The 72,089-nt window shown below is 33.9% G+C and overlaps 2 protein-coding genes across 2 annotated transcripts; both read right to left on the reverse strand.

The window, feature by feature from the left end:
• Nucleotides 1-17,938: 17,938 nt before the first annotated feature.
• Nucleotides 17,939-19,851, reverse strand: LOC127266027 (anthocyanidin 3-O-glucosyltransferase 2-like). Its single transcript, XM_051296102.1, has one exon. It carries the CDS (start codon nucleotides 19,703-19,705, stop codon nucleotides 18,257-18,259), a length of 1,449 nt encoding a protein of 482 aa, XP_051152059.1. The 5' UTR covers nucleotides 19,706-19,851; the 3' UTR covers nucleotides 17,939-18,256.
• Nucleotides 19,852-45,478: 25,627 nt separating this feature from the next.
• LOC127266044 (peroxidase 27-like) lies at nucleotides 45,479-47,356 on the reverse strand. The gene is made up of 4 exons (XM_051296127.1): nucleotides 47,051-47,356; nucleotides 46,781-46,969; nucleotides 46,483-46,648; nucleotides 45,479-46,099 (listed from the first exon to the last, which is right to left on the reverse strand). Exons 1-4 carry the CDS (start codon nucleotides 47,270-47,272, stop codon nucleotides 45,690-45,692), a joined length of 987 nt encoding a protein of 328 aa, XP_051152084.1. The 5' UTR covers nucleotides 47,273-47,356; the 3' UTR covers nucleotides 45,479-45,689.
• Between the last annotated feature and the right edge of the window lie 24,733 nt (nucleotides 47,357-72,089).

Raw genomic sequence — 72,089 nt, forward strand, 5'->3', positions numbered from 1 at the left:
GTGTCATGTCAGTCTGTCTTCGGGCAAGAGATTGTTAAGTGTGGTTTCTTTAGAATTTAATGCTAATGGGCTTATGAGTTTGAGCCCAATTGTTATTAACTCAATGGAAAAAATTTGAAAATTGAAAATTCAAGATGTGAATAATGTGTGGGTTCAATAGGATTTAACTGAGAGCCATGCTCCAGCCATCTTTAATAGAGAATCCTCTTATTACGAACTACAATCTCTCTTAAGTTGGCCAACATAGAATATAAGGTAGGCGAGGAGGCACCTCTTCTCCTGAAGTTACAAGACTATTTTGCCGAGGAATTTATGATTTTTAAGTGGGTTCTTTTTGTTAAAATACTTCACATATTTTTCTAAGTATGTACATATATATTATATACATTTATCATTTTTATATTTTTACACAAATTTATATGTATTATTCCGTCCGTCCTAATACAATAGTTTTATTACTAATTTTATTCGTTTTAAAATAATATTTTTATTTTTATAAATACTCATATTACCATAAAATTATCGATATTTTTTTCATTATTATTACAAAAATGCCATTAAATTTTATACTAATAGACTCACAAAGCAAAAAAATCTTTTTTTTTTGTAAGTGTATTAGTGTAAACCCATGACGTCATGGTCACAAATTCACTCTCACACTGTTCAACCATCCCTTACCGGACATAATATTTAAAGGTAAATATTATTTTTGTATGTATATTTTTGCTATTATAAATATATGTTCTAATTTAAAGGTAAATAATATTTGATATTTGTGTAATACTCCCTCCGTCCCACATACCAGGTCCACGTTGCCGTTTCTATCCGTTTCACATATCATGTCACTTTCCTTTTTTGGAAAATAATTACACACTTTAATCTCATTTTAAACTTTTTAATTTTATTTTTTTTAAAATTTTAATTAAACTAATTAGTTATCTTAATCTTAATTTATAATTATTTATATTATCTGATAATTATTTTCACTAATACATTCTTAATTATCTACTAATTACACCCTTCCTAAAATACCGTGTTTACAGTGTAGCAAACACGATATGTGGAACGAATGGAGTAATTCACAAAATATGGTTATTTATGATAATAAAATAAAAATAGACAAAAATAGAAAAATAGTACAATATATATGGAACAATAGAACAGTACTTTTATTTATAAAGATTATTTATTATTATGTATTAATCTAATTTAGTAATATTAATATAAATAAATATAAATTTTAAAGTATTTATAATGTATTATAAGATTTATATTTACTATAAATGAAAATAGATATTTTATATGTACATAAAAAAAAATATGGTAAAAATACTTATCATTCGACCAACAATGTAAATCCAATTTTCAAGTTCTTTGAATTTTTTTCATCATGTTCTACAATATTGTGTTAGATTGAGAACGCAGCAATAACTTATTCAACTTTTATACATTATAGTATTGAAAATAAATTTTTTATAAATAAAATATTATTTTCATTTTAATTAAAAGTATCATTTTTGTTCGTCTCATTTAAAAATATATATTTTTTCTGTAGTACACTTAATAACAAATTAATATAATTTTTATATAAATTACAAATATAATATTATACATATATATAAAGTCGAAATAATAAAATTATAGAAATTACATTACACACTTTCACTGACCGCTAAAATATTAGCAATATTATTTTTAATCCATTGAAAAAAGTAAATACTTACTTATCCGGGACATAGCAACTATATTTTTACAATTTCACCTATAAAAATTTATGAAGTAAATTCATTATACATATTATTTTATATAAAAAAAGAAAATTAATTTATAATATAATATTTAAAATAAATTTAAAATATTCACTGATTTCATTAGGTCGCATAACAATTGTTGCGTTTGAATTGTGATATGATATCTTATTTCGAAAAGTTTAATGGATTAATGATAGGAGGTTATTATATTATTTTATTACCACTTCTATTATGATACAATATCTAAAGTAATAATGGTTAGTTAATTAATAATAATAAATTATAATATTATTTTATTATTTTTTATATGATTAATAATAGTGGTCGTTTAATATATATGATTAAAATTTTTAGCATATGTACTTAAATATTTTAAAAATTATATTGCAATAAAAATATATATAATATGAATATTATTTTGTAAAGAATAAAATTTTCTATTATATACAAGTACATACAAAATAAGTTTATTTTTTATAATTAACATAAATTGATTTTATAAAAGATAGAGTTTTAAATATAGATAAAACTATTTATTTTTTTAAGAGAGATAAAAATAAAAGAGTTTTTAGTGAGTCCTACGTTTATTACTCCCTCCGCCTCACCAAATTAGTTCATTTTTCCTTTTTTTTTTTTTAAGTCATCTCACAAAATTAGTCAATTTCTCATTATAGTAATAATTAATAACTAATACTTGAAAAAAAAAAAAAAAACTTAACTATATTCTACTAAATTTCTAATATTTTTAGTTTTATTATTTGTTTAGTCGTAAATTTAAAAATTGGACTAGAATTTTGAATAATAATAATAAAATCAATATTAATATAATGTAAATAGTTATTCATGTAATACTTTAAATTTTAAATAATTTTTTTAAATAATATAAAAAATTAATATTTTATTTGAAATTTTATAGCTATAAAATTAATAGAAAATGAAATTTTAGTTTGAATTTTTTCTCTTTGTTTAAAAAAAAAAAGCAAAAAATAAAATTTATTTATCATGTAAAATTGTAAATTTTTTTTTTAAATTTTGGTGTTTCGACCTAAAATATTACTACTATATTCTAAAAATATTGTGTATGCAACTTAGTTAGAGATAATTTAGACAATATATCAAAAATATCGAATTATATTATATATCGTAACAAATTTATTAGTTTATTAGAAAAAAAAATATTAATATTGTATCAAACATTCAATATAAATACTAATTTTTTTTAATGTTTTATATAGGCCAAGCAAAATAAAATCCATGATTTTACAAACTTAGCACAAAATTCCTCATTTTCTTTTCTCAAAATTGCATCAATCTGGTTATGGTTTTAGAAATTGTACATTTAATCCCACCGTCATTAATTAAATGTGAGTGTAACACACGCGCCACAAATGCAAAAATTAATGAAAAATAACACAAATAAATTAGAAAAATTATAAATATAATCTTAGGGTGTGTTCATTTGGCACATTTCTTCGGAAACCCATTGTGTGGTTATTGTGTTGGTCAGTTTGGGCGCCAGACCACGGTAGAGGGACAATAATGTCAGCGTAGGTCTCGTAGGATCAAGAAAAAAGCGATTCGAACAGACTCCCCCTTTATCATCCCACCCACCCACAAACCCACCTCCTTCTCCCCCCAAAGTGAATTCGCTACCCTCATCCTTCCCAAAGTTACAGATCCAAGTTCTAGAGGGCAACAAGGGAAGCGTCCGTCTCTGTAGATCTCGGCGAGGGTTGACGTTAACCGGGAGGAAGCGAAGAATGCGTTTACCCAGCTTATTTCTTCAATCACGGTACGCCGGATTTTCACTTCCGCTTTCGATTTTACGGAGGTTCGACATATTTTAGTAGTCCGTAGCTGTCGTATATACGTGGGTTTATTTATTTCAAGATTTTGTGCCGGCGGATTTAGGGTTTAGGCTTAGCATTTTGTTTCACGGCAAGATCTTCTTTGTCCCCTCGAGTTTCAGATTTCAAATAGACGTAAATGTATGTACGCCGTTTACCCGAGGTAGGTTGTTTTGTTGGTGTTGTTGGCATTTCTTAAAAAGTATTATAAGCATCGCATAGCGCCGCCGGTCGCCGTTCGTCGGGTTCGACACCGGGCGAGGAGGACGACCACATTCGGACGCGCCACCCATTAGTCCTTTCGTTAGAGCTTCTAACTTAGCACGAAAATAGGAGATGTGCATCATGACCTTAGGTAATGTGTGTCGTCATTGCTGGTTCGAGGTTTCGTAGGAGAACTTTATTGTTACTCACCGCACCGTTGCTACGGGGGTGTGTACTCACCTAATTTAAACTAGATAAGAATTCGTAGAACATGAATGTGAGCATCGTAGGAAGACGTTATACCAAACTACATTGCCAAAGAATAATGCGCCAACGGTTTGGTCGTACTAGTAATAACGCCGGTTGGCGTACGATATTCGATCCCACCTAATGTGTGGAATCGTTAACGCTAAATGCACTCGTATTGTTGTGTTATTGTTGCTAAATTCGTGTGTCATCTACAGCCTCCTTAACGTAGTTAGAAATGTAGCGAAAATGAAACGAACATATGAGTACTCCTAAAATACCTAAGTCGTTAAGTAGCGTTATAGTAACGTTGTCACAAGCGGGCGGATAATCACACCGCCAAACCCGAACGGAGCCCCCTTGGAGTATGATATTGTGCGTATCCATCTTATGCTCTGTAACTCTGTCATGTCTTCGATTGAGTATTCCTTTGTTCATTTCCAGTGGTGCACGGTACGGGGTTCCCTTCGTACAACCACACCAAAGAACCCGTGAATAGCAATCTTCACAGGCCATTATGTCTGATCGCGTATAAGGGGTGATCTTCGACAATATCAATAAGGTATGCCTTCCTACAATTGGGATCCGCTGGGGTGCTAACTTATGAGGGGACTAGAAGAATTGTTTGATGTACCTAAATCCCTAGTAATCGTGATTGTTCAAGTCCTTCTTTCTATTGGTTTGCAATAAATGTGCTTGCAATATTTCTGTCTTCCCTGCTCTACATGTCAGTAAAGAGAGTGCGAAGCTGGAGGCACACTGACACGGCTCCGGATCACCCGAACCCGAACTTAGATGGACCGATTGCAACCCGAACCTGGTCGAAACTACTTGTTTGCTTAGAGGTTGTGATCCTTTGATCTTAATCAAAATGTGTGGTTTAGATTAGCTTGCCACTTAATGTGTGGTTTAGATTAGCTTGCCACTTAAGATGTGTGGCTTAGATTAATTTGTCATTTAGTATATATAGCCTTGTTTATTTTCTTGATGGACACAACTTAGATGAGAACATTTTTCTGAGAGAGGGTTAACCTAGCTTTGGAGAGATTCCTTAGAGTTGGAGTGATTTCATCCGCCGAGAGCGCAATTCGATTGTTGAGCTTCGGATGCAATTGCGTGAGAGACGGAAGATGCATCGGCAGCCTCGGACAGTCCGTGGATTCTCGAAAGTGCTTGCTCGAGAGGAGTGATTGCTTTTGGAATTCAACTTATCCTATTTCTATTTCAATTTTCGATTCAACATTTGTAGGTTCCCGAATACATATTAGATACTTGTCTTCAAGTTTGATTCATGGAGATGATCCTAATCCATGTCATAAATTGGTATCAGAGCGGTTGTTGATTTGATCATAAGATTTCGTAGCAATGTTGTTCACAACATGTTCGATAATATGTCTCTATGTCATGTTTGATCAAATTTGTGTTAGAACATTGGTTTAGTTCATGTTATTTGGAGATAATTCATAGTTTCTGGAAATAGCCATTTCGTTGTTGCAAAAATTTCCTCTCTAGTGGAAATGATAACTAGTTCCAATCAATTGTTAGTTGCCAAACATGAGTTGTGCTGTTGAATTTGTCTCTCAAGAAACACAAGTAGTAGTAATTATTGGCCGGCGCTAACAAGCTTTGTTCGTAGTTTTCTAAGTGTTCTTAGACCTTGATTGAGTAATATGGTTGGTTTTGAGCCTAAACACATCAAATGATCATGGAATTGAGTGTATTGAGGGCTTAGAAGTGTGTTTTTGTGAGTTTTGTCGGTAAATCGTATTTTGGCCGTAACTTTTGCATACGAACTCCGATTTACTATTGTGAGGAGGTTTCGGAATCGGCATCGAGTCCTCTATACAGTGAGCACTGCTCTGCTATGCTGTGATCTCAAAATCGTCAAAAAAAACTTGGAAGACAGTTTTTCGTCAGTCTGAAAATCTTGGGTCCGGCATTCTGTTTTCTGTTTTGAGCAGTCGAATTGTTCGATTTACTGCTCTCAATTGGCTGGGAATTATTGAGTGATTCTTTACTTTCCTATTAGGTAAATCCTTGAAGTTGATTTTAATTTTTGGAATCGTGAGATTTGGTTTTGAATAGCTCTCTGAAATAGCATTTGAATTTGGTTATAGTGCACTGTGTCCTGTTTTTTGAGGAGTGTGGAAAAAGTGCAATAAAAGAGCCAAGCTGGTAATATAAATTAGAAAAAGGTGCACTCTAAACATTAAGTAAAAGCCTAGAGCATTAACAAAAAAAAAACAAATTGAGCAGCACACTTTCTCTTCTTTTTATAGTGCTTTGTCGATCATTTGGATAATCATAGTTGAGAGTCACTAAACCAGTTTTGAGGAAGTAGTTCTATCCTTCTGTGGGGGTTCTTATGAGTTAGGAGAGATTTTCATGATCAAATGATGTGCTAAGGATTTCGATTCTAGCTTGTTGCTTAATTATGGAATAAGAACTTGTGACACACTTTCTTTACATTCTGCGATTATAGTTTGGCGTCGAATCCTCTAGTTAGGTTCCTAGTTGATGCGTCTTGTTTTTGTTCGACATTACTTCTCCTTGAGTATTGCATTTGAAGGAATTCCGACGTACTGTTTGAGGTATTTGCAAAACGCTTCTTCTGTTTTCATTGTGGTTGCTTCTGATTTTCCTTTCTGAGAGTTGTGAGAGAGAGTGAGAGCACTTACCTTTCGATATACATATATATAGTTTGTCTTTGTATGCAGGATGGCCACTTTCGAACAATTGAAGGTGCTGTTAGAATCGAGTATGCAACAATTGGAGGCCAAAATGGAAAAAACTTTATCCATGCAACAAAGGGCAACTTGGGATCATGTAGAGTACACCGTGAATAAGAAAATGGAGGACCTCAATTACAGGTTGACATCTTTGGAGACGGCACGGACTGAGGTTCCTTCTGGAGTAGCTGATATTCGGGGTAGATATGATGCAACTGAAGCTTCTCGTCATCGTGATGTGAGTCCTTCAATGAGGTCAGACGCACACAATAGTCGTAACTCAGAGCACTCATTCCATGAACGAGACCTAACTTATCATCGACGTGGTGAAGTGGATGACGATCTTTCTACAATTAGGATTACCCTTCCCATCTTTGGAGGATTAAGAGGGGCAGAGGAATTTTTGGATTGGACGACGAAGTGCGATATGGCATATGACTGCCATAATTACTCGGATGGCAAGAAATTCCATGGCGATTTGTGAATTAAGGGATTATGCATTGACTTGGTGGGAGAAGGAGAGACGTTATAGAGAACGGCATCAATGAAATCCGATTGATACTTGGCCCCGGTTGAAGGAAATCATGAGGAGGCGTTTTGTGCCACAAAGTTATGAACGAGATATGTATATCAAGTTGCAGTCCTTGGTGCAAGGTTCGAAATCGGTGGAGGAATATTTTAAGGAATTGTAGATTTTGATGATGCGATTGGATATTGATGAGAGCGAGTCATTGACAGAAGCTCGGTTCATTAAGGGTTTGAGGCGTAAGATAGCTGATACGGTTGAGCTACACTGTTTTCGTTCTCTTCAGGAAGCTGTGGATTTGGCTATCAAACGCGATGAGCAGCTCAAGAGACCAACCTCAACTGGATTCTCATCTCAAAGGAAGTTTCCAACCAGTTCTGTAGCTCCGGTTGTATCTTCTACCGGATCTAAATGAATTGTTTTCGCTAAGCCCTTCGATAAAAATATGGATAAAGGCAAATATAAAATAATTGATAAGAAGGATGAGGGTGCGAAGTTCAAAGGAAAGGATTTTGGACAGTAAAAAGAAAAGATTCTAACGTGCTATAAGTGTCATGGACAAGGGCACTATGTAGGTCAATGCCCCAATAAATGAACCGTTATGATTTTGGAGAATGGCGAATGGGGATATGTCGATGATGGTGAGGGCGATGAGGTAGGAGAGGTTGAAGCAGAGGCTGGAAGTGATGAAGACGTTAAAGAAGTGTGCGATGAGGATCCATTAAGTTTAGTAGTCATGCGTGCCTTGACATCTTTACCGCGCGAAGATAAGGATGCGGGACAGCGAGAAAATCTATTCCATTGTCATTGCAAGGTAGCGGGACATACTATATCCATGATAGTGGATTCGGGTAGTTGCACCAATGTTATTAGTTCCTATATGGTCGAGAAGCTGAGTTTGAATACCACCCCACACCCGAAACCATATAACCTACATTGGATGAGCGATGAAGGAGCTGTCCGTGTCGATAGACGAGCGATTGTTACCTTTTCGATTTGTAGTTTCAGCGACGATGTCCTTTGTGATGTGTGTCCCATGACTGCATGCCACCTTCTTTTGGGACGACCATAGCAATTTGATAGACGTGTTTTGTACGATGGATATAAGAATCAAATATCGTTCACTAAAGGTCACAAGAAGCTGAGCATTTCCGCCCTTCCACTCAAGACCGTCCGTCGTGATGCTGAACATTTACATAGGACTATGTGAGATGCAGAAAAATCAAAAGGGGCTGCTGTTACCGTTTCAGCGAAACCTTCCGAGGGAGACGATAGCAAGCTGATGCTTAGTCTCAAAGAGTTCAACAAAGAAGTTCGCCAAAATAGTAACCAAGATGAGGGAAGTTACTTTTATATTCTCTTACTCAAAGAAGTACTTGTTATTGACGATAATTCTTTTTCTCACTCGTCTCGTCCTTTTGTAGACTTGCTTAAAGAGTTTGAGGATGTTTTTCCGGATGATATACCACCTGGATTACCACCATTGTGAGGCATTGAACATCGTGTTGATTCTGCACCGGGTTCATCAATCCCCAATAGGCCAGCTTATAGGCGTAATCCAAAAGAAAGTGAGGAAATTCGAAGACAAGTCCAAGAGGTTCTTGATAAGGGATGGGTTCGAGAATCTTTATCTCCTTGTGCTGTACCTGTTTTACTTGTCCCTAAAAATGATAATTCATGGCGTATGTGTGTTGATTGCAGGGCCGTCAATGCAATTACTGTAGAAATACCGACATCCAATCCCTCGATTGGATGATATGCTTGACGAGTCGCAGGGAGCACAATTGTTTACAAAAATTGACTTAAAGAGTGGGTACCATCAAATTTGTATGCAACCCGGAGATGAGTGGAAAACAACTTTTAAAACTAAGTTTGGGTTGTACGAGTGGCTAGTCATGCCATTCGGATTGACAAACGCGCCCAGCACTTTCATGCGGTTGATGAACCATGTGTTGAGAGAATTTATTGGAAAGTTTGTGGTGGTATACTTTGATGACATACTTGTCTATAGTACTTGTTTGGAGGACCATCTAGGACATGTTAGGCAAGTTTTTCATGCATTAAGAAATGCTAAATTGTATGGTACGTTAAAGAAATGCATTTTCTGCACTAATGAAATTATTTTTCTTGGCTTTTTTGTAGGTGCAGATGGTCTTAAGATTGATAAATCTAAGGTTGCTGCAATCCGGGAATGGAAAAAATGTACAAGTGTGGCCGATGTCCGGAGGTTCATTGGAATGTGTGGATTCTTTAGGCGATTCGTACCACACTTTAGTGTGATAACAGCCCCATTGACCTCCCTTTTAAAGAAGAATGTTTCATTTAAGTGGGAGGCAAGTCACGAAGCATCCTTTGAGAAGCTTCGGGATAGTTTGACACATGCTCCGGTTTTGGCACTACCCGATTTTGAACGAGCTTTTGAAGTCCAATATGATGCTAGTGGAGTTGGTATAGGTGCAATACTATTACAAGAAGGACGACCGATTGCTTATTATAGTGAGAAATTCAATGGAGCAACCCTTAATTACTCGACATACGACAATGAATTATATGCGGTTGTGCAAGCCCTGAGAGTTTGGCAACATTACTTGCTGCCAAAGGAGTTCATGATTCACACGGATCATGAGACCCTCAAGCATTTGTGTGGGCAGCAGCAACTCAATCAACGTCATGCTCGGTGGGTAAGCTTTATTGAGCAATTTCCATATGTGAGTAAGTATAAACAAGGGAAAGAGAACGTAGTTGCTGATGCACTCTCTCGGAGGTATGTTTTACTTAATCATACTCGTACACATTTGGTTGGATTTGAACATATTCGTGAGTTGTATGAGCATGATGTAGATTTTGGTGATATATTTAGGAAGTGTGAGAAGCATGGTTTTGATGATTATTATAAGCATGATGGCTATTTGTTTCATGGTGATAAATTGTGCATTCCTAGATGTAGCATTAGAGATGTTTTGATTGAGGAGTCATGGTAGTCATATGCTTGGACATTTTGGTAGACATGCTACATTTGATGTTCTTAGCGTTCACTTTTACTGGCCTCGTATGCGTAAACATGTTGATTCTTTTGTTGATAAGTGTCTTGCATGTAGAGTTGCGAAGAGTACTTTGAAGCCCCATGGTATGTATACTCCTCTTTCCACTCCGGAAAGCCCTTGGTTAGATATTTCTATGGATTTTGTTCTTGGTTTACCTCGGACACCGCGTGCTAAAGACTCAATTTTTGTTGTGGTTGATAGATTTTCCAAGATGGCTCACTTTATACCTTGTGCGAAAACGACAAATGCTAGTCATGTGGCAAAGCTTTTCTTTCAAGAGGTTGTGAAATTGCATGGGGTCCCAAAAACTATTGTATCTGATAGGGATGTAAAGTTCGTATCTTATTTTTGGAAAAGTCTTTGGCATGAAATTGGGACGCGCTTACTTTTCTCTACCACGTGTCACCCCCAGACTGATGGCCAAACGGAGGTGGTCAATCGTACCTTAGGTAATCTTCTACGTGCCATGGTACATGATAGTGGTCGAACATGGGATGAATGCCTACCACATGGTGAATTTGCTTATAATAGGCATGTTAGTACTACTACTAAATTGTCCCCGTTTGAGGTTGTTTATGGATTTAATCCTTTAACTCCTACCGATATATTGCCACTACCTAGTAGCGAGCATTTGAATTTTAGTGGCAGGGATCGAGCTACATCAATCAAGGAATTACATGCCAAAGTACGGGAGAACATTAATAAGGCGGCCGCGACATACGCATGCTATGCCAATTGCGGAAGAAAACGTGTGATATTTCGACCCGGAGATTGGGTATGGGTACATTTGAGTAGAGAACGCTTTCCAGAGCTGCGGTGTGGGAAACTTTCTCTTCATGGAGCTGGTCCATTTCGTGTGTTGGAGCTCATAAACGATAACGCATACTGGATTGCACTTCCAGAAGACTTGGGCGTGAATGCGACTTTAAAGGTTGCCGATTTGAGCCTTTTTGATCACGCTGAAGATGCTACTTGCCTTGAGTACAAGGCAGGCGAAAATGCTACTACTAGCCTTGAGGACAAGGCAGCCGAAGGGGGAGAGGATGACACGGCTCCGGATCACCCGAACCCGAACTTAGACGGACCGATTGCAACTCGAACCCGGTCGAAGCTACTTGTTTGCTTAGAGGTTATGATCCTTTGATCTTAATCAAAATGTGTCGTTTAGATTAGCTTGCCACTTAATGTGTGGTTTAGATTAGCTTGCCACTTAAGATGTGTGGCTTAAATTACTTTTCATTTAGTATATATAGCCTTGTTTATTTTCTTGATGGACACAACTTAGATGAGAACATTTTTTTTAGAGAGGGTTAACCTAGCTTTGGAGAGATTCCTTAGAGTTGGAGTGATTCCATCCGCCGAGAGGGAAATTTGATTGTTGAGCTTCGGATGCAATTGCGTGAGAGACGGAAGATGCATCGGCAGCCTCGGACAGTCCGTGGATTCTCGAAAGTGCTTGCTCGAGAGGAGTGATTGCTTTTGGAATTCAACTTATCATATTTCTATTTCAATTTTCGATTCAGCATTTGTAAGTTCCCGAATACATATTAGATACTTGTCTTCGAGTTTGATTCATGGAGATGATCCTAATCCATGTCACACACCATGTCCCGGATGCCCATAGCTCCGTCGGGAGTTCAGTAATCGTCTATAGCCGCAAAAGAAAACGAAAGGTAGGCATCTGCACTGCGCCTTCAATCCTGAAAGTACATCATTCCTTACGTCATTCCTAGTAATCTATTTTGTACTTCGTTTCGTATTTTCTCGTGTTCTCCCTTCGTAGATGCCTCGTCGCCGTGTTGTTGAGGGAGCTGTGCCCCGTCCCCCGGCACATTGGGATTACGAACTAGAACAACATTTCACTTACATATGCTGGATGCATTTGTTGCTGAAGAAATGAAGGAGAAAATCTTTCCTCCATAGGTGTGGTCGGAAATAGTAAAGGAGTTCTTCGAGGAAACGGGCTGTGACTACGATTACGAGCAACTCTATGGAAAATTCAAGCGAATGAAAGTTTAGTATGGCCATCTACGTGACTTTGTTGTACTTCAAACAGGACTTGGTTGGGACGCTGCGACAGGGGTGGTACTCGCTAGCGAGACCCAAAAAGCTGCTTGGTTATCGGTAGCACTTTTCATCCCAATACATAATTAACGTAGGGGTTTACCGCATTCATTGCGTTATAGCCATTGTGGAATTGCAAGCGCATCCCGGGGACGGCCACTTACTGATGCGGCCGTTTGCGCACTTTGATTACTGTCATGAAATGTTCAAGGGCTACTACGCCAACGGGGAAGACGGCCAATCCAACTGTGCCCCTCCACGCGGCATGGATTCGGCCCAGAGAAGGACTCAGCAAACGGACCCCATGTCTGCGGGTCCATCTAATGTTGGAGTAGAAGACCTACGCGATGAGTATGATGGTCCGCTCAGGACATCGACGATGAACGAGGACTATACCAGTAGCCTGTCAATGCAGACTCGGTCCGGGGCCCCTCGTCGCCGGCGTGGGGGAGTCTCAGTGAATGAAGAGTTCACACGGCGAATTGAAGGACAAATTCAGAGGGGGTACGAGATGATTCAACAGAGCTTACTTGGTAGGGACAACGAGCGCCGCGAGACCCTCCTCTGAGCGTAGGCTATTCTCAACTCGTTCACCGATCTTCCCAATGTGGCGCTGGTCCGCGCGTTACGCGAGATATCTTTCCTAGACCGTCGAGTGCTCTTCCTCTCGTGGACAACCGCGCGGCAAAGAATGTGGGCCTTTAGTTTTCGCCGCAGTAGTCATGGAACCCGAATTACGTTTTAAGTTTATGCCACCGACTATGTCGTCTTACGTGGTCGTACCTTGTCTAGTATTGGTCTGAGTGAATGTTTCCAACTATGCCGCACTTGCATGCGGCTAGAAGTACACGTGTTTGTTATTGTGGAACTTTCCTACGTTTGATTTAACCCTCTTTACTCAGTTACTATGGCGACTAATGTTGGGACGAACTCCAATGCCGACACCAATCGTAATGGCGAATATCCTGCCTTTAGTGATGAAGAGTTTCGGGAGGAGGATGAAGAGGAAACCATCAGGCGTGATGAGTCGGCTGATGAGCGAATGGAAGTAGCATACGTAGAGGCATTGCATGGCATGTCCGGCATTGCCGCGATCGCATTTGTACAATGCTTGCAACCAAGACGTTGCTACGACTCCCTGTTGAGTGGTTCAGCATTTACACAAGAGCTTATAAATGGACATCCGATCAGGATTAAAAATCTTTTACGAGTGACGAAGGAGACTTTCCTACATATGTGCGATACGTTGACTGCGCGCGGATTAATTAAGCCACATGTACGGACGCGTGTCGGCGTTCATGAGGCTGCCGCGATCTTTCTACACACAGTTGCCCACTCTAATAGGCATCGTAACAGTGCGGAGAGATTTCAACACTCAACGCAAACCATATGGCGCCACGTAAAATGAGTAAGTGAGGCATTGTGTCTGCTCGGATTCGAGGTCGTCTCCCCTAGAGATCAAAGTATCACTCACCCTCGCATTGCAAACAACCGACATTTTATGCCTTACTTTAATGTATAACTTGTCCTCTGTGGTCGTCATTGTACCTTACCACTTCAAATCAACACTATTGTACTATCCTACAATCTCCTTTATAGGACTGCGTTGGGGCCCTTGATGGTACCTTGATCCATGCATGCGTCCATGCATGCGTCCCTGCTACGGAGGCACCGCGTTTCCGCAGTCGGCACGGACATACCGAGCAGTCTATCTTGGCCGTTGTAGACCACGATATGCGGTTCGTCTATGTATATGCGGGTTTTGAGGGGAGTGCACATGACTCCCGGGTTCTAAATCACGCAATAGCCGTTTCACAAGACTTTCCTCTACCCTCGCCAGGTTAGTCTACCTACATTCGTACTCAAAGTCATGTTACGGGCGTGTACCATGCCTACTCCGCTAACGCATGCGGGTTGTGATAGGCAAATACTATCTGGCGGATTCGGCATACACCAACTCCGCCTTGACACTGACACCTTTCCGCTCCCATCGCTACCACTCGCAAACATGTCACGACACTCCGGGGCGCCCGCGTGGCCCGAAAGAATTGTTTAACTTTCGACACTCTCAACTTCGCAATGTCGTCGAGCGAGCGTTCGGGGTTCTGAAGCGGAGGTTTGCAATCCTAAGAGGTCCGATGCCAAATTACAAGTTTTACCGGTAAGTAAACTTGGTCCAAGCGTGTGCTACTGTGCACAATTTGATGGTAGCGGCGGGCGAGAACGTAGAAAACCACGACGGAGAAGGCAGTGAACCTGCACTTGAGGAAACAGAGAACTCAACTACGGGCGACCCACTCCCGGATGATTACCTGGAACTATTTGACAACCCACAGATGAATCAGTTTCGCGAACACCTTGCTAATGGAATGTGGACAAGCAGAGATAGGTAAAACGTAACGAGGGAATCAAAACTAATCCGTAGACGTATGGTAGTTAGACTTTCTATGTTAGGGCCCTTTTGGCCGTACTTTCAATTTGTGCATTAGCTCTTCAATGTTGTAATGTGTTGGCGTAAGATATAATGGCGTATACCGGTTTGTCCGTACGACAATAGCATTCGACATTCTTCGTATTCTATGTGTCGCAGTTGTTCAAGATGTTGTCCCATGAAGTGTACCCCCGATGTGTTGTATGTGGAACACTCATGCCGAAGCGCATAAGCCGTACCGCTAAGAACCCTGGCTGTCCTTACTTTTCATGCCCATACTGCCCTCGTGGGCAAGGATCCTTTTGGTGGTGTTCGGAGTGGGAGGCCACCGTGGTACAAGATGCCGTAACACAACAACCATTCACTGGGGGAGCATCTAGTACAACACCTGTAAGGAATGGGCAGAACAAAGGAACGCAGACGGGGGACTAGGAATTGTGGTTCCCCACCGAAACAGACGCAGAGCTTCGACCACATAAAGGGCGAACCTACAAGTGGATAGTCATATCAATGATGTAGTGTTTTTCGTATGCTTCTGGCTTGTCATTTAAATCATGCAATCGTAGTCCCTTCATTAGCGTAATAGTTGCAAGCAAGCCTTGGCCCTAGTGTGTAACCTTTTGCTACTACGTGTAATCGATCGGTTCGATGTAATGGATGTTTAGGCAGAGCCAACATACCATTACAATTTTCCGATGTTCGTTTCTATGTAATCAGCATAGATGGTTACGTAGTGTGTTGAATGTGAATTGTAATGTTGACTTTGAAGGCTAAGTATTTCGTTTGATGTTTTATAACGAACGGAGACAACGACGATGCCATACCATGTCACCTTTAATTGCGGAGACCCGCCGTCGAGGAAAAATTCAGTTCATGCAATACTAGCGTGATCGTGCACAACCGTGCGGGGTGTGATTTATTTTTTTGTTCCGGTCTTCATTGGAAGCCGAAACAATGCGAAACATCACGCACGGCCGTGCATATTGTGCCGTAGATCTCTGTTCGTGTAGAGCATGTATGTTACTTGTATTTATTATGGGAAGCAGTGAAGCTAAGACACACTTGAATGGACGTGCATACGTACCTGCATCTCTTTGTTTACTTTTGTTACCACTATATGTTTTCTCATTCGGCTTTGATGCACTACCATGCGAAAGTACCTATTTTTTTTTTTTGCGGGCATTCGATTCGCGTGTAAATGCATTCCTTAATGCATGGCCATACGAAAGTCCTATTTTTTCCCTGTTTTTTGAGTGGCCATGCACTTTAAACTATTTACTAATCTTTTTCCTTCGTTGTGTTTGTATGTTTTAAGTTATCCTCGCTGCATGTTCATCGGCATGGCACCCGTGAAGAAGAGGGCCAGGCATACTAAGAAAATCACCGGCGTATCTCCATCCATGGTTCCTGCCTCCGACGACCAAGCTTTGAGGCCATTTGAGAACCCGGCGGATGCGGAGAAGTTCAACCGACTGAAGAAGGTAACTTTTCTTACCGGATGTTACATAACCGAAGAGGCAGTTGATGCGCTTAATGCAGTGAGTGAGTGTGAGAGGTACCTCAGGGTGGGTGCTTGGGGACGTTTCTTCGACATCAAGGACGACACGCAACGTACGTTGACATTAGAGTTCCTGAGTACCCTAGCCGTTGACAAGAAGCACTTGCACGAGTTCGAATATCCCGCCACACTTACCTTCCGCCTCGGCAATAAGAACTTTCAGCTCTTTGTTACCGAATTTTCCGTTGCTATGGGCCTGTACGACAAAAGTTTACGAAGACAGTCGAGTACAAATCGTTGTAAGGAGAAATGCAAGACGCGCATGAGCGGTATTGGATTTCCATCACGAACTCGAAAGTATACAATCCTGGAGTGTCAAAGGCGTCCGCACTCCGCTCACCCGCGTTGAGGTATATACATTACATATTTGCGCATACTTTAACAGGGCGTAACTCCAGTAGTAGCGTCGTCACGGGAGATGACCTAAAGTATCTATGAAGCATGGAGCGTGGGTTTCCTATCCATCTCGGGTATTGTCTTGCACAGCTACTAGCTAGGCAGGCAGGCGACGGCCGTTTACAGGTCATATGTATTGGTTCGTACGTGACTCGACTGGCGCATGGACTAGGAGTCATGACGGGATTTGTGGAGAGCTCCGCGTCGAAGATAAAGCCCGGTGGCATTGACGTCCTCATGCAAATGGGCCTAATCCAGAGGCGACGGGGTGGGGATCCAGTCACGCACATTGACAAAACTACGAGCAATTCAGGAGAGCAGGGATCCACGTCCTCGGTAGATGTAGTCGTTGCCGGAATCCACCGCCGTCTTGAGGAGATGGAGAAACGCATCGAGGTTCACATACTGGCGATTGAGCGCAGAGTTGATGCATTGTGCGCGCACTCTCCAGTGTTGGACGGAGGGCCATCCTCGTCGGGTGCATAGCGACTATCGCGTAAGTGATAATATACTTGTTTGCTCAATGAACAACTAGGTGCGTACTTGTATTCGGCGACGACATCATGTACTCGTTTTTCTTTCGATGTTTTGTTGGCTTACCTAACTTTGGGTCCGATTGGAATTGTACCGCCCGTCTGTTGGGCGCCATATACGCATGATGTGATTTTTCCGTTGACGGTTGTTAACATTTTATATTCGGCATATTCTATCATGTAGGGTACATTGGTCGTATTATATATTAAACGTAATTTGCACCAAAGAAATATTTTTTGCACTAGGCCGGCCGTACGTAACTGAAGGCTTCTACTGGGAACCATTTTTCCTAGAAGTTCTTCCGCGGGTAAAACATCACACTTTATACTTATTGCATGTTCTTACGTAATACTCCCTATTTCCCGGAACTTTTATCTGTTTTACTGTAGGCATGACAATTTATGAGGGAATACATAGACAATAATTTCAAAATATATTATTGGAAGTAAGCATCGTGTAGTAAAAATAATTATAGATTACGATTAGGATAACTTATTAGTATAATTAAAATTAATGAAATTATAAATTAAATTTTTAAAAATAAGACTTAAATGTATAACACTGTTAAAAATAATGACAAAATTAGTGGCACGGACAAAAATAAAAGGGTGGACATAACAAAGTGGTATATGGACGGAGTCTAAATTAATTTATTAAACTAAATTAATAATCACATCGTTGCAATCATTATCTATCACATCACTGCTTAACAAAACCCACTAAATTCAAATATAAACCTAAGAGATTTCCAAAACTCATAAAAAATTCAAATTCAACCCAAACCCAAACCAAATTTTTCCAAAAAAAACCCTTGTGTCAGAGGGTAGGGCCTCCAAATCCGAGCCATTGCTGTTGGGTACATAAGTAGGGAGCACGAAGTAACGAAACAATTTACATACGTACTCAAACACACCAGCCTTTATTCGCTAAGTTGAAGCAGAAGAATTACTGTCATGAATTAGCTTTTCCATGAACTTCTCCCATGAACCTCCACCCCCGGCCATTAAACCTCTCAATCCCCTCTCTCTCAAAACCCTAATTTTCTTCCGAATTCCGATCGATTCTCTGCCCATCACCGCCCGGATCGCTTTCTCGACCAACTCTGCCTCCACCACGCTCGCGGAATCCACGTCTCCTCTGTAATCCATCTTAATCTCCACCGCAATCCCCAATTCCTTCACGATGTGGAACGCGTTCACTTGCTGCTCCGCCGCCATCGGCCAGGCGGCGATCGGAACGCCGAACCACACGCTTTCCAGCACCGAGTTCCACCCGCAGTGCGACACGAATCCCCCAACCGCCGGGTGCGACAGCACCGCCGCCTGCGGCGCCCATCCGATCACTCTCCCGGCGCAGCTACTTCGCTCGAGAAAACCTTCTGGTAAGATCTCTTCCGCCGTTCCTCCCTTAGGGCTTCTTAGCGACCATAGAAATCTGTAGCCACACAACTCGATTGCGCACGCAAGGTGTTCGATCTGTGGCGCGGGGAACGTCCCCTGGCTGCCGAAGCACAGAAACACCACCGACGACGGCGGTTGTGCGTCCAGCCAACCGATTATACTATCGTCTTCGATTCGTTCATCTCGAGTCCGAACTGGAACGAGATCAATTACGGGTCCTATTGGGTAAATTGGGGGAATTTCACCTTTCGAGTCAATTAGGGTTCTTATGGCGGTTGCGTCCATTTCTTCCATAGTGTTGATAATAATTCCTTTAGTTTTACGAATCTGACGTGCGCATTCCATCACCAATTCCGATCCGCCATTTTTGTCCAGCATCATAGAAGGCATAACTTTGGCAGGCACAGGATTGACAAATCCAGGGATTTGGAATTCATGATCACTATCCTTATACTCTGTAATATCCTGTCCATGTTCATCTCTAAGCCTAAGGAAGAACATCTTGAACGCAAGAAACGTAGCGCTAGAAGTGTAGAACACATAGCTAGGGATCCCGAATTCGTCGCCAACATCGATCATACTCACGCAGAACATGTCTACAACCAATCCAACTATTCGATCCCCCGAGTTCTTGACAATATCATCTACTGCTTTTCTCACTTGTGGCCTATGCCTGTTTATATATTCGGTGCTGCGTACCGAAGCCAGCTTCTGCTTGTTGTCATGGAAACTTGAGCTGACCGGAGTTTCGGGTTTAGGGAGGTTGAGGAATTGAAGGCAAGGATTGGGGATGGGTAGGATTGAATTGTGGGAAGGTTTCGGAGTATGAAGATCGGCTATGAGTAGATATGTTATACGAAGGGATGAGTTTCGACTGAGGATTAGGTTTCCGAAGTTGAGGGCAGGGACGAGATGGCTCGATCCCGGGCTGGGAAGGAAGATCAGGTGGTGCTTGTGACTGTGAGCAGACTCCATGGTTGCAGTTGCAGTTGCAGTTGAAGGTATGTGGATTATATATGTTCTTTTATCTTGTTAATTTCTTGTGTTTGCAAGGTTGTGGATGGATGGAGACAAGAGGATCACAAATTATAAAAGATATTTTTTTATTTGTGTTTCCTTTCCTTTTGTCCTCCTGATTTTTCTGTGAGACTTATTGTGGCTTTTGTTAAATTGGGTTTTTATTTTTAGTATACTTTTTTAGTTAGGATGGATGGAATATTATTATCAACGTTTAATATTCCGTCGTTTCACATGAATAGTTTCAAAAGGAAGTTATAATAAGAAATACTCCCTTGGTCAGAGTAGTTATGCAATACTTTTTTTTTTTTTTTTTGTCTAGTTAAATTTATTCATAATAAACAATTTATTTATCCACAATTTTATTATTTTAATTTTAATAAATAATAATCAATTTATACTACTCCCTTCCTTCGACGTATTTATAATTATTTTTATTATATAATAATTATTTTCACTAATATATTTTTAATTATTTATTAATTATATTCTTCGTAAATTTTTCGTTTGCAGTAAAATAAAAATTATATCCTGTAGAGAAGGGAGTATTTTAATTTATCCATTACATTTTATTAAATTTTTAATAAATTTTCTATATTGTTATTCTTCTTCTTTACTTACATTAAAAATACTATCTTTTTCACATTAAAAATACAATTTTCTTATTGTCAAATTTACTCTATTGTTAATTTTGATAAAATAAAAAAAATAATATTTAATTATTATTCTTAATTAGCATTTTGTATTTTCTCTTTAATTAGTAATTAAATTTTCAAAAATATTTTATATTTTTAATATTTAATACTTTTAATATTTTATATTATCCTCATCAATTGATTGGAGAATGGACTAGAGACTATAGATGAAAATTATTTATTTAGATGCGGTAACTTCAAATGGTAAGTGGACTGTTCAAGTTCGATCAAAGGAGTATGAAATCTTATTTCCGACTTAGGTTGAGTTGGAATGAAATTTCTTGTTGCATTGAATATCGTATCCACAATTTTGGTATGGCACATTTTATGTGGGTAATTTATATAGCATTTTTTTGTATTTTTTAGTAAAAATGCATCAAGTATATTGTATTTTATTTATTGGATAAAATATGTAAAATTTGTACTAAACACAATTTTTGTTCAAACGAGAAATTGTAATTGATTTTTTTTAAAAAAATACTATAAAAATAAATGATTACTTATGTATTTATTTAATTTATTAAAAAAATTTATTTAAAATATTTTACGTTTTTTATTTGCATAAAATTTGCGTAATTTAAGCTTTTATTTAAAATCAAATATGAAGTTTGGACAAATAGGATGTTTTGTGCAAATTTTAAATTAACACAATAGAGTTTTATGCAATATATAAAACATTTTATGTACTTTAGTTTGTGCGTCATACCCATGTAGATCAAGTGGTAAGACATTCCTCGCTTGGTGTGCGGGTGCGTGTGTAAAATACGAAAGAGTATTACCCAATTACACTGATACTTCAGATATACTATCTAAATTTTTGGTATAACATTAATATAGAGATGTTTGGTATATCCAAGTGTGTGTTTGTTTTGTACGAGTTTTGTAGTTTTTTTTTTTTTTTTATTGGGTATGAGAAGTGTATTGATAATATAAAAATAATATTTTATATTAAATTATTAAATTTTTGGAGTTGATAAAAAATATATATTTTTTGTATATATGTATAGATTATACTTTTAATAATATAATTAGGAAGTGTTTCTTCTGATAAACTCAGGTTGACATATTTTGAATAAACTGATCATTCAAGAGTGTCAATATGTGAAATTATATGTTTATTCGAAAAATGTGAACCTGAGTTTATTAGAAGCATATTTAGAAAGCTCAAATCAAGATTGTAATGTTCTTAAATACTTTAAAAATCTAAAAAAACACTGATTCAGGACTATAATGCTCAATAATATATAAATAAAATACCACATAATTACTAATTTTACTATCTAATTCTAATAGCCCTCTCCCCTAGGATTGGCAGGGCCATATCACTAATATAATTCTAATAGCCTTACGTTTTAGATTTCTACTCAGACATAAATAGAAAATCAAACCGCTTCATGATAGATTAAAGAAGAATACGACACTCTTGACATATATATATACAACACTAATACAAGATATTAAAAGAAGAATTACTAAAATACCGTGTCTCCATCTAGCTGACCCAAACCCGCCAAATATAGTTGAGACAGATGCCTCTTATATTGGCTACAAAGAAATATTAAAACAACTACAAGATATAATAGGGAAGTCATTATTCAATTTACTTCTGCTCACTAGAATGATACACAAAAAAATTATTCTACTATAAAAAAAGAAATCCTAAGTATTGTCCTTTGTATATCCAAATTTTAAAGTGATTTAATCAACAAAATATTTCTCTTACGAGTAGACTGTTAGAGTGCAAAAGAAATCCTACAGAAAGACGTTCAAAATCTTGCCTCCAAATAGATCTTTGCCTGTTAGCAAGGAATATTGAGTATTTTTTACTTTGATATTGAATACATAAAAGGTGACACTAATTATATTCATGATTTTTTAAACTGAGAATCTTACAGAATATGACAGATGCCATCAAAACTAGTCAAGCTCCACATCAACAAAATTGAGAATGATCACCAAACACCACCAAACCCCAAAGACGAACTTAAAGATACAACAACTTCCAAGCCATCATCAGTAAGATCAATGAAAAAATCCCTAAAACAGAGGTTTGAAAATGGCGACTCAACAATAGGAGTAATCAATTCCTATAACGGTAACTTTCAATACTTTGTTACTATCAATGAAGAGATTTCTAACTCGGACAAAAAGCCTATCTCGACCAAGCCAAAAACTTTAGAACAAATTCCTCAGCCGAAACCCCTACAACAAGTTCCTGAACCACAATTCTTGAAAATTCTCAAAAAATCTTTCTATCCTCATAAAACATATTGCTGCTGCCGTTTTAGCTAAACCCTCTGTAAACATCTCTTTTACAAAATCCTCTTCATCTACTTCTATAATCCTGCTCACCCAAACCCCTCGAACTGAATGGTCCCTTAAACCTACCTACCAAAATATTACTACTATCGAAAAAGAGTTTGATTTCCTTGACCCTTTTGAAACAGCTGAAACACTTTTTGGAGAAAATAACTTCTACAAAATTTTTGACCATGGGTAAAATATTCTCTACTATTAATCAATCATCGAAGACACTGCCTCTGCCTTCATTAAACATAAAACCTCAAAGACAAACCCCTTTTTAAATATTATTTATGTTTCGAATTCATCTTCTTCTGAAAGTATAGAATCTCAGAGGGTGTCTTTGAAGTTTCATGTTTAATTAAGGTAGAGGCAGTGTTTTCGATGATTCTTTGATATGTTTTATGAGGATAGGAAGATTTTTGGAGAATCTTCAGGGATTGTAGTTCAGGAACTTGTTGTAGGGGTTTTAGCTGAGGAATTTTTTGTAAATTTTTTGGCTCGATCGAGATAGGTTTTTTGTCCGAGTCAGAAATCTCTTCACTGAGAGTAACAAAGTATTGAAAGTTACCATTATAGGAATTGATTGCTCCTATTGTTGGGTCGCCATCTTCAAATATCTGTTTTAGGGATTTCTGTATTGATCTTACCGATGATGGCTTGAAAGTTGTTGTATCTTCAAGTTGGTCTTTGGGGTTTTGTAGTGTTTGGTGATCATCCTCAATTTTGTTGACATGGAGCTTGACAGGTTTCGGCGGCATCTGTCCTGTTCTGTAAGAATTCTCGGGTTAAAAAATCAGGAATATAATTAGTGTAACTTTTTATGTATTCAATATAAAAGTAAAAAATGCTTAGTATTTCATTTCCAGCAGGCAATGATCTGTTTGGAGGCAAGATTTTGAACGTTTTTTTGTAGGATTTTTTTTGCACTCTTACAGTCTACTCGTAACAGAATTTTTTTTTTTTTTGATTAAATCACTTTAAAATTTGGATATACAAAGGACGATACTTAGAATATTTTTTTTTATAGTTAATTTTTTGTGTTTCATTCCAATGAGCAGAAGTAAATTGAATAATGACTTCCCTATTATATTATAGTAGTTTTAATATTCCTTCGTAGCCAATGTCAAAGACATCTGTCTCAACTATTTTTAGCAGGTTGGGTAAGCTAGGTGGAGACATGGTATTTCAATAATTCTTCTTTTAATATCTTGTATTAGTATTGTATGTATATCTGTCCAGGGTGTCGGATTTTCCTTTAATCTATCGTGAAGCGGTTTAATAGTTTTGTTTATGTTTGGGTAGAAATCTAAGACGTAGGTAATTATCATAATCTATAATATGTGACCCTAATGAACTTTTTAAATTTATTCAGAAAGGTTGGTTTGAGTCATCACGAGGTAGTAGACTATCAAGAAAATCTCTTTTGTAGTAAGGTGATCGAAGATTTTTGGAGATCTAAAAATATCTTTTAAAATACAAATATATATATATGTATAAAATGAAAATAGTGTCGTGCGTGTTCGTGTAGTAACTCTAAAAACTTCGTCAAAAATAAAAAATCTCTTTAACCGGTGAGTGTCCGGGTCGAACTCAGGGAATATGCGAATATCCTATATTTAATTAAAAAAGAAGTGCAATTAGTTAATGCATTTGAAGAACTGAAAAGATAAATTGCAGAAAATAAATCTAACTAAAAAACAATAAAATATACGTATCTCGAAAAGGATGAAGCGAGGCGTTTGTGTCTGACTTTTGCGTTCCTTAATGGCTAGATTTTCATGGATAAAATGAGCGGGATGACGATGACGTGATAGCGAAAAATATATATATAATTGCAGAGCGGCTTGGAGGAATGAATGTGATCGCATTTGCTCGCTTAAGCCGATTCTCGACTCGGTTGGTACTCGACCTTAGGGGATTTACAACGAGACTTCAGCAACACCCGACGAAGAACATTATAAGCAAGAAACTCTACTGTCACTAGAAATTTCTGTTACCCAATAGACCACCGCGTATACACCATGAATTATTCTTTCAACCGCTCCACTAGTTGCTCTACCCCTTTGATACCTCTCTTTAATTAGAATCGAATTCAGAACAGAAACTAAGCAGGTCGACAAGGCTCCCACGTACTTAGATACGTTGAACTACTCGGAATCTGTTTGTGGCATGAAACAGGCTGAAATAGTCGATTCTTCTATTGCCCTTCCGCAACCTTGCCGAAATCTAAATTGAACAATTCAAATCGAACATGAAATGTTTTTGGGTGAAGGTGAGGTGGAGAAATATGATAGGAATTCTACTAGCTAAAATAATATGCTGAAATTAAAAGAAAAATGAGGAGAAAATCAGTTTGTTCGCGACACAAAACCGAAAATCTCGTATTATTAAACTAGATAAAAATATGGGAAAAAAGAAATGGAGAAAATGGAATGTATATTATTGTGTATATATGGTAATATATATAATTAGAGAGGATATTTATAGGAGGAAGATTTTCTAGAAGCTTCAAGGTTACAATCGCCCATAAATAACTACTTCTAAAAATAACTACTAACTATCTCTAAAAATAACTATAAATAACTACATCTAAAAATATCTACTAACTACCTCTAAAAATAACAACTAATAATAACTTACTAAAAACTATCTATTTTCTAGAAGTTCTAGAATAAATATTACACAAAAATAGCCAAAAATTGGCTAAGTGATGATGCAAAAATTATATATGGAGCTGGGAAAGTGCATGAATAAATGTAGGGTCACTGGAATAAATGCAGGAACTGAGGGAGGTTTGGCGGATTTAATGCAAGTAGGTGGAGTAAATGCACCGCTAACCCAGCAACAATAAATGCAGCTGCCGCTTGTATTCCAAGGTTAGTCATTGTAGAGTAAATGGGTTGAAAGATTTTGTGGTTGTTTTTGTTCTATAATAAAAATTGATTATAATTGAACTGCTTCTGAATTTGAATCTGCCAAATATAGGTTGATTTATAAATGAATTGAGTTATCAAATACCTGTTTTATTTATTATTTTGGAGTTCAGTATTTATTTTATTGACAATGTGTTATTATAACTGTGAGTTAACATGCTTCAGGGAGTTGACCTTATTTAAGGTTTTCGAATAGATTTGATCGAACTCCATTTTCTAACAAATGTAAAATTGTCTTTGTATAGTGCATGTAATACTACAAAAAAATATCATTTTTGTAACGAAATATTTTCGTCTCTAAATCTATTTTTTCGTTACAAATGACATTAGAGACGGAATTATGGATGAAATTACGTTAGCTACGTGAACTTTAGGAACGAAATTCCGTTACAAATATACTATTGTTTTTATAGTGTAAGTATAGTTAGATATGAAAAACAAATATTACTCTCTCCATCTCACATATCTTGCAATATTGTTATTTTGGTCTATTACACATACTTTGCAATATTTTTAAAATATAAAATAATTAACTATATTTTATCACATCACACCACTCAAATTAAAAATAAATATACAATTCTTTCTCTAATGAGATCACCTAATTTTCACTTTATCCTACCCATCTAAATTATTCTATTGGAATCAAAATATTGCACCCTACCAGAGGTGGAGGGAGTATATTTTATGCAAATACAAAAAAATAAAAATAAAAATTATGTCATAAATAAAGTATGTGATATATATTTTTGTTTATTTTTAGTAAAATCGAATAGTCTATAATATAAATTATGTTTTGAAATAATTTGAATAAAAATAGTGATTAAATATTATATTTTAAAAGATCATTATATATTGAATATTAATTTGATTTTTTCTCGAAATAAAATTGTTCGGAATAATCATATTTTTATTGTGCTTATTTTTTTTTCTATACAATCTTATGATTTTATATTTGAATATAAATATATATTTCCTCCGTCCGAATAAAAGTTTTCATTTGACTTTTGCACGCAAATTTAAGTATATTAGTATTTTATAAATATATTGTATAATATAGTAATGTAAAGTTTATTTTACCCTTCACATTAGCGGAATCAAAAGAATAAGCACAATAAAACAAGGGTACTTTAATATTTGATTGAGAGATACTTTTACTAAAAATGAAAATGGATACATTTGACTTGGAGATACGAAAATTACAAAATGGATATCTTTGACTCGGATGGAAGGAGTATATTTTTGCATATAAAATATCATATCAAAATATTTCTTTATTTAAAGGCAAAATTGTCTATAACTGTGACACCCCGGCTCGTAAGCTCCCAAAGCCGGGTGTATTGAGATTGTAGACCGGCCCCACAGGTCAACATGAATCCTCCTTCCAGTAAGCTCTTATCCCACTCACACGCACCCTGAGAGATTTCCCGATGAGTTTCCCATCCTCAAATTATTTTAGGGCAAACACACTTAACTCTAGCGTTTTTTCGATATGGCTCCCAAAAAAAATAAAATGTGCACATTGTTGACATAAGCAGTCTATTCAATACATTTAATTATTATTTAGCCTCGGATGACCTAATACCGGCTCATCCACACACGGGAGTTGGCCAAGCAACGGCCCAACTTCAGAGGGTATCACAATAACTTTCCCGTAGTTTCGAAATTCAGCGTAAATTCTCTCTGTACTTTTAAAATTTCATGGCGACTCCTTATATTTTAAAAATATTACATGAAACACCCTCATCATGCAAAAAATATATAGATAGAAAATTATATTTTCATCACACAAAAAATGTAAAAAAAGAGTTTCATACAACATTTTTTAAAATATAAAGATGAATCATTCAATTTTTTTTTAGAATAAGAGAATTTAAATTGGATTTCGAAACCACTAGAGAGTTACAAGAAAAATTGTCTTATTTAAAATATCATAATACAAAAAAAATTCAAATAGTAATAATATTTGATTGGGAAAAAAATTTATAGTAGTCCCAATATAATTAAAATGATAAATTATTTTTTTAATCTCGTAACTGGAAGTTGTTTTAAAATAGTCCCGTAATTGAAAATTTTTCGTACATTTAGTCCTCTGGTGTTGGAGAAGCCTGCGTGGTATGCCAGAGAACACGTGTCCGCCAGATCAGTACCGCCTAGAAGACATGTGTATAATTTTTATTTTTATATTCTTTCTAAATATGATAGAGCCTCAGAGCAAAATTTGTTCCAGAAAAACCATTTTTATTTTATTTTTTATTTTGAATGTTGTTTTATTGTATATTGTATATTTTATTTTTTTATTTTTTTATATTATTTAATTTATTTGAAATTTTATTTTATTTATTTTAGAGGGGAACTTATCGATGTGTGGCTAAGGAAATATGTGTTAGCAAGTCAACAGTTGGAAAGTAGGCTCAAAAGGGCTTGATCAGGTATCACAACAATGCAATCAAACTATATCTCACCGCCCAAGGTTTTTCACAAATATTTGGAATTGATTTTAATGAAACATATTCTCCAATAATTGATGGAATAACATTTCGATATCTTGTTAGTTTGGTAGTTCATGAAAATTTGGATATGCATCTGATGGATGTCGTAACTGTCTATTTATATGGCTCATTAAATAGTAATATCTACATAAAAATCTTTGAAGGATTTAATATGTCTGACGCATACAAATTAAAGCCAAAAAATTGTTATTTCATTAAATCACAAAAGTCTTTGCACGGGCCCAAGCAATCTGGTCGCATATGGTACAATCGTCTCAGTGAATCATTGATGAAAGAAGGATATACTAATAATTATGTTTGCCCATGTATTTTTATAAAAAAAAATTAGAGAAAAATTGTGATAATAGTTGTTTATGTGGATTATTAAAATTTGATTGGAATCCCCAAAGAGGTTCAGAAAGCTATTGACTATTTAAAAAAGGAATTTGAAATTAAAAATTTCAAAAAACGAGATTTTGTCTTGGTCTAAAAATTGAATATTTGGAAAATAGAATTTTGATCCATCAATCTGTATATACACATAAGGTATTGAAGCAATTTGCAATGGATAAAGCACATTCATTAAGTACTCTAATGGTCGTTAGAACTTCGATCCTATTAAGGATCCTTTTAGAGAGTGATGAAGCATTTGGTCCTGAAGTACCATATTAAGTGTTATTGGCGCACTATATATCTGACTAAGAGTACAAGACCACTCATAGTATTTACTGTAAATTTATTAGCAAGATTTGGTGCAATGTCAACATAACGACATTGGAAATGCATTAAAAACATTTTTCGTTATCTCCATTGAACGATTGATCTCGATTTATTATATACAAAGAATTCTTGACATTAATTGATTGGATATGCAGATTTTGAGTATCTTTTTGACCCGCATAGAACCAAGTCTCAGACTTACTATATATTTACATGCAACAGTACAATGGTATCCTGAAGATCTACTAAACAAATATTAACCGCAACATCTTCAAATCATGCTGACTTAATAGCAATTCATGAGGCCAGTCGAGAATGTGTCTGATTGGGATCAATGACTCACCACATTTTAAAGAATTGTGGTTTGAGATCTGAAAATGATAATCATCTTACTATTTTATACGAAGATAATGCAGCTTGTATAGCGCAACTGAAAGGATGATATATCAAAGGAGATAGAACGAAACATATTTCACCAAATTTTTTCTTTACTCATGATCTTCAGAAAAATGGTGAAATAGATGTGTTGCATATTCGATCCAATGATAGTTTAGCAGATTTATTGACTAAAGTTTTACCGACTGCAATGTTCGAGAAGTTGATAGAACGTCGAGATTTTTCGGTTGCGAGATTTCAAATGATGTCCACATCAAGGGGAGCAAGAGTTCAAGTGATGTCCACATAATGGAGAATATTTTTAATATATGAATATTGTACTCTTTTCCCTTCACGAAGATTTTTGTCCCGATGTGTTTTTTCCTAAAAGATTTTAACGAGACGTATTCATTGCAGTTAATGATACCTAAGGGAGAGTGTTATGACTCATTATATCATTTAAAGGTGTTATTATCTTGTAATGCCAAGTGGCTAATTGTGATGGGTAATCCTTACTTGTAAAGTCTACTTATATATTTATAGGCTTTTGTATTTATTTGAGATTTTATTAGATTTTTTTTTTTGTATTTTAAAAAGTCTATGGATTTATGTGGATTTAGAAAGTCTACACAGTCAATGCAGAGTTTGAGGGATTTTGTTGGACATGGGTCCAAAAGCACCTGAACGTGAAGGAGGCTAAAGACAAAAGTGGAGCCAGAGCTCATTGGCCATGAAGCCGCTCAACAGCAATGGAGCTTCAAGCCTCGGAGCCAAACACTGCTGCCTCCACAGAGCCGAAGGAAACAACTTCCATTGGATTGTGGTGCTTCCACAAGGCCGAAAAGCAGCAGCTTCCACGGACCTTAGGGCAACAACTCCTTAGATTATGGCGCATCTATCCCGGAACAATGTTTCCATAAGGTCAAAAATTGTTGTCTCCATTGGGTTGAAAACAACTACCTCCATTGGACTGCGGTGCTTCCACAAAGCATATGAAGGTTGCCTCCATAAGATAGAAAGCAACAACTTCTACAGATAATGGGATAACTACCTCCGTTGGCCCTAGGTTAATAATTTCGTACTGAACATTAGTGGAAGGCCTATGCACTTTCATACTTTATTCATAAAGCTCAATGGAACAAGCCAACAAGAGGAAAACTGAATATTTCATTTGACTCGAGGCTATTAGGGACACATCCCCGTGGACTGGCTAGGAGTACGATGGAAACAAGTCGGAGTAAGCGGCAGATCTGGTCCAGAGGCAATGGAAAAAGTTCAGAGCAAGTGAAAACCAGTCCAGAGGCAATGGAAGCTGTTGGGAGCTGATGGAAGGAGGTTACCAGGTAGTTAGGAGCTGATGGAAGAAGGTTACCAGGGAACTGATGGAAGGAGCTTACCAGGCAGTTTGAGGTAGTGGACGGAGGTTACCAGGCAGTTGAAGGTAGTAGTGGAATGAGATTACCAGATAGTTGGAGGTAGTAATGGGAGGTTACCAGGCGGTTGAGAGTGGTGGAGGAATAATTGGAACTGCCCATTTTAGTGGGAAGATGCGGTTATTCTATCTTAGGATTAAAACTAGGATTACACACACGCACAAGAAGATGAATTCGCATATTTCTCTATTTTTTTCATGTTTTAGTTCCTTTTTATGCATTTTAATTTGAATTACTTGCCTTTATGCTTCTTGCAATATGTTTTTATCCGCTTTTTAGTTGATTTATCTGAGTTTTAGTAGATTTTAGATTGAATCCATCAAAATCGGTCGTTTAGGCTTGAAGCCGTGCAGGCTCTACCGAAGGAGCCGCCCCAAATCCGACGAAAGACAAGCTCTTTGGAGTACTTCCGGAACCCACACCAAAAAATCGATGAACGGTCTTGGAACCTCCGAATTTTAGGATTCAACAATTGGCACGCCCAGTGGACCAAATTCAGAATTTTCGAAGAGTGGTGTTGAGGTTCACATGGGGTTCATTTGTACCGCCTTAAGAAAGCTACAAAATTGTTGTAGAATATCCAATGCTTCAGGCCTTAGGGCCAGGGTAGGCTAGATCAGGCTGAAACCAACAACCTACAGGAAGCTGGAAACAACAGCCTGCGGAGGGCTGGAACTACCGGTCTGTGGAAGGCTGGTTCCAACAACCTACGGATAGCTAGAGCTAACAACCTGAGGAAGGGGCTGGCAACAGCCTGTGGAGGGCTGGAACCACCAGTTTATGGAAGGCTGAAACCAACAGCCTATGAAAGTCTTGCAAGAGCCTGCGGAGCGTTGGAGCCAACAGACTACGGAGGGCTGGAACCCCTTGGCCGTTGAAGTTTTGAACAGCAGTGCTGAGCCTCCACGAGGGGCAAGCATTTGGCATGATCCCGCCAGGGCGATTAGGCGGACAACCTATGTGGAATGCGCCAACACCACCATGGGGATGTCATGGTCCGAACGTGGCTAATCTCCAATGGAAAAGGATCATCGAAACACAGGGGCAAGGAAGGTAGGCCGTAGTGATGCAGCCGCCAACCTTCCATCAGCACACAGCCGGAGTGCAGCCGCTGACACCAAATCAACATGAGGCCAAGCCTCTAATGGACGTTGATGTCATTGCAGATTGCATAAGGAGGGTATTCTCAAAAAGAAGGTTTGAAAAGAAGCCTAGTGCCACTTTGAGCGCGGAAAATTCAACTCCATACGAAAAAGAAGCTACAGGGGCAGAGACTCTAGATGCTGTGGAAGCTCCAGTCGAAAAGGAGTCTGCGGATGCAGAGGTTCTAGAAGCCATGGAAGCTCTAGAGCTTGTGAAGGCAGAGACTCCAGAGGTTGTGGAGGCTCTAGTCGAAAAGGAGTCTGCGGAGGTAGAGGTTATAGAAGCCATGGAAGCTCCAAAAGAGAGCAGGCTATGGAGCCGTTTCCAGAAAGAAAGCAGGCTGCAGAGTTGCTAAGGAAGTAGGTTGTAGAACCGCTTCCAGAAAGAAATTAAGCCATGGAGCCGCCTCCAAAAAAGAAGCAGGCTATGGAGCCGCTTCCAGAAAAAAAATCAGGCTATGGAGCCGCCAATAAAGCAGGCTGTGGAGCCGCTTCAAAAAAAGAAGCAGGCTATAGAGCCACTTCCAGAAAGAAAGCATGCCATGGAGCCGCCAAGGAAGGAGGCCATGGAGCCACCTTAAAAAATTAAGCAGGCTATTGAGCCGCTTCCAGCCGCTTCTAGAAAGAAATTAGACTATGGAGCCGCCAAATAAGCATGCCATGGAGCCGCCTAAAAAAAAAGCAGGCTCTGGAGCCGCTTCCATAAATTAATCAGGTTGCATAGCCGCCAAGGAAGCAAGTTGTGGAGCCGCTTTCAGAGAGAAAGCAGGTTGTGGAGCCGCTTTAAAAAAAAGAGCAAGCTGTTGAGCCGCCTTCAGAACGGAAGCAGGTTGTGGAGCCGCTTTCAGAAAGAAAGCAGGTTGTGGAGCCGCTAAGGAAGCATGTTCCGTTTCAAGAAAGAAAGCAGGTTATGGAACCGCTAAGGAAGCAAGCTGTAGAGCCGCTTTCAGAAAGGAAATAGGTTTTGGAGCCACTTCCAGAAAGAAAGCAGGCTGTGAAGCCGCTAAGGAACCAGACTGTGGAGTCTTTTCCAAAAAGGAAGCAAGTGGAGGAGCTTCCAGAAGAATTTCAAGAGTTAGGGGAAGTTGTCGTTGACAAGGAGCCTATCTTCGAATGGAATGATGTGACAACCATGATAAAATTTAAGAGGCTCGGGCCTGGTCACAACGAACATGTCAAGTCTTTGCAGATTCGAGTCTCGATGAATGGCTATCCTCTTGACCAAGTTCTGGTGGACAGTGGAGCTTCTGTGAATGTGTTGCCAATTAAGACCCTACGGAAGTTCGGAAAGACTAGTGACAATTTAATTTCTACATTTGTACGGCTTACCGATTTTATGGGGAATTCTTACAAACCAGCAGGTATGATCACTTTTAGTGTGCAGGTGGGGACAAAGGAAATATCATCAACTTTCATGGTGATCGATAATAGGCCATTCTATTCGGCTCTCTTGGGACTGAATTGGATTCATGCATGCGAGTGTGTGCCTTCGACACTCCATCAAACGTTGATGTTTGGGGATGAAAATGAAGTTCAAGAAGTGAAGGCTGAGGAGGATCCCTTGTTGACAGAAGTGACCACAGTTGATTCAAGCGGACGGCTCAAAGAAAAAGGACATGGGATCAATGGAAGCAATCGCCCAGCCCTTTTGAGGAGGGCATTGTTGGACATGGGTCCAAAAGCACCTGAACGTGAAGGAGGCTCAAAGACAAAAGTAGAGCCAGAGCTCATTGGCCACGGAGCCGCTCAACAGCAATGGAGCTTCAAGCCTTGGAGCCAAACACTGCTGCCACCACAGAGCCGAAGGCAACAACTTTCATTGGATTGTGGTGCTTCCACAGGGCCGAAAAGCAGCAGCCTCCATGGACCTTAGGGCAACAACTCCTTGAATTATGACGCCTCCATCCTGGAACAATGTTTCCATAAGGTCATAAATTGTTGTCTCCTTTTGGTTGAAAACAACTACCTCTATTGGACTGCGGTGCTTCCACAAAGTATATGAAGGTTGCCTCCACAAGATATAAAGCAACAACTTCCATAAATAATGAGATAACTACCTCCGTTGGCCCTAGGTTAATAATTTCATACTGAACATTAGTGGAGGGCCTATGCACTTTCATACTTTATTCAAAGCTCAATGGAACAAGCCAACAAGAGGAAAACCGAAGATTCCATTTGACTCGAGGCTGTTAGGGACACATCCCCGTGGACCGGCTAAGAGTACGATGGAAAAAAGTCGGAGCAAGCGGTAGTTCTGGTCCAGAGCCAATGGAAAACGTTCAGAGCAAGTGGAACCCGGTCCAGAGGCAATGGAAGCGGTTGGGAGCTGATGGAAGGAGGTTACCAGGTGGTTAGGAGCTGATGAAAGGAGGTTACCAGGGAACTGATAGAAGGAGGTTACCAGATAGTTGCAGGTAGTGGAAAAAGGTTACCAGGCAGTTGAAGGTAGTAGTGGGAGGTTATCAGGCAGTTGGAGGTAGCAGCGAGAGGTTACCAGGCGGTTAAGAGTGGCGGAGGAATAATTGGAACTGCCCCTTTTAGTGGGAGGAGACGCTTATTCCATCTTAGGATTAAAACTAGGAAAAAACGCATTATACACACGCACAAGAAAATGAACTCGTATATTTCTCTATTTCTTTTTCATGTTTTAGTTCCTGTTTATGCATTTTAATTCGAATTATTTGCCTTTATGCTTCTTGCAATATGTTTTTATCAGCTTTCCCGTAGATTTATCTGAGTTTTAGTAAATTTTAGATTCAATCCATCGAAATCGGTCGTTTAGGCTCGAAGCCGTGCAGGCTCCACCGAAGGAGCCACCCCAAATCCGACGACGGACAGGCTCTATGGAGTACTTCCGGAACTCATACCAACAAATCGACGAACGGTCTTGGAACCTCCGAATTTTAGGATTCAACGGATTTTATTAATTGATTTAGATGGATTCTTATAGATTTGATTGGATTTATGTATGGATTTATATGAATTTTGTAGAATTGTAAAATATTTTTTTTATTGATTTATATAATTATATAAACTTATGTAAACACAAATTTTACAAATATAATATATTTATTATATATTATTATATTTTATAAAGTATAGGTAATATTAATAAATAATATATAATTATTAATGATATAGAAATATTGTAACATATATACTACTACTATTTTGTATATTATATTTTAAATTTTATAATATCATTCAATATATCAATTGATTTTTATGTATATAAATTTTGTAAAAAATAAATATATAGATTAAAAAATAAATATATCACACATAGTCATTATTTTTATATTATATGCACAATTTATTATACCTTAAAAAAATATCTCTTCAAAATATTTCAAAAAACAATCACACCAAAAAATAAAAAATTATATTTACAATTTTGCATAAGAAATAAAATTAAAAAATAAAAAATAAATAAATATAACTAACAGTTCAATGAAGAAAGAATATATATTTAGTTAACTTTACCGATAATACAGTGTATTCGATAATTTAAAAAAAAACAGTAATACATATTTATTATGATAGTAGTAATTTTTAAATAATATATTTATAATATAAAAATACATATTTTCAGAAAAAATTGATAAAAATTTATTAATATATTTTATTTTTAAATTATTACGTTTTATTAAATATTTAAAATACTATTAATAAATATTATCATATTCTTTATCGCTTTTATATATATATTATCAACAACAACAGTAGTAGTAATAATAATAATAATAATAATAATAATAATAACAATAATAATAATCCATCAAAATTCATCTTTATCATGAGAGATTTTCTTATGACAAATTTTTGTAATTGTCCATTAAGATCCCTAAAATCCACATACTTAAAAAATTTGTGAATGGTTGAATATAAGACTTCTAAATATTTGCATTGAATATCTCGAGATTTTAAAGAATTTTTAAAAATTTTGATTGAATACGTCCAAATTTTTAAAAACTTTTAAAAATCTGAATTAATTACACCCAAATTTTAAAAGTCCAAAAAAATCATATAGAATTGTGATTAAATACACTCTAGTGAATAAATGATATGATATGAATTAATTCTTTCTTCATGCTGTCTCTCTCTCTCTCCCTCGGCAACAATCAACAATGTCTTTACCCATGCTTCTTAGTTTTTAAAAGTGACAGTATATCCTACACTAATATAATCTACATGATACTCCTTCCGTCTCAAACTCTATGCAATATTTCTTTTTGATACGTTCCAAATATTTTGTAATATTTTTAAAATAGGAAATAATTAATTATATTTAATTTTTACCCAACACTTTATCTCCTCACATCATCCAAATAAAAAAATAAATTATATATTTCTCTCTCTATCAAATCACCTAATTTCTAAATTATCTTACTTAATACTACCTATCTAAAAACCAGTGTCAAAAGTAAATGTTACACCTTCTTTGGGACAGAGGGAGTACTACTATATAATATAATATTTATATTAATATAATAAAATATCACATAAATTAATAATAGTCTCGCATATTATATACTATTGTTGATTCTTGCGCATAATATATTGATGTACAATGTATTTACAAGTATAAACAAAAAACATATGATTTTATTTCACACGACATATGTTACATATTATTTTAGTTGTGTTATATGATTGTTTTACATCTTGCCTAGATCAACTTAGTAATCATTCCCCTCGTTATCATATGATATGCCTTATATGATTGTTTTACGTCTTGTAACCATTATATAATGTTCTAAGGGTGGTTTCATAAAAAAAAAAAAGAAAAAAAAAATTAGATAGAGAAATAAAAAAATAGTTAGTTATCTGATTTTTAAATAAATTTTTATTATTTAATTTTTATATCATGAAAAGAAAGAAAATTTGAAAAATGCAATACTACTTTATTTGAGTATGGTTTTTAGATTAAATAATATAATTATTAATTATTATTATTATTATTACTATATTTTTATTATTGTCAATAAACAATTGTTATAAAAAATCATAATTGAAACAAATAAAAATTTGTGAATATAATCTAATTACGTTTTTAATATTTCAGATCAGATAAGATGCTGAAAGATCCGATTTGTTAATATTTCTCGGGTAATTTCGATGTTTTACCAAAAATACATTAATTCGCCTTTATCTTATGAATTTATTTATAATTTTTTTTTTAATTATCATTTATTTGTAGTTTATTATTTATGCCAAACCAACCGTAATGTATTCTCCTTTTCATTATGCCAAACCGACCATATATGTTTTTGTACTTCTTAATTAATTTATAAATATATTTCCATTAAAAGAGTCGGTTGCGAAAAAAAATTTCTCTTCTAATCTCTACACTCAGTTGGAGTTTTTTTTCCTTATATTTTTTAAATGAAATAAATATAAAGTATTTAATAAAATAATTAATATTAAGTGAAAAACAAATATGACAAAAAATACATAGTGATGATGGTAGTAAAACTGCATAATATCTTAATTGAGTAACAGACCCGGGCGCAGGCACGGGTCGTAGCTAGAGGGTCCGCCGCTTTCGCAACTCAATTTTTTTTTTTTTTTTTTTTTTCTATGATGTGAGAATTCGCAGCCATTAGCGTCGTGGATTTAAACTTATGATTTCACGATCACAAGTTCGACTCACACTACCAGGTTATCCCTTACGATCTAGTCCTTTTTTTCCTTGTTTATATGAAAACTGAACCGAAGAGGCTCATTGGAACAAAAGAATAGGAGCAGTGGTGGTTATCAAAGTAGAATATGGAAGAAGGATGGAGGATGGAGGATGGAAATAAATTAAAATATTACACACGATTAATTTTTAGTATTTTAAATATTGTAGATTGATAGATTTTATCGATTAAATTATAATTTAGTTGAAAATTGTGTTGGTAAAAAAATTAAGATGTTTGAACAAAATCAAATTCAAATTTTATTAACTTGTCATTGTCATTTTAATGTAGTTATGTTAGATATTTTGACCGATGATTACTTAAGCCTATAATCCACACAACCAACCCGCCCAATTGAAGCCCAAACCCAGTAACCCGCTACCCGACCCAGTCTTTGCGAGACTCGTCGGATCATAAGCTGCTTGGCTTTGAACCGAGCCAAACCGTTCCATTCTGAACCGGTCTAGACCGTTCTATATATTGTTGGTCCCTGCATTGAACCGGTTAATTCATTCACTCACAAAGAACAGATCTAGCTCTCTCTCGATCGCGATTCTCTCTCAAGCCCTAGGTGATTCCACCTTGCCCGTTGGAGTTTCTACGGTTTGGTTTGTTCGATTTACGCCTTATTTTTGTTTGCGGTGTAACTTGTCTGCGATATTGTTTAGGGTTAATTACTGCAGTGTTTCTTTAGATTAGGGTTCGGGTTTGCGTATTTTTTGCATTTCTATAGCATGTCATTTATGGCTTGGGTCTTGGATGTGTGTTTGGTGTCGGTTTTGTTGATTTGAGGGTAAACTAAGTCCGAATCAATTTTGCTTCCGTAGTAGTAAAAGTTTCTTTAAATCTTGTTCGATATCGATTTGATTTCGCGAGAATAAAGCTTATTTGACCTTGGCATTAGTAATAACAAATTAAATAATAAAATATTTTCTCCACTCGAGATAATTATGCCATATTTTTTATCCATTATATTTATATATAATTTATTTATAATAAAAAATATATCATCCGCCAATTTTACTGTTCTTATTTGAACAAATAATTATCAAGTTTGTCACCATTTTTCTATTTACCTCACTATAATATCCTCAATTTATTTTTTTTAGCTACCCCATTTTTTCACTAAAATACTTTTATTTCTTGGTCAGTGTTTGGCAAGCAGCTGATAGTTTTTAGTTGTTAGCGTTTAGCTGATTCAATTAGTTAGTTTATCTAGTTGATTCAATTAACTGTTTGTATTAAAGTGTTTGGTAAAAAAATTGTTTGATATTAGTTATTTATATATAAAATGTCACTTAAGAACATTTATATTTTAACTTTTAAATTTTTTTAATTGTTTTTTTTTTCAGTTTTAAAAATTTTTATTTTTTGATATTAGTTATTTGAAATTATGAATATGTTATAAAATATTTTTTATTAATTTTAGATGTGAGAAAAATAATAATATATAATTTTATTAAGAAATATGAATATTTTTTATTAAGAATGATGTAAAATATAAAATAATAAAATTTGTATATATATTTATTATATTAATTATTGATTAATTTATTATATTTATAATTTTTAATAAATTTATTCTGTTTTATTTAATTTTAATATAAAAATAAAATAATATATTTATGTTTTTATTTTTATTTTTATTTAATAAATATATATAGTTTACAAATAAAATTAATTAATTTAAATATATAAAAATAAAATTATAATTTAATAAATAATATGTTAAAATAATTTATAATTATTGTAGAAAATATATGTATATGTATGTGAAATAAATAATAACAATTTAAGGGCAAATAAGAAATAAAAAATTAGAGTAAATTTTTTTTTTTCAAAACGTTGAGTTATATAGTTTTTCAGAAATTAGCTTTTTGGGGCCAATAAGCTATTTCAAAAAATTAATTTACCAAACACATAAATTAGTTTTTTAACTGGTCAAACATCTAAAAACGATTAAATAAGCTAAAAGAGGTTGAAAAGGCTGTTTGCCAAACACTCTTTTTATGTCATAACAATATAACATATAAAATTCGGACGAAGAGAGTAAAAAATAATGAATAAAAATATTTACGTAGGACTATTTTATTTCTCAATTAAAAAATATTTTTATCTACCTATAGAACTCTTTATTTTTTATAAAATAAATTTATGATAGTGATAAACAAATAAATTGTATTATATAAAATTTTATTTTTTATAAACTAATGTCCATATTATATATATTTTATTAACATATAATTTTTAAAATATTTAAAATACCACAAATACTACTCATATAAAAATAATAAATAAATATGTTTAAAATTGATAAGTTTATCAAAAATAAAAAGTAATTACTCCCTTCGTCTCATAACAAAGTATCCATTTTTTCATTTTAGTCCGTTCAACAATAAAGTATCAAATTCTTTTTTTAGTAACTGTACTATCTACCTAACATTACAAATACCCTTACAACTTACAATATATTACACAAATGCCATTACATTTATATCACACATACTAATAAGGTTATTTTAGTCATTTCTATTTTATTCCTACTATATCCTAATATAATACTAATATTTCTAAAACTACGTATAAAAAGCAAATGAATACTTACTTTTGGGATGAAAGGAGTATTTTTTTTTAAAACGAAAAAAGAAAAGTCATCTAAAGAGTACTAAAAAAAAATCTAATTTTATATATTAAATATATAAATTTAATGTATATATAATTAAATATATTAAATTTAAAAAATAAATATTATAGATAAATATAGTCGTAATGAGTGTGGGGCTCACACTCATTATTATGTAAGTTCAGGCTGCAGCCAATTTGAATATGTAATTGTTGCTTGAATTTGATCACCGGCGTGTTGGTATAAATATTGTGATATATTGTTTAATTGAAACAATATGTTCGTGTTATAGTTAACATGAGCGCGTTTGTTTCAAATCATTTGTCACATTAGATTCCGTTATAGCCACGTCAGCTTATTTCGCTAAAATTTTAACGGTAAGACTAAAAATAATAATTTATTTTTTGTATGGGATTAATTTTTATAATTCTTTTTAATGAGACCAAAAAAAAGAAAAAAGTTTGATTGAGACCAAAATTAATTTTTACTCTAAACTTATATATAATTCATTTACAGTAAACAACTTTATCCTATTATAAATTGGCAAAACAACAAAAAAACCCATGTGGTTTACCCAATCTGCTAAAAACACCCCGTAGTCTTAAAACTCCAAAAAACCTACTGGTGGTTTGTAAAACGTTGCAAAAATTCCCCCCTCCGTTAGATCCTAACGGAGGTTGTATACCACGCGCCTGAAATGCGATTTTTTGTCCATAAAGTGATATATTTATGTGTAAAATTACTGAAATACCCTAATGACTTCTTTTCTTTATTCTTCTTCTCCCTCGTTCTTCTTCTTCCTTATTCTTCTTCCTTATTCTTCTTCTTTCTTATTGTTATCCATACTTTCAGAATTTACTCTCAATTCATTTTTTTTATTTAAAATCCGTTAAATACAACCAAACTCGACACCGATCCCAAATTTATCACAATTAATCGACTGGACATGGATCTTCTTTCTATTTTACCAAACCCAGAAATATTTCTTCTTGTGTTTTACAAAACCCAGAAATAGCAAATCCAAAAATTTAAGAAATCAATTTGACATCAAGATTTGAAATCAATCTAAGAAGAAAGAAAGAAAGAAAGAAACGGCGTACGGAGGAATTAGGAATAAAAAATTAAAAAAAAAAAAGAAAATTGGGGAAAAAGAGATAGAGAAAGAAGAAAGAAAAACCTGAGAAAAAATAAAGAAGAAAGAAAATTGGGGAAAAAGAAATAGAAAAAGAAAAAAAACTGGAGAAAAAAAAATTGGTATCCAACCCTTCTTCCTCTTCTTCTTCTTCTCCTTATCTTCTTTCTTCTCTTTCTTTTCTTCCTTCCTTCTTCCCTACTCCAGCCGCTTCTACCCATCATCTTTTTTCTATTTTTATTCTTTTCCAATTCTTCATTCTTCAAAGAAGAATTGGAGATGAAGAACAAGAAAAAAAAATTGAAAAAAAAGATGTGTGAAGAAGAATTTGGGGAAGAAAAGAAGATGGAAGAAAGAAGTTGAGGAGAAGAGAAGAAGAATGATGCGAAGAAGAAAAACAGAAGAAGACTAGAGAAATGAAGAAAAAGAGAAAAATTAAGGAAGAAGATGTGTAAAAAATAATTTGGGGAAGAAAAGAAATTGAAGAAAGAGGTTGTGGAGAAGAGAAGAAGAGATGAAGAAAGATCAGAAGAGAGAGAACCACAAGGGCATAACGGTCTGATTATGGTAAAATTTAACGCCGTCAGTGTGATTTAAAAGTGGGGGGAGGGGGGGCGAGTGTGCAACATTTTACAAACCACGAGTAAATTTTTTTGGAGCTTTAGGACTACGGGGGATTTTTAGCAGATTCGGTAAACCAAAGGGGGTTTTTGCTGTTTTGCCTTATAAATTTATTACTATACTTTAATCAATAATGATCAAATTGTCATTATATTTTTACTTATTCTACTATATTTTATAAATTATTTTAATAAATCTATGATAATATCGTCATTTTAACTTTTACTTACCTTATTTTAATATTAATATATCATTATTTGCCTTCATTAAATGTGAAATTCAGCACATTTAATAAATTAAAAAAAAAAATCAAAGTTCATTGCGCGGCAAAAGGGTTTGAAGCCTAAATATATATATATATTATGGAGAAAGTTACGGTTCTGAATTTGAAAAATTAGCACTATGATTCTTTAAATCAGCATACGTAAAATATAAAAATAACATAGGTCTTTATTAAATACAACATATGTTGTTTGTAATAAAAACATGTATTGTTAGTTCATAATTACAGCGTGTGTTGTATGAGAATATTTCATATGTTAAAAATTAAGTATTCTATGTGTTGTATTAGATTATATACTATATTAAAGTATACTCTGTATTGTTTATGGTAACATTGTGTATTGTCCTGTAGCATACGGTGTGCTACTCAGCACAATGCATTTAGCACTGTAGTCGCCGCCATATATTATAGATACTCCTAATATATTTATAGTTAAATCACTATTATAAAAAAATAATTATTGATAATAATAATGATAATAAATAATACTCCATCTGTTTCATTTACGGTGTTCACGTTTTTATTTTCATATGTCCCATTTATTCTATCATTTTTTTTAGAAAAGAATTATACACTTTAACCACATATTAAAATTTTTAATTTATAATTTTTTAAATTTTAATTAGACTAATTGGTTATCTTAATTTTAATCTAAAATTATTTTTATTAGACGATAATTATTTTTATTAATATATTCTTAATTATTTACTAATTATATACCTCCTAAATTCTCGTATTTACAGTAAACGAGATACAATATTCAGGGCGGAGGGAGTACTAGTTATTAATATTTAGTGAAATAAAAAGTTGTGCTTATTTTGTATTTTTTATGTTAAGTATTGAGAATTATATCAGTAATCTAAAATATTCTTGTATCACTAATATAAAAATAATATTTTAAATTTAATTTGTCTTAATTTTTTTTTGTGGATGAATAGAATATATAATATATATTGTATTAATATTTATATAATATAATATATATGGAAATCGTGCTACCAAAATAGGTTGGCTGAACGTTTTGTTTTTGTATATTTATATTTTTTAACTTTACAAATTATGTTTTTGTTATACAATGAATTTTTATATAATTATATTTTATTTAATTTATACTTTTTGTTAGTCAAATTTATTTTTAATTTTTTTTATTCCATTATTAAATTTATCATATTATTAATTTTGACAAAATTAACAAATTAATATTTAACTATTATTCTCAATTTAATATTTATTACGATAAATCTCATTATTTTATTACACTATCTCTCTCTCTTTTTTTTTCTTTAATTTCTATTTAAATTTTTAAAAATATTATTAATTATCTTTTTTAATTTTATCATTTTTTTAATAATAATATATTTATTTATTTAATTTTAACATCTTTTTAATAATATATTTATTTATTTAGTTTTTAATATCCATGTCAGACCAAATGTTTCAAATTATCGGACGAGGGAGTATTATTATATAATTATTAAAAATAAAAAAATAAACTATTTAATATAACTAATTAACTTAATAAAATTTAATAAATCGTTTAAATTAAACAAATTAATTTTTTCTACACTATAGCCATATTCCAATGTAATGTTTTAATTAATTCCAATTTTATGAAGATTCCTATTGTTTTCCTATCTTTCTTTTTCAATCTAATTAAATTAAATTATAGATATTTTTTGTGGGTCAACTTGCGGCATAGGCAATATTCTGAATATGTTTTCTTAGCATCATTATTGTACAACATAATTGTTCTCCATCGATTAAACAAACATTCGAGGTAAGTAGTGGCCTTTGTTTATTTGATTATACCATTGAAATGCATGCTTATCAGATTTGACGAATAAAAATTTAATATTTGATGTAATATATATATTTTTTTTGAATAAATTATTTTTGATGGATAAAGTAAAAAAGAAATAAATTCAAAATATCTATATAAACAAAGCCAAAGTATTATTTCTAAATTATTACTATTATATTTTTGACAAAACTAGCTCGGTTTTTGTTTTTGAGATTTAGGGTTTGTTTGTTTTGTGAATACAAACCAATATATTTTTTTAAAAAATTTAATATATTACGTACATTTATTATTATTATTTATATTATCTATATAATTCATATTTCAAATAAAAATAATTATCTCTTCAAATCATTTCACAAAATAAATAAACTCTTAGACTTTCATTGAATTTTTAATAATAAATTTTTACTATTTGATGTAATATTTTTTTTAAAACAAATTATTATTGTTGAATAAAGTAAAAAAAAAAAAAATATTATATAAACAAAGATAAAGTACTATTTCTAAATTCTTAATAGTCCCTTTATCCCATTGAAAGGTTGTTATTTTTTATTTTTGTCCGTCTCAAAATTTAGTAATTCTACTATCTACCTAACATAATAAATACCCTTCCAACTTACACTATATTACACAAATATCATTACTTGTATATTACACCATACTAATAAGAGTATTTTTATCTTTTATACTACAATTCAATATACTAATATTATTAAAAAATTTACGTGAAAAAGTGAATGGTAACCTTTCTACCAGACGGAGGAAGTATTGTATTTGTGACAACTAATTCGGTTTGTTTGTGAGATTTAGGGTTGGTTTGTTTTGTGAATACAAATCAACACATTTTTTGAAAAACAAATAATGTATTACACACTAATTAATTACTATTTATATTATCTATATAATTCTATATCTCATATAAAAAAAAAAAGAAAGTATTTTTTCAAATTATTTCACAAAACAAACAAACTCGACTTTCATTGAATTTTGAATAATAAATTTTACATTAGAATAGTTTTTTTATATGATATAAATAAATATCAATATAATATTTTAAATGTAAAATTATTTTTAAGTATAAGCTAAAAAATTAGAAAAAATAAATATTAAATCTAACACTATTTTAATTTTTTTTTATATGAATAATAAATATTGGTTAAAAATCTTTATATAAATAGAGCTGTACGTATTTTATTATCACATTTTCATTTGCTAAATAGCATTACATCATTTTCTTTAAAGATAAATATGCATTACATCAAACTTTATTTTTCATACTATATATAAAATATTAAAAATTTATTTCAATTCAAAATTTTATTTTGATAGAATTGATCAAATAATATCCTTATATATTTTTCTATAAAATTGAATCGATTCATGAATAATATTTAAACAGAAAACATTTGATCACGAGAAAAAAGAAATCCCTTTCATATAATTAGTGTTATATTTCGATATCAACACAAAAATATGAAAATTATTGCGCATCGATATATCAAAGTTAACCAAATCGATGGATGGATGCATAAAATAATAAAAACTTGTTCATCACGCATGCATTCTTACAGGCAATGCATATATATATATATATAGAAAAGCACAAAAAAGAAACCAAGCAGTAGTGAATCATATAATATCAGTAGTCAAAATAAATAATGACATTAAGAAAGCTTAGCTTAATCCCCCTTGGCTTGCATTGCATGATCAATTAACGAATGCACATCGTTTCCTGATTTCGCCCTGCTTCCCTGTCAGGATTCCAATCTGTCCCATTTTCACCATCGACTTCCCGAAGTCCTTGATGAATCCACCCAAGTCCTGCTCGCCGGCATGTCTCAACACGTAAGCCCTCGTCTCGCTGTCGCTCAGAAGTGCCGAATCCGACGTGAACAAGCCTCTTCTTTTGGCAACTAGCGTGTAGTAATTTTCATCGAATGTTTTGAAGCTACCGGGATCCATCTCCACCAAGGTTGTCTGGTCGTTAGGCCGGCACCTGCTCCTGAGACGAGCCGCATAGTTGGAGTCCAGTGCCGGGTCGCTGTCGCCCCGCCCGCTGAAGTTGTAGAGTCGGTTCGAGAAGCTGGAGCAGTGAGATGTTCCTATGGTATGACTTCCTATATATATATATATATATACTTCTAAATGATCATTCCACATCAAAATTTAATCGACATAAAATTAAGTTATTACCATCTCTTTTATCGGTTTCTCCTTTATCCTTCTAAATAGGAGTATCATTTATAAGAAAATTTCTATAAAAATAAGACTAGAATGGTGAAAAAAACACTATGATGATCATATCATTTAAAAAAGTTGTGCTAATAGTAAAACTAGAAAAAGAAGTGGGACAAAGGTTATATAATCATGATTTCGATTTTATAATCAAGCGTGCTTTCTTTATAGCCTCGACTGAGTTTGAATAATATTTTATGAAAAGTGTATTTTATTAGAAAAAATAGAAAATTAGAGTTTGAAAAAATGTACGTATTGTAGGTACCTGAGAGAACCACTAGGTCCTTGGGGGTTAATCCCTTGGAGGCAAATGATGCCTTAAGCTGAGTGATATTGAAGAATGGAGGCGGAAGATTCGCCAAGGCCTCGTTGTTACGCGACACTCTTCCGTCTCTCCGCCCCAATGGCACCGGATAGGATGGTCCGTACAACTGAAATAAACCAACCGGAGTCGATCGGAGATATATAATCAATTATTAGTTCAGTTCAACATGAGTCGAAGAATATTAATTCATATTAATCTATTATATATATATATATTATTGCAGGGGTAGGATATATACTAGTTGAACGGAGTCGCGGGCAACCAATGCTAATATATCGGCGCAAGAAACAACGCCGGGGCACTCCTTTTCGAGGGCGGTTTTGACTCTATCGATGGATCCGAACCCCCTCAAGGATTGGTTGGGGATTGAGTCCTTCTCAGCTGAATTGTTTCTTGTTGAATTCAGCAGCACTGAACCATCACACCCCTGAGAAACCATTAAATGCATGCATGCATGTAATAATATAAATGTAATGTCTAATTATCAATACGTGTGTGTATACAATACCCTAACAAAACAGTCGTGGAAGTGAAGCCTGAGCAGCGCGGCGGCGAGAGTCGGAGCGACGGCGATAATACGGGCGGTTTCGTGTTTGACGATGGCCTCAGCTTTGGGGCATGTCTTCTTGTAGAAATCAAGGCTCAATTTCTGAGCATTAATGCATGAGCAGAAGATGCAAAGCAAAGCAACAATTGTTGCTGTAAGAGCAGCAGGCTTTGTGAAAGCCATTATATTGCCTAGCTAATGAATTGATCAATCAATTCGATCTTATATTCACAGATCGAATTGAAGCTCAATCTGTGTATTTATGTTCTTCTGTTGTGTCATCTTCAAGATCATATATATATATATATATATATATACGTTTTTTCTTTTAACAGCCTCAATTTGTTGTCCAATAGTTGTCATAATGATTATATTAAATCTTAGTTTTAGGGTTGACTTTATATATATATATATATATATTGCATCCAAAAAAAAGATAATAAAATAATTATTTTTAGGCTCTTTTATATATAAATTTGTAAAAGTCGATACTCTCTTCGTCTAAATATATATATATATATATATATGAGAATATTTTTTTGTAAACATAAGAAATGGTATATCTGTCCGGCTCATTTATATTTTTTATGTTGATATTCACTACTAGAAAAAAAAGTTGATAATTGCGGAAATTTGTCGCAAATTTTAATCCGTGACAATTAAAAGTCGCAGAAAGTAATTTTGTGACAAATTTATGTCACAACTTTTTGCTTTCCGTGGCTATTTAAAGTAACGGCTTATATAAAGAAAATGTCTAACATATTTTTATTCCGTATCTTTTGACTATTTCGTCACAAAAATTGTCACAATTTTTTTTTTTTTGACTATTTTAAGTTGCGGCAAAAATAACCAAAATATTTCCAATATTTTAAATTATTACAAATATTGTCATAGTATAATTTTCGTGACTTTAAAATCAAATGTCACAACATAAATAACGAAAACAATTATAAATTTTTCTTATTATTATTTGTAGCTATTCAAAGTAATAATAAAATAATAAAATCATCTTTAATATCTTTATTCAATATCGTTCGTAGCTATTCAATTTCTTTTAAAAAATTCATGATGATATATTAAATAAATATGTATATATTTTCAAAAGATAAATTTATAATCAATAATATTTATATAGTTAAAATATAATAACAAACAAAAAGTAATACTTTAGAGTAGATAGCTAAGTTAGCATGACAGGTCGTGTAAATAAATATAAGGTCATTTGTTGAAAAATAGTGTGGTACGAAGTAATTCCGAAAAAAATAATTGTGTGTGGTTGCATTGAACAAAAATTATAATATAATTACATCTTTTTTTCAAAAATATAAAATTACGGAATTGTTACAGCTTTCGTTAATATAAAGTACAGAGGTGTAATGATATTATTTTGTAACTTATTGTCACGAAAATGTCACAATTATAAAATATTCATGAAATTTTGTTGCAGCTTCTGTTGCTATATAAAGTCACAGACATGTCATGGTATTATTTTATAACTTATTGTCACAGAAATGTCACCATTTAAAAAAAGTCACCAACAAAATTCCACGAAAATGGTTCCATATATTTTTCTATAACTTGTTAGTAAAAAGTCACCAATTTGTATTAAAACCGTGACTTTTGTTACCGCAACTATAACCTAATTTTCTGGTAGTGATTTGAATATTAATTATTATATCAAAACGTAGTATAAATTAAGAAAAAATTACAAAAATACTTTCATTAGTGTTTTATAACTTTAATAGAAGGAGAGTAATGTACAATGTTGCTCCATTTTTTTTAGTAACACTGTACCACTACTTCATTTTTGGAGCGGAAAATTTTATGATATTTTGTGGTATTTTTTATCTTTTTGTTATTTTTGGGATGTATTGTGTAATTTTATTTTTTAGAACATGATATATAATTTTATATATTAAAAGGTCATGTATAATTTTATTTTTTGAAAAGTGATGTATAATTTTATTTTTTGAAAAAATAATGTATAATTTTATTTTTAAAATTAATATATGATTTTACTTTTCAAAAAGTGATATAATTTTATTTTTTTTAAGTTACGTGAACTTTTATTTTATAAAAATTTATGTATAATTTTTTATTTTAAATAGTTAGTTGTGTTGATAGCATTTAATTATTTATTTAAAATTATTTTATTTGTAATAGTTATTAATTATAAATATTAATTTTAATATATGTAATTTTTAAATAAAATATATATTATATGTGTATGGATTATAATGTAAAAATAATTAAAGTTGAGGTGTAATTTATAAATATGAAAAAGTTACATAAAATAATATAAAAGAAGAATATATATGAAATATATTTTTTGGAGTAAAAATTGAAGTTTATGGTTGGAGTAAAAGTACGGTAGATCAACTGTATTTGTATTGTAGCAACTGCAAAAATAGAGCCACCGGTTGGAGATGGCCTGAGTTGCAGTAAAAATACTGTACAATTGCATTTTTGGAGTTAAACTGAATAAACAGAGTTCTTGGGTTGGAAATGGTCTTATAAAATACTCCCTCTGTCCCACTTAGATTGTCCAATTTAATTTAGGCACAAAGTTTTAGTTATTGGATAATTCGTAAGTAATTAAGAAGTGAATTAGTAATAATAATTATGATTTAATAAAAATAATTATAAATTAAGATTAAGATGACTAAATAGTAATTAAAATTAAAAAGAATTATAAATTATGAATTTTAAAATGTGAATAAAGTGTATAATTATATTTTTAAGAAAAGAAACTGACAAATTATGTGGGACGAAGGAAGTATCACTTTAAATATATAAACTTTTATAATTTTTAACTTTTTCTGAAAATTCTAAAACTATGTATCTAAATAAACGGAGACATTCACAAATTTGATAATACTGGATTTATTCTGAAGTGCAACAACCAAGTATGCATGTGACGTATGAATTATTTTTTATGGATATTCAAATTAATATAGTATTATTCTATAATAATTAAAAAAAAAGTAGAGAGAGAAGTAATTAGAGGCATGTAAATCAAATTTGGATATAGAGAGATAGAAATGGTTGAGAAGTGGTAATTATGCTATTTTTATTCTTAACAATCAATGCACATTTTGGCAGTGTAATTTTTATTCTTCGTTTACAAAATATAAAAATAAAAAATTTTCCGTTTATTCTGAATTAACTTACATATCTGTAGGAAAAATTGCAAAAAATATCCCACACGTATACCTCATTATCACTTTTGTCCTGTATTTATCTCTCTGGCAAAATATATCCCACATGTTTTCAAAAGTCGCTATTTCTATCATTTGACCGCACGTGGCCGCGCGTGATTGCGCGTAAGGGTGCGTGGTGTGAATTTCACGCGCGAGAAAATGATATAAATAACGACTTTTGTAAATATGTGGGATATATTTTGCCAGGAAAATAAATATAGGACAAAAGTGATAATAAAATATAAGTGTGGGATATTTTTGCAACTTACTCTGTATCTGTACTCTATATATTATAGTAAATGCTGAAAATAATTATGCCTGCAGACAGTGGATATATAAGATATATATTATATAGTGGTGGCCGCCAATAATTGGGGTGAATGTGGGTTGTAAATCAGCTGGTAATTTGTGCCTCAACGATGACATTATAATTAAGATTTAAGGATAAAAAAAGGTTGACTAATTATTGTCTATTGCAAAATGGAACCACTAATTTCCACAACTTCCATATATATATATATATATATACACCAAAATATGATAAGAATTACAATGCTAACCGATTACAGTTAATATTTCACATGAGGCATAAAACGGCAGCATATAGTATACATTATTAATATAATATATAAACTGATGATATCCGATAAATAGTTCACACAGTACATACTGCAAATAATCTCAGCATACAAAGCATGTTAACATACCACGCGTATAAAATAAAAAGAGATAATATTAGCTAATAATTTACCCAACATATTTTATATTAATTCAAGTAACATAATATATTTCATGTGCTGAATCCAAATTATTGGCATATATATATATATAGATACACTGTGAACTTTGAAATATGCATAATTTCCAATAGATAATTAAATACATATACGCGTTATCTATAATAATTAATCAATTAGTTGAAGTAAGATGATTATAAATAATTATTACCCTTGAAAACAGTCGGACATTACAGGTACACCACTAACTATACAAACTATGATATATGCACTAATATGGTCAAATTTTTAATCGAATATTAATTAGTTCGTCATGCTACACCTTAATTCCACTAATAAATAAAATAAAATGACTTTCCACACATCGTTAGTTACCAAGAATTTGTCGTGCCAGCCCATTTCTAGTTTCTATTTATAATTTCATTACACATGTAATTGGAAGTTTTCAGTTTGATTTAGTGATTGATGATTCTTAACTACCAATTATATTTAATTTGCTAAACATTGCTTTAATGGTAGTTGTGAGTTGCGACATTGAATTATAGTGACAACAATATAATTAACAACCTAACAACTAAAACTTATTTGCCACCCCTTCCTTATCCCTATTGTAATTGTTAACAATAGTATATTGGAGTATTACAGTATATATTTTGTGTTTCTGGATGGTTACGGTGCTGATTCTTTATATCAGCACACTGTCATATATACAAATAACACACAATAGTATTACACACGACACATACTATGTATAATAAAGATATGTGCTGTTTTTTAATAATAACAAGTATGTTGTATACAAGTATGTCATGTGATAAAATCAACTGTTGTGTGTTGTATGAAACTATAGCATGTGATGTATTAGTATTATATTAACATATAATACTGTGAGCTGTCTATAGTAATATTGTGTGTTGTTGAAACTATAGCAAGTGTGTTTTGTTCATGTATTGTATTCGTATTATATTAACATATACAGTGGGCTGTTTGTAGTAATATTATGTATTGTCTAATAGCACACAATTTGTTGTTCAACACAGTGCTAAATTTTAAATTCAGTATTGTAGCTGCCGGCTTTGCATTTACTAGTTACTAGAAGAATTAAATCGGATAATATTATTTTATTCGATATAATATTATGTTTATTTTAATGTATTCGGTTCGAGATAATCGCAGGTCTGATATACTAATACCAATTTACAGAATTACTAGTCTAATCCAACACCCTAATATTATTAAGAGTAAACTTTTTTTTTTTTCGCAACTGAACTCATTTATCATTTTAGTCTCGTAACTAGAAACTGTCTTATAATAGTCTCGTAAGTGAAAATTTTTCGCACATTTAATCCTCAATGCCTATGTGACACCTATGTGCCGATGGACACATGTCGGCCAGGTCGGCGCCATGTGTCGGAGAATATAAAAATAAAATAAAATATAAAAAATATAATTAAAAATAAAAAATAAAAAAAATAAAAAATATACAATACCAAAAATTAAAAAATTTAAAATAAATAAAATAAAAAATAAAATTATCTACGTATCCGCTAGGTCAGCGCCACGAGGGCCATGGCCAATACGTGAATAATTCTTAATTTTTCTATTACAATATAAAAAGGAAACTATAAAAAATATAATTAAAAATATACTAATATATAAATTATTAAAGATCACGTGACACTGACTTGACGGAGGTATGGATAATATATATTTTTTATTTTATTGATTTTTAATTTTTAATTTTAATTTTAATTTTAATTTTTATATTTTATATTTTATATTTTATTTATATTTATATTTGTAATTTTTTTAATAGTTTTTAAATAAATAAAAATTATCCACGTGTCAGCCACGTGGCAGATGCTGACGTGGCTGACATATGCCCACAAGCATTCAACGCAAGTGCCACATAGACTTCGAAAATTAAATATGCAAAAATTTTTCCTACGAGATTATTTTAAGACAATATCCAATTACAGGACTAAAATGATAAAAAAATCCAATTGCGGGACTAAAAAAATCAATTTATCCTATTCTTTAACATTACTTAATAAATTACTAAATTACCGTTATTTTAACCCTATCCATTCTCTTCCCTTTTTCTATCGTAGTTTTTCTTCTCGCACATCTCTTCCTCGCGCAGTTCGCACAGCTCTTCTTCACACCATTTTTCGTACCCAATAGCTTCAAATTTTGTGTTAGTTTTCCATTCTTACTCAAATTCTTCACAGGTAAATTTATTTATTGTATTTTTCCTTTATTTATTGCTTGTTGTATAGTTTAACACATTTTCCTAAAAAGTTTATACATTACACGTACTCTTTATATTTATATTATATATATAATTCACCATGCCTAGCATAACTAGTTTTCTGTTTGGCAATGCAAATTTTGATTGTTTGGTTATAATTTTGCTAAGTGATTTAAAATTATACAGTCAAGTTGGGTTCTAAAACTGTGATTATTATTTGGATGCCAAATTATATAATTCATCTTTTGCGAATTATATAATTCATCTTTTGTTTATTTATAACTATACAATAAATAATAATAATAAAAAGTTTGAGATATATTTTAGAATGAAAGTTTAACCGTATTCATAATAATTTTATAATTGAAATGGTTTTTTGTTCTATTAAAGAGTATTTATGTATTTTATTTTATGATAGAGTTTACTAAAGAACTGAAAAATAGTTATTGTGTTGGCGTAGAGAAGAAATGCTTTGTTATGTATTTCAAATGAAATTTCGATATTTGATTCTTGGATTTTATATTTGTTTTTGCAACTGCAAAAATAAGCTATAGAAAAATATTTGGTTCATCATGTGCAGTGTACAACATAATATTCGGGTTACATTAAGTACGTAGAATATCTAATTTGTAGATAATATTTAAAGATTATGAAGAATCTACATAATGCTAGAATTGATAGCAAGAAAATTTCTGAAACAATCCATACCTTGCTTCATCGTAACAAAAATCGGTACCCTCCCATTACATCTCACTTTAGTCCTAGTTAAAGGGTGTTATTTTTCTTAGCACAAGCACATCAATTAAATTTAATATTAGAATAATTTATCTCAATAGTATAATGCTAACATATTATCTTTATTTGACAAAATTGCCTATAACTCTCCCGTGGTTTCGAAATTTGGCGTAAATTCCTCTTATATTTTAAATATTTCATGACGTCTCTTTATACTTTCAAAAATATTGTATGAAACTTATTTTTACATTTTTTTTTGTGTGATGAGAAGACGATTTCCCATCTACCTTTTTTGCATAGCGGGAGTTTTGATGAGAACTTTCCGAATATGATAGTTCGGATCGAATTTCACAGGCATAAGTATCAATAATATTGCGCAGAGTTTAGTAGAAAAAAGGGATAGATGGATGGATTGACACGGCCTGACCGTGTATAATTATGCCCATAAAAATTTCCTTAGCGATAAAGGTCAATAGTGAACCAATGGTTTGGAATATAGCTGAAAGAATGTGGAATAAAAAAGAATGAATAATGCAGAGAATCTAAATTAACATAAACGATAGCCAACCACGAGAATAAGTCTCGGATCTGAAATCAAAACCATAGGTTAAAACACAAACAATAGGCTAATTCCCATTGCAAAGGATTGGAAGCCACGAACCGATAGAATCACTCCAAAGACCCGATTTGAAATATCTAAATGGGAGGAAATCACATCCTAGCACTAGAAAAATATTGAGAGAGAACATTAAAGAAATTTTATTCAAGATTCACTTTAGTCTATTATAATGATAGACAAGGACTTTATATAGAGGTCATTGTGGAAAATAAAAGACAACAAATAATAATGAAAACAAACCAAAAGGTAAGTATAACTATAAGGTAACAAATAATAAGAGAAGTTCTAGATATAGAATTATACTTATATGAAAACTTATAATAAAAGGTAATATATAATAAGGTAACTTTGAGATTCTTCCATAATTATTTGTTGTCTTAGTCTTGAAGTCCTGGTTCTTATGATCTTGGCCTTGGGATGATTCGGCTGGGTGACCTTTGAGTGGGATAGAAGAGAATTATAATGTCTAGCAAGTCCAACTTCAATAGTTTTTTTTTTCTTGGATGATCGCGTCATAGATGCATATGTATATATATCGATGAAGGTAACCTAGGCTCTCTTGAAGTGAGAGGTAGTTGGGAAGACAACACGAGAGATCAAACTCATGTCTCACAATCCTCTAAACAAACCAACAATAAAAGGTAAGGCAAGGATAGTTCCAGTACTATTCGAGAGGCCACGACTTGTTTCAAATCACTCAAAACAACTCGATTTGGGGATATGAAGATGTAACCGAATCACTCAAGATTACACTTCAAAAAAATGCATAAGAATCGCTCTTAAAATAAAAATTAGTTTATAAAATATCTTTATTGAATGAATGCTAACAATGATAATCATGAGACCTTTTATAAAACACCCATGAGAATTAAAATAAGAAAGTGCACCCCTAAAGGAAATAAATCATATAGATTCTAATAAACCTTATTAGCGTTATTGACACATAATTGATGAAAATCCCACAATTATTGGTAATCCCATGATGTATAGAATTCCTACAATTATGAGGTATTGATTAATATGATCCCTTCAATTTGAGATAGTAATTTATAGGAGGTCCAATGCCTTGTAAAGTATTCCTGGTCTTATAGTCCTTGGGACTTGTTGTCTAATTCCAAAAGAATGCATGACTTATTTTCATCCTCGGTATGGAGTTTAGCAGTGGCATCCATTTGAAGTTTGACATATTTTGTAATCGCCAATTGAAATTTATGGGCTCGACTCCTAGTGATTGGTCGAAGAGGAATTATGATTGGGTCCGATTCCGTTATGATGGTCACATCATCCCCCTCTCTCTTGAAAAGGTTGTTCCATCAACCTCTCATCACCTACATCAAACGGAGACATGTCAGCAACAATAAATGTAGCATGAACATTATATTCACTTGGGAGGTCTAGTTTGTAAGCATTATTGCTGATGCATGCAACGAATTGAAAAGGACCATCGCCTCGTGGAGACAATTTAGACTTGCGTTGTGCAGGAAATCTCTCTTTTTGTATGTGGAGCCACACCGAATCACCGTGTCGGAAGACAATCTTCTTGCGCTGATAGTTAGCATCTTTGGCATTCCGTGCATTGATTGTGTCAATTTCTTTTTTTACTTTCTTATGAAGTTCAAGAATCTTTTGTGCCCGATCCCTGATATTAATATTTTGTTGTTGACTACATGGTAGTGGCAATAGGTGTCATGGACCGAATTGATCAATTACATAAAACACAGAATAAACTACTAAACAAAACTAACTAATAAAGCAAGAAGAAAGAACAAAATACTAAAAGGAACTAATTAAGTAAGAAAATGAGCAAATTAACTTAATGAAAACTAATAAAGCAAGAAAAAGGATAATCGAAAGAGAATCAAATCTAAGTCAATACTATAGTAAGGCTAACCTGATAACCTTCTAGTACTGAAACATCCTCTACGAAGGCACCACCTCGGTCGACACTTTGGAGAGTTCTTTCACCTTCCCCAAATTCCACGAACTTGAGGCTTTACATGTAAACCCAAAATTTGAAACTAAACCTCATGAAGCATGCAATGAAATTGCATTTTATGAAATATTAGACTAAAAGAGAAGTATTGCTATCAAGCATAACTTCCATGAAAAGAAATGATCATAAATAACCAAATATGCATTAAAATATATGTTTGCATGGTGTCTCTTACAAGGCATCCGTGGACACCTATTTATAGAAGTGGGGAAAGAGGAAAATGAATATGTTTTCCAATGTGGGATGAGTATAATCTCCCAAAGTGTGACAACTAATCTAATGGTCCCCCCCATGCATGTGAGAGGCATGTGAGGTTCCTTATGATATATAAGTGGTCCCAAGGGATGGTCCCCCACTAGTGCATGTGCAAACCTAGGTTTTTGTAATTATATTTTAAACCCTCTATTTTAGCGTACTCTTAGGTTTGCACAACTTTTTTGTTAGTTGTGCGATCGAGGCGTTGCAAGCTCCAACATTGGCATCCAATCACAAGTCTTTGGCTATTGAAATATCGGCTTCAATTTCTCTCCAACTTTTAATCTTCAACATTCACCCTTGTAATTTGTTAACGTATACTTTCTTTCGAGTTCTCGAAGCTGGTCCGATAGAAAGTTTTGGAATTATGAATCTTGATGTTCGGACATCCATGTCATTCCCTCCCCCTTCATAAGGTTGAGCCATCAATTATTGTGCTTTCTCATCTGCTCAAACAAAGGGTAATAAATTATAAAGAACTTCAGGTAATTCCTCTGGGTATACATACTTCATCTCTTCAAGCATCATAGCAAAGATAATGTAAAAGTTAGCAAGCACATGTCTTTATTTGACTTAAATAATTTGCTACATAAAAACAAAAACACAATGTCCCTTTAGATCTAGGTCACCCACTTTTCGCTGAAAATCGGTTAGCGAGAGTAGGATGTTGGAACCCTTGTAGGGACCAATTGAGATCGGAACCTTTCCTTGTCTAGCGATTTTCATATACCACTAGAATGCATCCATTGAAGATGGTCTTGTTTTCGATGTTCAGTAGTATGGAGTCCGGAGTCATCTATAACATACTTAGAAACAACATTCATGCAATTTTCATAATCCATGATCATAGACTCTCACTCTTCATCAATCCTGCATCGGCAATAGAGCAAATTCTCATTTTGCTCGTCAACCCGATCAAATATTTTCCCTGGCTCCATTGGGAATAAACAAGCATTTGAAAAGCCATGAATGACACCCCCAATGAATATTCTTCAAGTTTTTCTTCAATCACTTGGACTCCTTCATCCTCAAAAGCATTAATTTCATGTTCTGAATGTTCACCCTCATCAAAATTCGTAGAACTACTTATGTTATTCGAAACATTGTCTACATGTCAATTGAGCTCATGTATATCTTGTACTTGTAGGTCACACTTGAGTCAGCTCATCGTCCATTTTTTCTCTTAACTCTTTTTCATCTCTCTTAGAAGTGTACTTTGTTCATTTAACGCAGCTAAGATATCATCTAAGGAAGCCATACCTACACCAAAGAAAACTAATATATATATATATATATATTGAAAGTTAGTCCTCACAACCCCCCATTCTCGCACACTCGTGTATACCTCTAAACAAATGGGTAGGGTTCCCAAGCTCTTTAAGTGTGCCTTGATGGAGTCTGAAAGGTGGAACCTGAGTGACGTATGAGTTAAAGTGGACAAAAAAATTTAAACAAAACTCAATCAAATAAAGCACAAGATAGTGTCAATCATGCAATGCAAAGAACCAAACTCGTGCATTTACGAACTAATGATCAAACAGACACAACACACAAATGCTGGACCAATGCAAGTCAAGTATAAACACGTTGATTCAGATCTCAAAATCTTCAAAAATCACCACAAAAACTCAGCCCTTTTTAAAATGTGTCAAACGAATATGACAAATAGAAAACTGTGCCAAACTCGAAAACCAAAAACTAAATAACCAGACCTCAATTACAAATTCACAAAAACTAACTAGTATATCATTTTCTTCACTTCACAAGCTTTCCAATGACATATTATACGTGAAAAATGAAGCTCGTATGAGAAAATTACAACTCAAACAACATTACCAACAAAAATTGCACTAAACCTCCCGCTCGACTTTTTCCTTTTTTTTTTTAGATGTTTTGGTTTTTTTTTTTTTTTGCAAGAATTGTTTTTTCTTTTAACTTTTTCGCAGCAATATTGCAAGGCCTAGGCAAAACAATACATCAACAATGACGGTTTACATTTCACAAATAACATTCAACTCAACAACAGTTCAACCTCACTTTCAACAACAACAAACTCAAACAATCCGCAAACTTGCAAAACTCAAACAAGAGCATGAACTGTATTATTAAAATCACTTGTCGATAAGGTCACAAGTTTGAGTTCATATAATGCATATGGATGTATGGTGCATGATGTACACTAGGAAGCATAGATGATAAAATCGTCTACACTAAAAGGCCAAGCAAAGACAAAACTCGAGATCAAATTTACATCAAGGATATGCAATCAAAATCTCAACTAAGCAACTAGAGGAATGAATAAAAAGAAAAAATATCAAAGGATTTTTTTTTTTCTTTTGAATTTTTGAAATAAAGATAGTGTAAATTGATCAAACTGCTCTGATACCAAATTTAATATACATGGACTGAATTGATCAATTACACAAGACACATAATTAACTACTAAACGAAACTAACTAATAAAGTAAGAAAAAAGAAAAACTACTAATGGAACTAATTAAATAAGAAAAAGAACAAATTAACTAAATAAAAACTAATAAAGCTAGAAAAAGGATAATGAAAAAGAATCAAACGTAAGTCAATACTATCGTAAGGCTGACCCAATACCCTTCTAGCACCGAACCATCATCTACGAAGGCACCACCTCGGTCGATACTTTGGAGAGCTCTTTCACCTTTCCCAATTGCCACGAATTTGAGGCTTTATACTCAAACCCAAATTTTGAAACTAAACTCCATAAAGCATGCAATGAAATTGCATTTCATAAAATATTAGACTAAAAGAGAAGTACTGCTATCAAACATAACTTCCAAAAAAAGAAATGATCATAAATGACCAAATATGCATTAAAATATAATTTTGCTTGGTGTCTCTTACAAGGCATCGAAAGACACCTATTTATAGGAGTGAGAAAAGGGAAAAATGGATAGGTTTACCAATGTGGGATTAGTATAATCTCCCAAAAAGTGACAACTAACCTAGTGGTCCCTTACCCCCATGCATGTGAGAGGCATGTGAGGTTCCTTATGATATAAAGTGGTCCCAAGTGATGGTCCCCCACTAGTGTATGTGCAAAACTAGGTTTGTGTAATTACATATTAAACCCTCTATTTTAGCTTACTCCTAGGTTTGCATAACGTTTCCGTTATTTCTGTGATTGAGGCGTTGCAAGCTCTAACGTCGGTATCCATCGACAAGTCTTTGGCTATTGCAATATGGGCTTCAATTTTGCCTTAACTTTTAATTTTCAACATTAACCCTTGTAATTTTTCAACACATTTTTTCTCTCGAGTTCTCGAAGCTGGTCCAATAGGAAGTTTTGGAATTGTGAATCTTAACGTTTGGACATCCATATCAATAGATCAACCAAAGAAAGCGGATTGAAGCCATACACTAATTGGGAAATATTAGTAGCTCTATGAATAGCAAGATTACATGCAAACTCAAAATAAGGAAGACAACTTTCCCAACTACGAGAATTCTTTTTGATAATACACCTAAGGAGGGTGCCTAGGGTGCAATTTGTTACTTTAGTTTGACCATCTGTTTGTGGGTGATATGAGATAGAAAACAAAAGTTTCGTCCCCAATTTTCCTTAAAATGTTTTCTGGAAAAAGCTTAAAAATTTAGTGTCCCTATCAGATACAATTGTACGGGGAATTCCATATATTCTAACTACTTCTTTGAAAAACAATTAGCAATATGCATTGTGTCATTCGTCTTATTACATGGAATAAAGTGGGACATTTTTTAAAACCTATCAATAACAACTACAATGAAGTAGTTACCTCCATTTGTACGAGGTAGCCCCAAATTGAAGTTCATACTCAAATCTACCCAAGGTGTGTCAGGTGTAGGCAAGGGCGTATATAAACCATGCATAACAAATTCCTTTGGCAAAAGATAATGTTTTCATACATGAAGTGCACGAACCAAGGCATATAACTCCTTGTCTTATGTTAGGTAGTTCATGGTTGTGCTGCCTAGCTTCTCACTGAAGTATGCAATTGGTTGGTAATTCTCCATTAGAAGACTATTTCAGCTTGTTGAAGGCTTCTTGTTGCGCTTCTCCCCAACTAAACGGATCATCCTTGCAAATAACAGCAATGAGAGGGGCCACAATAGTGCTAAAATCACGAATAAACCTTCGGTAGAACCCGCCAATCCGTGGAAACTACGAACTTCATGAACAGTAATAGAACATGCCATTCCTGGATGGCTCTAATCTTCTCCTCATCGACGTGCATTCCCTGTGCGCTAACAACATAGCCAAGGAATAGACAACTAGAAACACAAAATGCACATTTGTCAACATTTTCATATAGTTTGTTATGCCACATTAAGGTGAATACTTCTCTCACATGCTCAATGTGTGTAGAAAAATCCTTACTATAGATCAAGATGTTATCAAATTAAACAACCACAAACTTTCCTATACAAGATCTAAAAACATGATCCATCTATCTCATGAAGGTACTAGGAGCATTAGTTAAGCCAAAAGGCATGACAATCCACTTATACAACCCTAGCTTAGTTTTGAAAGCAGTTTTCCACTCATTTCTTTCTCTCATTCTTATTTCATGGTAACCATTTTTTAGAATAATTTTTGTAAAAAGAGCAACACCCTAAAGTTCATCAAGCATATCATCTAATTTAGGGATAGGATGTGTATACTTAACGCTGATTGAAATTATTGCTCTACAATATACACACATACGCCACTTACCATCCTTATTTGGAACGATGAGTACCGATACAAAACATGCACTAAGGCTCTCATGCAATCAACCTTTATCTAACAAGTCTTGAACTTGCCTTTGGATCTCTTTAGTCTCATCTGGGTTGGCCCTATATGCTGGCCAATTAGGCAATTGAGCGTCAGGTATAAAATCAATATGATGTTCAATATCACGTAATGGGGGCAACTCGGTTAGTAGTTCCTTGGGTAATACATCAGAAAATTCCTGCAGAACAGGATAGAACTCTAGAGGCATACTAGATTGTAAATCATGAGCCATAAGACAATGAAACTTACACAACAAAATGTCATTCCTATCATTCTCATCCTCTCCAATGGATCTAATATCCTTTCGAGTAAGAAATATGGCCTCGTCAATGTTCCTTCCAATTCGGAAAAGGGTATCTTAGGTAAGTACTCCCTTACTTTTCTCTTATTTTTTTTAAGGGGATCACTTGTGGTAGTTGCAATGGGGCAGTCTTCTTGTCAAGATCCGTCAAGATCATGGCCTTCTTGTCCGGACACTAAGAGGCATAGTGTCATTTTCCTTTAACACCGGAAATAGGTAATTTCATGATTTTGGGAATTCTCGTCATGGACATATCCTTTTGGGGGTTTCGCGTTGTAGCATCATACACAACACCTTTTCCTTTGTCAACATTAGAAAATTTATTGACTTTAGTAGTAGGAACACCTCAAGGCTCCAGAATAATTTGGGTGGACCGGAGTGGTGCTCGGTTGAAAGAATCAGCTCGTCCATTTCTCTTGTGTTGTTTCTGCAATAAAATTTCACATTGGAGCAATTCTGACAAGTCAACATACGGGTGTAGCTCTAGAGTATCCTTCAAATCTCGGTTGATTTCACTCATAAATCGGGCCACGGTTGCTTCAGGGTCCTCCACAATATCAACCCGCATCATAGCTGTCTGAAGCTCTTTGTATTACTCCTCTACACTCTTATTACCTTAAGACATTTTTTGAAATCATTTGCATAGCTCCCTCCTATACCAGGATAGTACGGATCATTTTTTCATAGCCTTTCCTTCTCGCCTTTGTTTTGTACGCAGTTGTTCCCACCAATTAAGAGCATAATCGGTGAACTCCATTACAAAAATCCTTGTCCATTGCTCATTATCATATGAAGAGAAATATCGAACCAACTCTATCTTCCTCTCCCAACCAAGATAGACATCCGGGTCAAAACTTCTATTGAAAAAAGGGAGGCTAATCTAAAAGTTCCTCATAGGATCTTGATTTCGGTTGTCTCTATATGGAGGGGGTGGCTCCCATTCTTCATCAAGAATTTTCGAGAGAGTCTTCCCTACCTCGGTATATAGGATTCCGCCTTGCAGATCGGCTAGGGACAGGGGCGGGTCAGTCCTGCTGACACTCAGTTGTCAATTCCCCTAATAGATTGAGCAAGATTAGTCAACATCGAGTGTATAGTGTCCATCTCATCAGTAAGTTGCTTCGTAAATCATGCTTCCAATGCTTTGGATAGTGTTGAAATTTAAGGATTAGGGCGCTCGTCTGGGTGTTCTTCACCTGCCATAAAAATAATGTAAAAATAAAAAGGGTAATTTCCTCACACATGTTTCTCCTCTCTTGAATTGCACTCTCTGGTATGTAGTGATTTTACAACAAACAACACTCTTTCACTCCACTTGTGTTTCACTCACTCAAATAAAATTGGCAACGATCCAATGCTATTCCCAAATCAAGAAGTTACAAAAAAAATCACAAGTAATAAGACCTTTAGATAATCGAATAGAAAAAAAAATTATAAAGCTTTTTTTTTCAGATTTGGTTTCTTTTTCTTTTTTATGGGGAATTTTTTATTCCTTTTTTTTATAATCAAATTAGAATTGTGATAACAACCTTTAGATTGTATCAACTAGCTCTGATACCAAATGATGAGAACTTGACAAAAATGTTAGTTTGGATCGAATTCCACAAGAATAAGTAACAACAATATTGGGCAGAGTTTAGTAGTAAACGATATGGATGGATAGATGCATGCATATACATATATATTGATTAAGATAACCTGGACTCTCTTGAATTGATAGGTATTCGGGAAGGCAACACGAGAGATCAAGCTCACGTCCCACAATCTAAACAAACTGACAATACAAGGTAAGACAAGAATAGTTCCAGTACTATTCGAGAGGCCACAACTTGCTTTAAATCACTTGAAACAACTCGATGTGGGAATATGAAGATGTAACCGAATAATTTAAGATTATATACTTCAAAACAATGCACAAGAATCACTCTTGAAAAAAAAATCAATTTATAAAATATATTTGTTCAATGAACGCTTACAATGATAATAATGGGACCTTTTATAGAAGACTAATGGGAATTAAAACATGAAAGTCCACTTCTAAAGGAATAAATCATATAGATTCTAATTAGCCTTATTAGTAATATTGATCCATAATTGATGGCAATCCCACGATTATTGGTAATCCCATGATATATGGAATTCCTTCAATTAGGGAATATTGATTCATGAGATCTCTTCAATTCGGGATAGTAATTTATGGGAGGTCCAATGGCTTGTAAAGTGCTCTTGGTCTTGTGATCATTGGGACTTTTGGTCCAATTCCAGAAGAATGCATGACTTATTTTCATCCTCGGTACGGAGTTTAGCAGTGACATCAATTTGAAGTTTGACACATTTTGTAATCGCCAATTCAAATTTAACAGTGACATCAATTTGAAGTTTGATACATTTTGTAATCGCCAATTCAAATTTATAGGCTCGGCTCTTAGTGATTGGTCCAGGAGGAATTGTGATTGGATCTGATTCCATCATGATGGTCACATCAGGTTTCATGCAATATTTTTTTAAATATAAGGGGATGCTATGCAATTTTTAAGCTATAGGGGGATTTACGCTAAGTTTCAAAACCACATGAGAGTTATGGGCAATTTTGCCTTTTCATTTGATTACAATATCATCTCAATATGGATAATAATGCAAATGTAGATGAAATTCTAATTATTCTTCACGAGATCGTACATGAGAGTATTTGTTTTTTAAATATGCTTTATCATTCTTATTTGGAATGCAAAAATCAATATTCTTCTACAAAAATATATAGAACATAAACAATATAGTTTGCAAGACAAAATTCTATATAACAAGATTGTGTAAACAACTTACGAATGGAATCATTTGGTAGATTATGTCTCTTGTTGGAAAATATTGAAGGTATTTCTAGTTACAAAAAATGTTGAAGGACCCGAGGTTGAGTTAATGAGGTTGATGACAACATACAGTCTATCAAGTTCTCCATATCACATTTTGTAGGATGGCTCATTCTAGTGAGGGTCCGTTTGGATAGGCTTAAAAAATAAGCAGAACTTAAAGGTAGAAGTAGAAGCAGGACCCAAAAGCAGAAGCAATTTGATTTTATGTTTGGATGAATAATTATAAAAGCAGCTTTTCATAAAAAATTGTTTAGATATAATAAGGTTGAAAGTGCTTTTAAATTTTTAAGATGACCAAATAGAACATAGTAATAATGTAAATAATATATATTTTTATTAAAAATTTATAATTTATTTTAGAATTTTATAAATTATATTTACAAATTTTAAATTATCTAAACTCATTGAAAATATGTTTATTAAATTTTATGTATTAATTATATTTGTATTTTTTTTATTTTTTATAAAAATGAACATTAAAAATATAATTAAATTTAAATAATACTATTCTCCACATTATTTGAACATTATAAATTATATTTAAAAATATTAAATATCTACTATATAATTAAAATTTATATTTTTAAAATTTGATATTTTCAATTATATATTTAAATTTAATTAAAATAAAATATATAAATTAATAATTAAAATACAATTATATTTAAATTTTATATAAATGAATAATTTTTATTTTTCTTTTATCTAATTTATTTTATTATTATTATTATTATTATTATGGTTAAAATTGTGATTTAGATAGTAAAACTGCACTTTTGGAGCCTAAAAGTTGCTTTTGCTTTTGAGGATAAGCCAATACAAATATGAATAAATATTTTTTTTAGAAGCAGAAGCCAAAAGTACGTTTTAGAAGCCAATCCAAACGGGGTTTGAGTTTCTTGAGTGAAAAAGCAAAATGGAGAATATGTTTGCATGTCATAATTACTCAGAGCGCAAGAAAATTCAGATTATTGTTGTAGAGTTTAAGGAGTATGCTCTTGTTTGGGAGAGAAGGTATAAGCTGATATTGCAAAGTCCGGAATGCTTCCGATTAAGATATGGGCACCATTACTCGAGCTATGCATGCACATTTTGTGCCCCTGCATTATCAGATGGATCTCTTTCTGAAAATTCAGTTTTTAGTTCAAGGTAGCAAGATAGTTGAGTAGTACTACAAGGAAATGGAAATGCTTATGATGTGGGCTCAATTTGTGGAAGATGATGGAGTCACCATGTATCGGTTTCTCAAAGGGCTGAGGCATGATATTATAGTTCAAGTGGACATGTATCCTTACAATTCAACTTTGGAGCTTGTCCAACTTGCTACCAAGATTGAATCTCATGGAAAGGTAGGAGCGAGTGTGAGCATTGAAAATGCATCACAAAATTTCAACAAGCTTGTCAAAATCATGGCCCAAAGGAGATGATAAGCATACGACCAATAATAAGCCGCTTAAAATGGTTAAGCGTGATGAACAAAGGAAAGTCAGCAAGGATGGTTCACCAAACAAAGCAAAGGATGTCACATGCTTTAAGTGCCAAAGAAAAGGTCACTACGCCAATGCATGCCCTAATGTTTTAATAGTTGTTCTTCATGACAATGGGAAATACGTACTTTTATCGGATGATGAGGGAGAAGATTGGGGGTTGAGTCAAGTGATGATGAAGCGATCCAAGAGACCGAAGATCAACGGGAGAATATATTTCATTTTTGGTGCAAAATTGTTGGGAAGTGAGCATCGATGATTATTGATAATAGAAGTTGCACCAATGTTGTAAGTTGGTATGTGATAGACAAGCTTGGACTCCAAACTATCAAGCATCCGATTCCATACCATCTTTAAAGGATGAACTCTGGTGGTGCTATGAAGATTACTAGGCAAGCCAAAGTTCCAATTTCTATCGATCCCGACAAAGAGGATGTCCTTTGTGATGATTTTACTTCGATGATCGCATGCCATGTGCTTCTTGGTCGACCATGGCAATCTAATAAAGGAATTATCTATGATGGCAAGACTAACAAATTTAGATTTTATGACAAGGGCTACAATGTAATGATTCATTCTTTTCCATTGAAGGAGGTTCGAAAAGATCAATAAAGTTTGCGAAGGAAGATGTGTGAAGCTGAAAGCCTTAAAAGAGTAAAAGGAAAATAAGTATCTAAATAGGAAAAGAAAGAGTTCTACTAACGGTTCCAACAACCTTATTTCAACTTACCAATTTTCAGCAATAAGCTGGTGACCTAGATCATCAAAAGGGGAGTTGTTTTATATTTTTATGCAAAGATTTATTTCATTTTCATAAAGATAATCTACTCACTAAATTTTCTATTCCCTTTGCTATAATGCTTGAACAGATGAAGGATGTATACTCGGAGGAACTACCGAATGGACTACAACCCATTTTTTGGATAGAGTATCAAATTTACTTCATACCCGGTGCTTCGATTCCAAATCATCATGCATATCGGTGCAATCCAGATGAGAATAAAGAGATTCAAAAACAAGTCCAAGATTTCTTGAGAAAGGATGGGTTCGGGAGAGCTTATCACAATGTGTTGTTCCTATTATAATTGTTCCCGAAAAGGATGAAACTTGGAGTATGTGTGTGAATTGTAGAGCGGTGAATGCGATTACCATTAAGTATCGACACCTAATCCTGCGCTTAGATGACTTGTTTGATGAGATTAATGGAGCGAGAATGTTTTCCAAGATTGACCATCGGAGTGGATACCACCAAATTCACATGCAACCAGACGATAAGTGGAAGTTTGTACAAATAGTTGGTAATGTCATTCGGTCTAAGTAATGCTCCTGATACTTTCATGTGTTTAATGAATCATATTTTACGTGCTTTCATTGGTAAATTTGTTGTAGTCTACTTTGATGATATTCTTATCTACAATATTGGAGCATGTACGGCTGGTCTTTCAACGGTTAAGGGAAGAACAACTCTATGCTAATTTTAAAAAATGCATATTCCATACTAATGAAGTTGTTTTCTTTGGGTTTGTAGTTAGTGAAGGATGGCTTGAAGATTGATGAAACAAAAGTTAAGGCAATTAAAGAATAGACACCTCCAATGAATATAGGAGAAATTAAGATGTTATTGGGAATATGTGGATTTTTTTGGAGGTTCGTTCTAGGTTTTAGCTTGATCGTTATTTCCCTCACTTCATTGCTCAAGAAAGGGGTCATGTTTAAGTGGGAACAAGCACACTAAATAGTGTTTGAGACATTGAAGGCAAAGCTTACTCAAGAACTAGTACTTACACTACCAAATTTTAAAAAGGCCTTTGAGCTTAAGTGAGATGCTTAGGGAAAATGAATGGGTGCAGCTTTGCTTCAAGAAGGTCAACTCATACCCTATTATAGTGAAAATTTTTGAGGGGCTATCTTAAATTACTTTACATATGAAAAATAGTTGTATTTGGTGGTACGGGCTGTAATAAAATTAATAGATTATTTGATTCCACGAGAGTTTTTTATACACACCGATCATGAGACCTTGAAGCACTTTAGAGGGCAGCAACAACTTAACCGAAGGCACGCACAATGGGTATCTTTTATTAAGTCATTTTCATACACCATCAAGTACAAAAAAAAAAGGAAAGGATAATATTTTTGTGGACTTACTTTCATGCAGGTATGCTTTAGTTTCATACGCGTCCACGCATTTATTAGGATTTGAGCATGTTAAGGAATTATACCACATTGATGAGGATTTCAAAGATGTGTATACTTTGTGTGAATTGCATGGGAATGATAAGTATTGCAAACATGAGGGATTTTTGTATTATGATAATTAACTTTGTATCTCAAGATACTCTATTTGGGAGTTACTTATACAAGATGTTCATGGTGGTGAGATGATGGGCCACTTTGGGAAGAATGCTACAATGAAAGCTGTTGAAGAGTAATTTTATTGGCTTGGAATGCATAATCAAGTTGCAAAATATATTTTGCGATGCATGACCTGTCTCAAGGCCAAGTCAACACTTAAGCCACATGGACTCTACATGACTCTTCCACCCCCTGAAGGACCATGGATTGATATTAGTATGGATTTCGTATTGGGATTACCTAGAACTGCATGTGTTAAAGATTCTATTTTTGTTGTGGTTGACAAGTTTTCAAAGATGGTGCATTTCATTCCTTGTGCAAAGACAAATGATGCCCATCACATCCCCAAGTTGTTTTTTTAAGGAAATAGTATACCTTTATGGAGTGCCAAGGTCTATTGTCTCAGATCGTGATGCAAAGTTTGTGAGTTACTTTTGAAAATCATTGTGGCACAAAATTGGTAAGCTTCTCTTCTCAATATCCTATCACCCCCAAACCGATGGACAAACGAATGCGATAAATCGGGTGCTAGGTATTCTTCTTAGAGTTATTGTGAATTCACATAGTAAAAGTTGGGATGAATGTCTTCCTTACATTGAGTTTGAATAAAATAGACATATCCACACAACCACACACATGTCACCATTTGAAGTAGTTTATGGAATGAACCCACTAACTCCTACTGATCTCTTACCATTGTCTAGCAATGAGTTCTTAAATGTTAATGGTAGGGAACGAGCAAGACGCATAAAATAACTCCATAAGGATGTCAAAGAAATTCTAGAAAAATTTGCAGAGGTATAGGCTAAGTACGCTAACCGTGGGTGTAAAAATTCCGGAGATTGGGTTGGGTTCACATGAGGAAGGAAAGGTTTCCCGCAAGGCGACATACTAAGCTATCACCCCGTGGAGATGGGCCATTTTGAGTGCTTGAAAGGATTAATGATAATTCATACCGTTTGGAACTTCCGGATGAATATGGTATTAATTCTACTTTTAATATTTTAGATTTGTCACTCTATGATCAAGGCGATGAGGAAGCACAATGGTTGATGGCTCAACCTTCTGAAGGGGGAGGGGATGACATGGATGCCCAAAGATCGGGACTTGAAATTATGTATATTTCAATCAGGCCAATTTCCAGAGTTCGAGTGAAATCATGCATTGAAAAATTGCAAGACTTGATAAAAAAAAATTGGAAAATTGAAGCCCAACAGACGAACTATGTTACAACATGTGAAGACTTGATGGAATGCCTAGGGCGAGTGTCGTGGTAGTGAAGGTTACGTTGGAGCTTGTAAAGCCTCAATCGGATAATTAACGGAAAAGTTGTGCAAACCTAGAGTGTGCTAAAATAGAGAGTTTAATATATAATTTACATAAAACCTAGGATTGTACGAGCATTAGTGAGGGACCATCCATTGGGACCATTATATATATAAGGAATCTAACATGCCTCTCACATGCATGGAGACCATTAGGCTAGATATCTCTCATTAGGAGATTAATTATACAAAACTCATCCCATATTGTAAAATCACTCCACTTTCCCCTCTTTCTTATAAATAGGTGTCCTTGGGTGCTTTGTATTACATACTAAACCAGATTATATTTTAATGCATATTTGGTCATTTATGATAATTTCCTTTTATGCAAGTTATGTTTAATAGAAATACTTTTATTTTAGTCTAATATTTCATGAAATACAATTTCATTGCATTCTTCATGGGGTTTAGTTTCAAAATTCGAGTTTGAGTATAAAGCCTTAAGTTTGTGGCATTTGGGAAAGGTGAAAGAGCTCTCCAAAGTATTGACTAAGGTGGTGCCTTCGTAGATGATTGTTCGGTGCTAGAAGGGTATCAGATCGTGCTTACGATAGTATTTACTTAGGTTTGCTTTTCTTTCAATTATCCTTTTTCTCGCTTTATTTATTCCGTTTAGTTAATTTTCGTTCTTTTTTCTTGTGTAATTAGTTCCGTTTAGTCATTTGTTCTTTTTTTCTTGCTTTATTAGTTAGTTTCGCTAAGTAGTTTATTCTGTTTCTTGTGTAATTGATAAATTTGGTCCATGACAATGGGGGGGACCATAAGGCTAGGTGTCTCTCATTAGGAGATTATGTATATAAAACTTATCCCACATTAGAAAATTACTTCACTTTACCCTTCCCCCACTCCTATAAATAGGTGCCGTTGGGTGCTTTGCATTACACACCAAACAAAATAATATTTTAATGCATATTTGGTCATTTGTGATCGTTTTCTTTTATGGAAGTTATGCTTGATAGCAATACTTCTCATTTAGTCTAATATTTCATAAAATGCAATTTTATTGCATGCTTCGTGGGGTTTAATTTCAAAATTCAGCTTTAAGTATAAAGCCTCAAGTTCATGGCATTTGGAGAAGGTGGAATAGCTCTCCAAAGTATCGACCGAGGTGGTGTCTTCGTAGAGGATGATTCGATGCTAGAAGGGTCTTGGGTCGTGCTTACGTTAGTACTTACTTATGTTTGATTCTCTTTTGATTTATCATTTTTGTCACTTTATTCATCCTGTTTAGTTAATTCATTCCTTGTTCTTGATTAATTAGTTTTGTTTAGTAGTTTTTTATTTCTTCTTGCTTTATTAGTTAGTTCCACTTAGTAGTTTATTTCGTGTCTTTTGTAATTGATCAATTTTGGTCTTTGACAGTCATCCTTCTTACAACAACATGGCACCTATGCCAACTCCACTAGCATCACACTGCACTTCAAAAGCCTGCTTAAGTTTGGTAATGCCAAAATTAGAGCATGTGTCAAGTTGTCCCGAAGTTTCTCAAAAGCGGCCATTTGACTTGTCTCCCACTTAATGGAACATTTTTCTTCAAAAGGGAGGTTAGCGGGCTGCTATCACACTAAAATGTAGGAAAAAACTCTTAAAGAATCTACACATCCTAAGAAATCTCCAAACTTCAGCCACGCTCGTGCATTTTTCCCATTCCCGAATCGTAGCAACCTTAGCTTCATCAACCTTAAGACCATCAGCACCTACAATAAAACCAAGAAAAATAATTTCATTAGGGAAGAATATGCATTCTTTAATGTACCATACAATTTATCATTTCTTAAAGCATCAAAAACTTGCCTAACATGCCCAAGATAATCCTCAAAACACATATTATAGACAAGTGTATCATCAAAGTATACCACAACAAACTTTCCAATAAATTCTCTTAACACATGGTTCATCAATCGCATGAAAGTGTTGGGCGCATTTGTGAACCTGAACTCGTACAACCCAAACTTACTTTTAAAGGTTATTTTTTATTTGTCTCCCGGCTGCATACGAATCTGGGTGTAACCACTTTTCAAGTCAATCTTCGTGAACATCTGTGCTCCATGTAATTCATCAAGAATATCATCCAATCGAGGAATTG

This window comes from Andrographis paniculata, unplaced genomic scaffold, assembly GCF_009805555.1.
Source record: "Andrographis paniculata isolate CXL003 unplaced genomic scaffold, ASM980555v1 Contig74END, whole genome shotgun sequence".
Classification (NCBI taxonomy): domain Eukaryota; kingdom Viridiplantae; phylum Streptophyta; class Magnoliopsida; order Lamiales; family Acanthaceae; genus Andrographis; species Andrographis paniculata.

What these genes read in the sequence shown, in the direction of transcription:
- LOC127266027 (XM_051296102.1), bottom strand. Translation starts at nt 19,705, where the DNA reads ATGGAGTCTGCTCACAGTCACAAGCACCACCTGATCTTCCTTCCCAGC.
- LOC127266044 (XM_051296127.1), bottom strand. Translation starts at nt 47,272, where the DNA reads ATGGCTTTCACAAAGCCTGCTGCTCTTACAGCAACAATTGTTGCTTTG. An exon ending in TCCACGACTGTTTTGTTAGG is followed by an intron (nt 46,970 to 47,050) that starts GTATTGTATACA and finishes ATGGTTTCTCAG; the next exon opens with GGGTGTGATGGTTCAGTGCT. An exon ending in GGACCTAGTGGTTCTCTCAG is followed by an intron (nt 46,100 to 46,482) that starts GTACCTACAATA and finishes ATATATATATAG; the next exon opens with GAAGTCATACCATAGGAACA.